We start from the raw sequence: 72,089 nt of genomic DNA on the forward strand, positions 1-72,089 counted from the left end.
TAAACCAGTGTGTTGCAGCATGTACTAACATGGGTGATTCTTTCAATCTTAGTGCCAGATGGGACCTACAGAGAGCATAGCCCAAACAATGGAGCATTTCCGCATTCACAGGACTCAGTGAGAAGCTGCAGTCAGGATGGAACAAGCAGTAAGGTGTACGCTAAAAATGGTATTTAAAGAAGGATGTAGTCAATAGTGATCTGGTGGTGGAATAAGAAAAAGGATAATTGGATGGCATCACATATTTTTTGAAGACATTTCATCATTGTTGAAAAGAAGTGTTACAGAGAGAGAATAAGAGACAAAAATATAGAGATCTTTCATCTGCTGGTTCACTCCACAAATGGCTGCAATGGCTAAAGCTGAGCTGGTCTGAAGTCCAGACCCAGGAGATTCCTCTGGGTCTCCTGCAAGCATATAGAGACGCATGGACTTGAATTAATTCCTGATTTGTTTCCAGGCATTGTATAGGGAGCTAGCTAGGAAGTGGACAAACCTGGATGTGAACCAGTACCCATATGGGGCGCCAGCAGTGCAGGTGGAGGCCTAATTAACCATGCTGTGGAGACAGACCCAACACTATTCTGAAATAGCTCAACAAGAACCAAAGAGACAGGTCAATCTCAAGGCCTGCACAGCTAAGTAGCTTTTCTCTCCATAGCTAGTATCACTAGCATCATTTTAATTAAATATAAAATGGAAAGTCACAATTTTTTGGCATACCTTCTCCAACATTTAGGTAGATAGTAAATGGTAGCAGTCATTACAAATGATATGTGCTTACTGCCAAGTGTGTCTGAGTTTGGAGAGTGAGCAACTATGCTGATATCTGAAAATTCTTGTTTTCATTTGGATCTGCTGCTTTTAGCCATGTTCCCTTTCCAATCCTATGCAGCGCAGTACAGTGTAAGGCCCTGATTGGTTGGTAAAATTCTGCTCCTCACGGTTCCTTTCAAAAACGATGCATGCTTCATTGTTCTGTGCCTCTGTGGCTTCAACACCAATGAAGAAAATGTTAAAAAAAATTTCTGAATTTTCATTGGACTCTGCTGAATTAAAATGTGGAAAGCCTTCAACTGCCTCTACATTGTACTTTCTACCATGTTAGCATTATCTATGGAACTGTCTGCTAATATGTTCTTATATCGTCTTCTCTCAACTTTTCCTTTAGACTTACAGAATTGACCACCCTTGTTTCTGTTCAGCCTGTTGTATTTTCCATTATCCTTACATTTTTTCCTGTCGTTTTCATTCAAGATTGTTTCTCTCACCACACAGTGAACTTCTTGAATGCAGGCTTACATCTATATATCTGTTATATCTGTATATCTGTTATATGTTGTATCACTACAATATCTTCGCTGACATTAATTTCCCCGGATGTCTGGTTGTTTCCCAAAGGCCTGTGAGAATTTGAGAGCCAAAGTAACAGAGAGGGAAGAATGATAAAGCACGAAAGATCTATGTCTTAAATATTGCTGTTTGTTTGAAAAACAGAGTTACAGATGGAGAGATTCTTCTGCCCACTCCTTACTTCCCGGTGGCCACAAGCTTTGGTTGGGACCTGGGCCAAATCAGGAAACACGCGCTTCCTCAGGATCTCCCACATGGGTGCAGGGGCCCAAGCACTTGGAAAATCCTGTGTTGCTTTCTCAGAAGTGTTAGCAAAGAGCTGGCGGATCCAAGTTTAATTGGCTACACCAGAGTGTCAACCTGAACTCAGAAGCCAAGAACTCTCCTGGAAGTGCATTTTCAGCAAGCGGGAGTAGAGGCAGAACATGAACTAGCGCACATGGGATCCGCTGTGCCACAACACAACTTACTCCTTGTTTTTAAGTTCGCAAATAATATATGAGGAAATAATCAGTACAATCTAGTTTGATTGTCAGACCAGAGTAAATGGGTCTATTGGAAAATCCTGGTACATGGAGTGTAGAAGCCTCAGAAATTATAACAGGCACACATAGCTCCATGTAATCTCAGAAAAATCTACTTTATTAGACAGGAATTCTGTTGTTATTGTCGTCTACACACACAACACATAAGCAAGAGCACACTTATGTGAGCCCAGCATCCATATAGTCATTATTTCTCATTTTGTCTTTATTTTTACTTCCTTTACAACAGAAGTAGCTATTAAAGTGATTTCCATTTTTTCATGGTATAAATTAAATATCTTTAATGTTTACAATAGAGTTTTTTAAAGAAAAGAGTTGAATACAGTTCGATATTGGAAGGAAAGATACCCAATAACATGATATCATCTTTGAAGGTCACTTTTTGAATCACATTTTGCTCATCCACACAGAATACTTCTCTGCACAAGAATTCTCAGATTCTTTGTTTCTCTCAGACATTACTGCAATCGATGTCACAGTCCTCTCTAATGATTTTTTGCTATATGTTGATTTATTATTTGGCCTTTAGTTTTTTTCTTATGTCAATATAGAAAGTATATCACTGGGCCTTGGGACACACGTTGGCTACCATTGGGTCACCTGAAATTTTCCACAGCGATATTTCATCTCAATTTTGAAGAGCTCAATGTGACTTGTTTGGATCTCTACAGTTATTTGTCATCTCTCTTTCCCCTTTTGCTCCCGAGGGGTATTCTTGTAAATCTGAATTATTTTTAGATTTATTTCCATTTGTTTGAAAGACAAAGTTACAATGTTTGATGGAGAGATAGGAAGATCTTTCATCACTGGTTCACTCCCCGGATGTTTGTAAAGGCTAGGGTTGGGACAGACAAAACAAGAAGCCTGGAACTCCATCTGGGTCTTTCACACGGGGGCGGAAACCCATGTGATTGGCCACATTTGCACATTTTCCAAAATACATTAGCTGGAGCTAGATAGGAAGTGAAACAGCTAGAACTTGACCTCAGGGACTATTTGGGATACAAGCATCGCAGGCAGTAGATGGATCAACAATGAGACAACGCCACACGTAGGTTATACTTGGCTAAAGGATCTGTAATGAAGGCAAGTATACCATAAAGTGGAGAAACACTGTAGTATGCACCTGCACTTCTGAGTAAAAGGATGACTCCCAATGAAACTATTAAACCTATCTTGACAATAGAATGTTAGACTTTCTGCTGTGGTCTATGCCTACAATGCCTGGATACAACTAAGTAGCAGAATCATGAGCTAGTGTTGGTGTTGAGGGACTAAACTTGTTACAATACAGGGGAAAACAGTGAGGGCATGGGAGAGGGTTGAAGGGAAATCCTTGAGTATAAAGAACTGTATCATGAAAAATAAAATAAAAAATAAAAAAGAAATTATCACATTAGCACTGTTATTATTATTAGTGTGTGTTTCTGCTATAAACCACATGTATCTTTGTTCATTTTGCAGCAGGTATATTTATTTTTATCAAAAGCCTAGATTTTTCAAATAGAATTCCAAATGGAAAAATAGTCTCACAAGTAATTCCCCAAATAATTAAATAAGAGGAATCCCATTTTTTTTTATTCTATGGGCAAAATCAATAAGAAAATTAAAATAATCTCAAGTATACTTATTACTCTATAGGTAACAATAACAACACATAATTTAAATCCAAATTATTATTATTATTATGTAGGTGTTAATTAATTTGTAGCTTTTCTACTTTCCTAATTCTACAATATAGAGATATTTGTTCTTAAGACATCTCTATATTTACTATTTATCATTATGTGTTTGAGTTTAAAAAGGATATGAGCCTATTATTAATACCCTTACATCTGCTATGAATGTAAATGTACCTTGTCTTATTTCACAGACGTTTCGTCTTATTCTGAGAGGTAGCCATGGAAAGCCTCAAGGGGCTCTCTTCCAATTCTAAGACATCTGAGGGTTTCCCAAGACAAGTTTCTTTAGGATGAGATTTCCTGGAATTTCTTTTGCGTGTCTTTCCATTTGGAGTTGTAATTCATGCTAACGTTATTATCATTTCTAGGTTTTGAGCTTCCGCAATGATCTTCCTAATGAGACAGGTTAGTGGGTCTACAGTCAAAATAAAAATTAATACTATACTACACTATCTCATAAATAAACCTAAAACACAAATCTCACATTTTCAAAGGGTTACTCTACAGTTGTACCACAGGTTTTATGGGAGGGGTGGGGGGAATCCCCAGCGCCTATAAAACTGTACTACATAATACAATGTAAGCAACAATAAAAATAAATAAATAAAAAAATAAATAAATAAATTCATTGCTGATAAGAAGTGAAGCAGAAATGGGCAAGTTACTACTATTTGTGCTATACATTAGTAGTGTAATAAAGTGCTATTTTTGGAATATGAAAAAAATACGCTATTTTGAATTAGGTCATTAGCTTTCTTAAATAATGTGACTGTATAGGAGCATATGCTTACTTTCTTGAGTGCCTGTAAATTATTCACACGGCCTTAGAGGAAAGGCAGCTAAAACACAAACAAAATAAAACCTTAAGATAAATTTTCAGTCATCCATAAAAGCATAGGATAAAATCCCAAGTTAGTTTTCAAGGAGTAATCTACCAGCTTATAGTGCTTTTCTGCAACACATTTTAAAATACACCATCCTTGTTTTTCTTTTCATGCCATTCCCTGTGTTTGATGTATGCATTGTTGGTAATTTTAAGCCATAGCATCTACCACTGGTCTTTATTGCATGCTTTATGGAGTACTTCAATGAAATTTTTCAAAGCCAGGAGATATTTTATATTTCTTTTAGTGAGATTTATGGAATAGAATCATAGATTCAGAAAAAAGAATTCAAGCAAAGGCAACAGAAGATTCTATTTCTTTTAACGTTTGATAGCTGTAGGTTCTCTCATATTAAAAAAAAATCAAATGCCTAATTTAAATCATTGAACATTTTAGCTAGGTTTATTTGTTTGTTTGTTTGCTTGTTTGTTTTTGATTTGTTGCCTTTGACACTGGAGTGCATCCTCATTTTTTTCTCTTGAAATCAAGGCCAATTTAATTAAGGAAAAATGTCTATCACAGTTATAGAATTAACCCCCCCCCATGAAAAAAAATATTTATGCAGTGAAAGACCCATGAAAAATATCTAAGCTGTGTTTGGACTGTATGAATTCTTTCAAAAGAAGAAAGAGCGCCTGCAGTAGCTGAAGCAAGCAAGGAAGTAGGCTTGATTCTATTAAGAATCACTGATTGGATAGCTGTCCTGAGACAACATAGACCTAGGCAGTTAGAAACTGCTAATTCCATTTAGATTTGTCTATGGGCAAATGTACATCAGATGTACATCGATTAACCATGATGCTAAGGGAAAATTACTTGGCCTACTGGGCTTTTAGTGTCTTATTCTGATTAAAGAGTCATCATTTTGGTATTTTCCTAACCTATGAGAAATAATAATATAGCATGTCTATGGGGACTAATAACCATTTTGTAATACCTATTGCTGACAATTATCTGGCTCTATGTGGAAATAAATGGCATAGAACTGGAACAAGGTCCCAAGGACCCAACGTCCTTAAATCTTAACTGCAGACCTCTGTTCAAAAGCTGTGGATATCTCAATATCAGTGCTTATCACAATGCTTTTACTATCCATTACTGGTGAGAATTTGGATCTGAAACTAAAATGTAGTGATGTCTTCTTCATCTTTGAAAAGGCCCATCTGCAGGCCAACATTGTTAAACAACACGTGAAATCAGCTCCTGTGACAATGCATCCCATGTGGACACTGGTTCCAGTCTCGGCTGCCTGTTAACTGTGCCTGGAAAATGGTGGAAGATGGTGTGAGTGCTTGGATTGCTACACCAACATGGGAGACCAGATGAAACTCCTGGCTCCTGGGTTCTTTCCTTCCCAGCCTTCGTCGTTGCAGCCATTTAAGCAGTGAACCAGAAGACAAATCCTCTCTTTCTCTTCCCCCTTCACATTGTTTGTAATCATCTTCCAAATAAATAAAACACATCTTACCAAAAATCAGTCATTTAGGATGCTGTTGCAAATAAATGCTAAAATATCCACCATTCAGATGTTTAGTGAGTGTGTACTAGAGTGCTAAATATGCATCAGTGATTAAAAGCTGCGGACATTTCTGGGGGTGGGTGAATCAGGCTGATCTATCCTGAAGCACAGGCAGTCCATATGGGCACTGGTTCCTCCACATATGGGTCCGGCTACTCCACTTTTGATCCAGCTCTCTACTTATAGCTTGGGAAAGCAGCAGAGGATTGTCCAGGTTCTTGGGATCCTGCATATATGCAGGGGAGACTCAGAAGTTCTTGGCTCCTGGCTTTGTGTTGTCCCAGATCTGGCCATTGTGGCCAATTGAGTAGTGAACCAGGGGGTGGAAGACTTTCTCTATTTCTCTCCTTCTCTCTCTGTAAAATCTTTCATTCACATGCAAAATAAATACATCTTCAAAGCTACATTTTAAAATCAGCAACATAGAGCAAACATATGAGATTGGTCTCTTGACTGTGTTTAATGTCATGCTTAAGTTGGGTGAATAAATTATTTTGTTCTGTCACATTTTTCTTTCCGAAGTATCAACAGTGTCTTAGCATCATTATAGCTAGCACAATGATTCCAGGTCACAATTTTGTTCACTGGTGTCATTCTTATGCTTTCAAACTGGATGCTTTGACTGCAGCACTTTTTGATAAATGGATAAGTAAGAAATTTGCTTTCCATCTTGGAAGCAAAGCACTAGCCAGTCTTTCTTTCTTTACTTGCTTCACTTTAACTCCTCCAGAACCTACAAAAAGCAGAAACAAAACCAAAGATGAATCAAGGATTAAGTAATGAGGCATTCCATCAGGTAGCTCATAATTTGGTTAACAGAAGATGAATCCATTGTAGAATCATAACTATTAATATTCTTTCAATAATTGGAAGAGATTGCTCAAGAGTCAGTTAGACATAAATCAAAATATTGGCTTTGCATCTGGCTGTTGTGTTGCCCTGGCTAAATTTCTCACCCGAAATACTATGACATATTTGTATCTGCAGTTTAAAAATAATATCACGAACCACATAGATTGGTGGAGGCAAATGTACTACATCAGCAAAACACCTGAGAGTGTGTAGGATGTGTAAATATTCACTGAGTAGTGATTGTTGTCATTATCTCTCACAAACACCTGAGAAATGACATTAGCATTTGAATAAAACTTCTAATAGAAATGATGTTATGAAAATTTACAAGAAATAGCACTTCTGGGGATTTGGAATTTTGCATCTGGTGGTACCTCTATGGTTTTCTCTACTGGTTAGTATCTGTTTTTCTCCCAAGCTGACAGTGTCAGATATATTTTGTTGAAGGTTTGCAATGGTATTTTCCACCTCAATATTTACTTATAGAAGCAATTCAAACAAAAAAATTATCATTGCGCTAACGATTGCTCATCTTTAATTTAGTGTAGATGAGGAACACACACACACATACACACAGACACACACACACACACGTCTTTTCCCAATGTTTGCTTTCTGATTGACAGATTCCATCATTCATTGGCAAAATGTCATAAATGTACAGAAAACCAAGTATGCGTATTTAGTATCAAATGTAACGTGGGAGTTCCCATTGTGAAAGAGTGAAATAATATGACTTAATCTCTTCCTGTAAAGAGAAAGTAATAATGAATATTTTACTTAAAAAACGCATGTCTTGAAACCTACCTGTCTTCATTGCTCCTTCTGCAAACTCAGCTTCCAAAGATGCCATTGTTCTTCTGTAATTGGGAATAAATGACATTCTGAAATATAGAACATGACAGCTGTATGAATAAAAATGAAACAAAACCTGTACAATTCGCTCTTTATCTCAGTCTCTTTGTGGAGGAAGTCTAAGGAGAGCTGCTATGAGCCGTGATCAGGCAAGGCAACAAAGGGTTTCAGTCCCTGCTCTCTTCCCTAACTCTATTAAGACTTGATCCAGGTTACGTAAGATGAGCTTTGGTAGCATTGCATTCCTTTCATCATCATTTCCTGCTTAAAATCACTTACAGATTCAAGACGATGAGATAACATATACAGCCTGGAGGACTAGAGAACATAGTTTTGCTAATGTAATCCTGCTTGATTTTCTCGTGGAGGAGAAACTAAATGTTGGATTTGCCTTTGAGGATGTGGGAGCTGCAGTAAGCCTCTGGAGTTTACAACATTCTGTTGGTTTTCTATCTAAAAGTATTCACAATGATAAATGCTAAAGCCAGAGGCTAGATCATGTTTTATTGAAGCTCTTGTTGAAAAAAGGACCTATGCCAAAAGAACTTTACTTTTTCTTTGTTCAAATGTAACCCAGAAACCCAATGTGAAAGTTGGGTGCTTGCCCAGACCAACAGGCCAAGACAAAAGAGAGACAAGCCTTTGCTGTGTAAGGACCTCACAAAACTCATATAACTAGGATTGCTGTTTCAAATTGAGATATTCACACATACTAACAAAGTCACGCAGCTGGCACGCAGTGGCAAGGGCCCTCTACTTGATCAAATGTTAGACGTCTCTAAGCCTTCTAGATAGAGGTGTTGTACTTCTGTCCATCCCTTACTGATGTCCCTGATATGCCCACACACTCTTTGCTGAACATGATCCGTTCCTGACCTTGAAGTCCACTCTCATTCGGCACAGGCACCTGCTGCTTGACTGTAAATCTCCACTTTCCTAATAGGCAGAGACAGTATCAGCATCACAAGCACTCTGCAATGCTGTGGCATGACAGTGTACAGCCACTATTCCAACATCGGAAGCCAGTATTGTGGCACAGAAAGTGCAGGTCTGAGTCCTGGTTGCTCCGCTTCTGATGCAGCTCTTGCCAAAACACAGGAGAAGGCAGCAGATGGCCCAAATACCAGTGTCTCTCAGTAGGAAGCTTGGTGGAGTTCCATGCTCCTAACTTCAGTCTGGCCCACTTCAGATGGTACAGCCCTGGGTGGGATCAGCGGGATGGAAGATTGCTTACACTCGTGGCTGCCTTGCTCGCTCAGCTTTTCAAATAAAAGGAATTAAAGAATTAAATGAAAATTAAAGAGTTAAAATGTCAACATTGAAATTAGAATAATTTGTTTTTCTTTTCTGAATTCCTACAAATAATAAGGATTGAAGCTCAAATTTGCTGTTTTAACCCCCGAACTTAGAATTTTCTACTTCTTTCCAAATGTGCGGTAAATCAGTAGATGCTCAGTATCATGCTTTACTAAGATTATCGAAATCTTAAGTTCTAGTTCTTTACAATGCAAGAATGGCTTGTTATAAAGTGTAAAAAATGCTGAGGTTTTCTTCAAGAAAATCTGTTTTATCATGGGAAATATTTAAAAAAATGTATATTTATATTAAAAATATTTATATAATATGAAAAACATATATTATATAATAATAAAATTCATATATTATATAAAAGTTATATAGTATATAGTATGTAACATATTCTATATTACTATATCAAATAATGTACAATAATCAATATAACATAATAAATAATGATAAATAAGTAATAACAAATATAACACACAATGCATATTTTATATAACATTTTATATATTATATAATATGTTGCATATTATTTGTGTATATTAAATTTATTAATTTTATAAGATTTATTAATAAATTATTTATATATTAATTACTATATATATTTTAAATTTGAGCCTGGCACAGTAGCCTAGTGGCTAAATCTTCAGCTTGGATATACTGGGATCCCATATGGGTGCCAGTTTGTGTTCTGCCTGCTCCACTCCCTACTTGTACCCTGGGAAAGCAGTCGAAGATGGCCCAAAGCCTTGGGAGCCTGTACCCACACTGCAGACCTAGAAGAAGCTCCTGGCTCCTTTTTCCAAATTGGCTCAGCTCTAGCCAGTGCCCTTGAACTAGCAGACAGAACATATTTTTCTCTGTCTCTTCTCTCTGTAATCTGCATGTCCAATAAAACTAAAAAAAAGAAAATAAATCTAGAACAATATACATATGTGTTTGTGTGTGTATGTGTGTGTTTGTATATATATAATTTAGAATTTAGGTTGACTATTGCACAGGGTAGGAGGGCGGCCAACTCCTTGAGCCATCACCACCTGCAAAACCACACTCCCTGATATGAAATGTAAGAAACATACGATTCCTAAATGTCATCTTGACTGTCATATCAACTGCCTGTGTATCTAACATATTCCTGATGTATACCACAAAAGTATTAACAAATGCTAACACAATATCAGAGGTCTTTTCCTCACATACGTTGCAAGATTTAAAATGATGAACACACTAAGAAACAGTATCGGTTTGACTTGCTGGAAGCTCATTCAACTCTCCCCTGTTTATGAACAGCTCTCCTCAGCCCATGGCTTCTACTGTCTTTGTTCCAATAAGTTGAGACCACATAAGCATCTACCTGTGGCAAAATACACTCTGCGATCTTGCTAACAAATTCTGATGAAAACCAAATAGGCGGTGAACACAATGTGCAGAAAGAAGGGTTGATTTTCTGTTTTGGCTTGCCACATCATTCTTGTTAGGCCCCTGCCTGACTCCCATCAAGCCCCGTTCAATTTTATTTAAGCCTGTGGCATATAGACTGTATTTGTCATCACAGCTGATAAAGGCAGAATTTATGATTATACTGATTCTTGCAACCTTACTACTGAATTCAATTTGAAGTGAAATCTATTATAAAATATAAAATATGCAAAGGAACATGGCCTGAAAATACAAATTTATAGCACTTGGTGTTATCCATTTCGAGTGAGAATGAGCTGTCTTACATGGAATAAGAGTTGGTATCAGTAATACAAAAATTCACAAGCATTTACCCCAGGCTGGGCCAAGACTGCAACACTGAATTTGAGGCCATAATCTCCATTGTAGCTAAAGGCAGTCTTACTTGTATTTGCTGATATTTTTTAAGCTTCACTGGAAACATCTTCAGGTTTTAAAGATTAATCTTCCTGGAAATATTCAAAGCAGGTTTCATCAGAAAACATTTTTTCTTACAGTTGCATGGAGAGCAAATAAGCCATAGAGTGCTTTTTCAAATAAATGAGGAAGACACCTTATTACAGGAAAGCATCATCTAGTTTGGACCCACTGTGTAAGCTAAACACTGATGCTCTAATGAATGATCTAGCAGCTGGCTTCTCTCACAATTCTTTTGATTAATGGCTCAGGAGCAGCATGGGACACAAGGTGCTAAAATAATCTATTTCATACTGCTTTGTGGAGAAAAGTGTATATAAAATACAAGGATATAGTGAATATTTTATGTAGAAAAATAACCTTAATACAAGAAAATATCAATAGTCTCATGTACCAATATTCTCCAGAAATATCAAAACATTCCAATATTGGTTGATAATGATTCTTTCAGGTTTAGCTGCATAGCAGTTTGGGTTTCTGTTTTGGAGTGGCTGTCACACAGAGTTAGGCTGTATCTTAGCACAATTGTGTTCCATCAAGGAATGACAGCTGCAGCCTTAATTGCTCCCATTCCAATCCAGTGCATTATTTATGCATCTGGAAAGCAGTGGATGATGGAGAAAGCGCTTGAGTCCCTATCTGTTCTCACTTAGGGAACTTGGAGAGAATCTGTGACTCCAACAAAAACCCTAGACCAATCTGGGCTGTTGTAGCCATTTGGAGAATGATCCATTGGATGGAAGATCTGTTTCTTTCTCTCTCTTGCTTTCTCTCCATGTCTCTGTTTCTCACATGATTAAATTAATTAAAAACTTAATTCATTTTTGGTTACACAGAATGATTCTATGTAACATATATTCCATTGATAAAATGACTAAAGGCAGTTATGATATTGCTATAAAGGCAATCATTTTATTTATCAAAACTTGTTTGTCATATAAAAATAAAACAAATGTTAGGATAAATCATATATGTATACATGCATATCTGTGCATATGAAACAATTTCTAAAAGATTATTAACTTTAGAAAAATATTCTTTTCAGATGGAAACTACCTGCAAATTTCAATATCTATACCAATATTTTAAGTCTTAGGGGAAGCTAGGGATGGCGTATATGGTAGTTTTACATTTTTTAAAAGAAATTTTTTTAAAGAATTATTTTATTTTCATTACAAAGTCAGATAAACAGAAAGGAGGAGAGACAGAGAGGAAGATCTTCCGACCAATGATTCACTCCCCAAGTGAGTGCAACGGCCAGTGCTGCACCAATCCAAAGCCAGGAACTTCCTCCAGGTCTCCCACGTGGTTGTAGGATCCCAAGGTTTTGGGCCATTCTTGACTGCTTTCTCAGGCCACAAGCAGGGAGCTGAATGGGAAGTTAGGCTGCCGAGATTAGAACTGGAGCCCATATAGGATCCTGGTGTGTTCAAGATAAGGACTTTAGCTGCTAAGGCCACGGCTCCGGGCCCGGTCGTTTTAAATTAAATGCAATAAAAGAAACCAGAAAGCCCAATGTAGAATGACAAAGGGTATAATCCAGAAAGAGAAAAATATGCCCAATATTAGAACAGTCAAACAGAGAAAATGAAACTGCACTAATTTTTTGCCTCTCATTTTCGGCTATCATTTTTCCCCAGTCCCAAACCTAATTCCCTTCATATTGCAAAGATACCCATTGCTATGCTCCACCAGCTCTGTGAGTTGAAGTTTGGTGGTCATGCAGCCTCCAGGTCACATATGAGCAATGCTTCTGGGAGAAAGGTAGGAAAAGCAATCAGTGAATGTTTGTCAATGGTTGTCTCTTCAAAGAATTCCCATACTTGGGTCAGAGAAAGTCTTTGGAATCTAGGAATTCCCTACCTGAAGATTACAGGAGGACAGTTCTGTAGGCTGCTCCTGTTACTTCCCAATGCTTAGTGGACTATCAAGATGGTTTTCTCGAGAGGCAGTCGAATACTCTACTATGCTCGTACCATGAAATCTACTATGTCAGTTTATTTTTCTAAAGGTATTCTGAGACCACAAGCCAATAGAGACAAAAAAAAAACCCTCATCATTTGTAAAAAGGAAAAATTACCCAAATTCCCTTAGAAGAAATAATTTTGGTCATGAGCACAGGAATGAATATCATCAAATGGAAGATTCCTGAATATTCGAAGACGAACTAGACTTTGGCATCCAGATGTCTCCTCTTACTCAACAATTGAAGGTTTGAGCAGGTTATTGTATAGTCATTGCTGCCTCTTCAATAACTCATTTTGATATTTTGTAATTTGCCAAAATGTGCCTTTGTGATCCCACAGGCTCTTAACTACTTTGTAATGAGTGTGTACGAACAGATGGAAAATGTTTTCAATTTCAGAGCAAATCGTTAATGGATGTCACCAGCTATTAGAAGAGCTCAGGTGGCTCCATTTTCCAAGAAAAGGCATTGTCATAAAACTCTTCATTTTTTTAATGAAATGTTTGCTCATTTATACCTAGATGGTAATTTAAGACTTCACAAGTCCAAACAGATTAGAACTGTAGCACAAAGTTATTCAGTGTTAAATAGCCTGGAAATCCAATCTCAGGGATCTTACCTGAAGATAATAATACCAGTCCAGGTTATTTTACTAGAACAACATGGCTTGCTATAAAAAAAACAATCACCCCAAAGAAATAGACAAGCAAATTTAACTAAGAAAAATTTTAAATGAATGCTTGAGTTTAGTGATGACTCTTTTTCAGGGTAAAAAGGAGTCCACCTTTTATCTTCTCTTGCAGCCCAAGCCAATACACACTCTTGGAAAAAAAGCATGATAAAAGGATGATTATGACCAAGGTCATTCAAAAAGCCGCATCCATCTCATCTTAAATAAGTTCCTATTGAATCAGAGCCTTAAGTCTATTATCCACTAAAAACTGCCAACTGCTTCTTCTTTTCTAGAATCCCTAAGGTTATGGCTTTGCAGGAATCAATCGCAGTCAGGGTTCATTAGTTTACATGACATTGTTATGCTCATTTTTACCTGACAAAACTGGTATCCAAAATAAATCCAATACCATCTACAAAGCAATTGATCTAACGTAATAGTATTTGAGCATCAGAAATTAGCTATCTGTACGTTAGAAAAGAACAAAGCTATCTATTACGTTCTATCAAAAGAAATTTCTTGGAGCGTAGAATAGTTTCAGGGTTTCAGCTCTTCCTTAATTAGAACTATGTAATTAACATGCCTATTCAACGGGCTTTTCCTTAATGTAAAAAGTAAGTCGTCCTGGGCCTGGTGCAGTGGCCTTAGCAGCTAAAGTCCTACCCTTGAATGCCTTGAATCCCATATGGGCACCATTTCTAATCCAGGCAGCTCCACTCTCCATCCAGCTCCATGCTTGTGGCCTGGGAAAGCAGTCAAGGATGGCCCAAAGCCTTGGGACCCTGTACCCACGTGGGAGACCTCAAGGAAGTTCCTGGTTCCTGGCTTTGGATTGCTGCAGTACTGGCCATTGTGGTTACTTGGGTAGCAAATCATCGGATGGAAGATCTTCCTCTCTGTCTTTCCTCCTTTCTGTTTATCTGAGTTTGTGATAAAAATAAATAAATCTTTTTTTTTTTTAAGAAAGTAAGTGCTCCTATACCATAAATATGCTGACATTATAGCTTACTTTGTTATCGTGGAATATGTCATGAAACAGATACAATTATATAAAAACAAAAATAATTGATGCTAGCAAATGTCTTTTCATTCAAGTGCTATAATTAAGAAAAAGGTTTTAAAATCTATGTTCGAAGAAAAATGGAGGATGTTCACTGTGGACTGTGTTTTATTTTACCAGGAAGATGATATATCAGGCAATGGCACTTAAATATTCCAAGCTGTAGAGCAGGTGCAGTATAAGATTGTAAAGTAGTAATATACATGAGAAAAATTCCCATGATGCATGCAAAAGGGCTGTAAGGATGCCAGCTTTCCTCACAATAAATTATAGAGATATTCATATACTGCATGAGATTCCCAAAATAAAACAAAAAGCATCAACATCATACTTTATTTAATTGCTTTTCATTATACACTTCAGCATGTTTTTCTTTGGAATTGCATTCTTCACATGGGCTCACATCTGCTGGAGCATGCCCTGCAGCACTGCGCCAAAGCTGGAGCCAGGAGCGAGAATTAAGATCCTCAGGCCCAAAATGCACAGCGGGGGAGAAGCTCCGGTCGTGGGCCCTATCACAACTGTCTTCCAGGGTCTGCCTTGGGAGAACCTGTTATCAGAAGCCAGGAAGGAGAGATAAGAAGGCAGCAGATTCTATGTATCTGTAATACATTATATGGATAATATCCATCTGTATATTATAAATAAAGCTATTACACACATGTTTTTAATCAGAAACAGTACTATTGGGCAGACAACTCAGCTATGATACACTATTTTACATCCTTACTTTCATTACTATCCACACTCAGACTTTTACTGTATTTTTAAAAATTACTGCCTCCTATTTGTTCTATTAGTATGGCTTTTTTCAATGTGCCAGCCTTCTGAAAAATCCAGTTCCACTTGCTTGAGGATGACAGTCTCCCTGAGGGGTACGCAGAGAGCAGTGTCCAAGCAATGGGGCCAATGCTGCCCATCAGCCTAGAATGCTGTCTCTACTTATGGAAATGACTTTTAGAAGGCTAAAGACTACAAATCAGAATCTACTGAATGATGTGTAAGGGGTAAAACTCATAATTACTAGAATGGAGGTATATAGTACTTCAGAGGAGGAGCAGATCAACTTCAGATCTCAAGAAAATCAATAAATAATAGAAAAAGTGTTAACTACAGGTGAAAATTGTGTGCGTGTTGTCTCTATGTGTGTGTTATTACTTAACATATCTTAAAAGTTAACTGACTGTTTACTGGTCCAGTGCGATGGGTTAGTAGCTAAACCCTCAAATTGCAAGTGCCAAGATTCCATCTGAACAATGGTTCGTGTCCTGGCTGCTCCACTTCCCATTGAGCTGCCTTCTTGGAGAGTAAACCTGTAGATGGAAGATCTTTTCTGTCTTTCCTTTTCTCTATAAATCTGATCTCCCTTTCTAACAAGAACAAATAACGTTTAAAAATAACTAATGTTTTACAAGGTTTATAGCCTAAGTCAGTGGAAAGACTAGATAATAAATATTCACAGTACACAAAGCAATGACAATACTTGATATAAAGAAAGTAAGATGACGTACTGGTTGGGTTGCAACGGCAATGTTCTCTCTCTGGGACCGAAGGAGTCGAACACAGGAAAAGTTCCATGTCATGGTCCAGGAAGTGGAGAAGCTTACCCAGAGCTGGGCTGCTGCAAGAAGAGTGGCAGCATGACCAAATACGGGGTTGAACCGTATGGAGTCTGTCAAAACTATTGTCTTGGAAAGAAAGATAAAAAGATGAGTGGAAACAAAGTTGGAGAAAGCAAGTTGATTTTCAGAATTGCTTTTTGTTGTTGCCATTCTTGTGGTTGAGTTTCTTGTACTCAACATGGTTTAAAACAATCTCATTAAAAGACAAAACAATGTCAAAATCCATGGGTTGCAGGAAAAACAGTGTTGAAATGGTAATTGATCTTATAACATGCATTAAGTTTGCCTTATATCTGAGAGAACATACAGTTTTTTTCTTTTCGAAATCGACTTATTTCTTTTTTATTATTATTGTTTTTTGATACAATTTAGTTAGCACTGTGCTCTCCCCTCCCACCTGCCCTAGCCCCCTCCCTTCTGCTCTCCCCTCCAGCTTCACAATGTGTGTATTTCCTGGTTTTGCCCAAGTCCATCATGCTGCGTTTGCAATGGAAAACCCACTTACTTCTACAGCACCAATTTTTAAATGCTAACTTTCCTGCTCACTGAAGAACTCTCCAAATTTTTTGTGTGAGTTAATTCATTTAATCTTAATAATAGGCTACTTTATACTGTTAAGGAAAGAAACTCAATAGGAATTCATGAAATTACACAATAGATTAAGCAATGTCTCATAGAGAAGACCCCTATGTCACATTTATACTGACATGGCTTTTGAAGACACAAAGCAAATAATCTTTAAACTAGATATCATGGCTCACGTTGGAAGTGCCCTAATGATAACTTCCTCTTAGTTTTGCTTGGGCAGAATTGCTCATGGTCCTTGAGTCTACTTCCGGCTCATGCTTTTAGAATAATTCCTTTTCTTCAAAAAATTTGAGCAGATGGTTCCACTTAAATAGTTACCTATCTGCTTCTTTCTAGCTGAAGTGTACTTTTATAAAATTTTTTTTCTTTTTTTTTCATTTTTCTGTACTTTAAACTGTCATGTTGCTATACATGGAAATGGTTTACAACTGTGTAAGTCTCCCATGAGTCCTATTTTAGAAACAAGCCAATAGATTTCTTGGAAATGTATTTTTTTTCTGACTTACATATCAATTAGAAGTGTTGCTCTTATGCATCTTAGGAAATCGGCTGAGTCACTCAGAGTATCTATAAATCACACTTTTTAAACATGATTAAACACACTTGTTTTTGATAGGGAACACTTTTGATCACTCTATAGTATTAAAGGTTGTGATATCATACCACTAGCTTTCTTTTTTTTAACTTTTATTATGATACAGTTCCTTAGGCTCAAGGAATTCCCCTTCAATCACTCCCCCTCCTTCTGCTGCTTTCCCTTTTATCATAGAAATAATATAATTCTTCAACATTAGTCACATACGCACCGTTCATTGATTTAAGTGCATTTAAATAAAAGAATGTAACATGTAGATATAGACAATGGTGGGAAATGCAGAGCCCCATTGTTAGGATACATTCAACAGTTACTGTGGAATTCCATCTTTCATTCAGAAGTAGAGATGCACACTGCAATCTATTTTCACTTTACCTTCTCAGTAATTGAGAAAGAATTTGTCAGAATAGTTCCCTTTACAATATTAGAGAAGAATCTTCATCACCTTGAAATTAATCTAAACAGGGCCCGGCGCGGTGGCGCAGTGGTTAAGGTCCTCACCTTGCACGTCCAGGATCCCATATGGGTGCCGATTCTATCCCGGCTGCCCCGCTTCCCTTCCAGCTCCCTGCCTGTGGCCTGGGAAAGCAGTAGAGGACGGCCCAAAGCTTTGGGACCCTGCACCCGCGTGGGAGACCCGGAAGAGGCTCCTGGCTTCGGATCGGCATAGTATCGGCCATTGCGCTCACTTGGGGAGTGAATCATCGGACGGAAGATCTTCCTCTCTGTCTCTCCTCTCTGTATATCCGCCTTTCCAATAAAAACATAATAAAAATAAATCTTTAAAAAAACAAATTAATCTAAGCAAAGATGTCAGAGACCTCTATGATGAAAATTATAAAGCATTAAGAAGTAAAGAGAAGACTTTAAAAGGTGGTGCGATTTACCATTTTCCCGAATCAACAGGATCAAGATCATCAAAATGTCCCTATGACTAAAATGTAGATTTGATTTAATCCCACCAAACTCCCAATAGCGTTTTTTCAGAATTAATAAAATTGATACAAATGTTCATCTGGAAACACAAGTTATAACAAATAGCCAAGTCTATTCTGCAGAATAAAAGGAAAGCTGGTGAAATCATAGTTCAAGACCTCAAGACAGACTACCAGGCAATGGTCTTCAAAACGGTGTGGTGCTGGTACAGAAACAAAAATCTATGGAACAGAATAGAAACCCCAGAAATGAAGCCACACTTATACAAACAGCTCTCAATAGAGTTAAAAATAAACCAGGCAAAACGGCTGGTCTCAACAAATTGTGTGGGTATAATCGAATAGCCTAAAGAAGAGGTAACCCCCTCACCTCCCATTTTATACAAAATAGACTTTATGTAGGCATAAACCTGCACCCAGAAACCATCTAACAATTAGAAGAAAACATAGGACACTCTACAAAACATAGGTGTTGGTAAAGATATCTTAGAAAAGTCACCCAAGGGCCCAGGGTGATAGGCTATTGGTTAAGTCCTCACTTTGCATGTGCCAGGACCCTATATGGGCACTGGTTAATGTCCCAGCTGCTCCAAGCCTTGAGACTCTGCAGCTGCATGGGAGACCCAAAAGAAGCTTTTGGCTCTTGAATTCAGATTGGCTCAGTTACAGCTGTTGCAGCCGCCTGGGGAGTGTGTCAGTGGATGGAGGATCTTTCCCTCTGTCTCTCCTTCTCTACATAAATTAGTCTTTCCAATAAAAATAAATAACTTTTTAAAAACACAAAGTCACCAAAAGCATAACACTCAAAGCCAAAGTAAACCAATTGGATAACATCAAACTGAGAAGCTTTTGTTAGGTAATGGAAATAATCAACTACACAATGTCAACCAACGGAATGGGAGGAAGTTTTTGCCGTTTTGACGTTTCTCACATTCACAGTTAAATAGTTTTTCTTTCTTTCCATAAAGACAGTTTGAGTTGATGTGCCATTGTGAGGATGACTTTTAATTGAGTCTTTTGGGGTGCTCTGTCCGTTCTGCGTTTGGTTTTTCCTTTCTTTCTGCTGTTAGTGAAGTTCTCATTCATTATTTTGTGGACTGTATCTCTCACTGCAGCTTCTCTATCCAGATCTTCAGGAATTCCTTTGACTCTCACATTTAACCACTTGATGATGTCATTTTATTTTTGGATTTGTTGTTGTTGTTGTTCCTCTCCCCAATTTCAGACTGCTTTGACAGTTTTGCACGCTTCTAGCTGTTTCCAATAACATGAGCTACTCTGTTTGCAGAAGCAGAATTGGTTTCATTTGTTATGATGCATATATACCAAATATGAGATATGAAATTTTCATCCCCTCCCAAATTTATTACCAGTTGTTGGAAATGTGAGGAGTGTACAATCCCAAATCTAACCACAAGGTTTTCAAATATTAAAGCTTCGTGGAGATATACTGAGAGGGCAGAGCCTCATGACACGGTGGGAAAAACAACAGAAATGCTTTTCTAACCAGAAAAAAATTAGTTCCTCTAGGTTCTGGCACAATGACTGAACTTAAACTAAAGCAGGGAAATAAGGCCATGCAACAGTGGATCTGATTCTTTATGTATTAAAAATAATACCTAGCGTTATCAAAACCTGGAGCACAAAATGTGTTTAAGATTAATTTGTAATGTCTATTGAGTGTAAAAATGTTAAAACTGTACAACTGTGATTTTATTTATAGGTTTTATGCTTTAAACTGCACACAACTTTTTTGAAAGACTTTTCTGGGCAATGAAACACTCTAGAGCTGCCTCAAATAGTTGTATATTTAGTTCTAACTTGTGTTAAGTAAAAGAAAAGCAGTGAACAAGTTACATGAGTGAAAACCAACATAATAACATAAGAAGTCTTGAAGGTATAATGTCAGACTATGAAATAAAATGTATATATCTTTTGAGAAAAGATTTTGTTCTCAACATTTAGTTTCCATTTAAAAATAATTACAATGTCAACTCATTTTAAAATTAATATTAAACCTAGCTTTTATTGTGACAGTCGGTCGATACCTTACATATTTGGTCACTTAGGGTTAAATTTTAAATGTGTGTCCGTCAATGGAGGCATGATTAGAGTGATGCTCGCATTGATGGCGTTACCCAGTTTCCAATCTCCTTTCCCGTCTCTGTCCAGTGTCTAGGAACTGGAGTCACGATGTGCCGGCATTCCCACAAAAACCTGCTCTCCTTCCTTTCCTCATTTGAACTGCTCTTCTCTAAGAATCCTCACTCTTTCCCATTTCACTTGGGTGTCCTCAACATTTGTGTTTTCATAATTTCAGCTATCTGTTGTGCTTGCTGCTGCTTTATTTCTTTTTATCTTGTCTCAAACATTATACATTTGCTGTTTTACTTGACCGGTGTTGGTTTCTGCTGCTAGAATAAGAATTGCATCATGGCATATACTTTCACTGCAAATATTAGTTTCTGAAATGTGTGCAGTAATTGACTCTGATCCTTGGTTAAATAAATCCAGACCCCCATCACAGGGAAATGTGATGATTATTCATTTATGAGTGTAGGTATTGCTCTGGCGGGATCAGCGATACGACAAAGCTTCTGTGTCCCTGTTGGCTGTCACTTGTATCTTCTTGGAGAATCAAGCTGATACCTCACCCTGTCTCAGCAAATGTTCGTCTTCGCTATTCTGAGGGCCAGAATTGGAGAATAACTCTGACATAGATTATAAGTGGTCTGTGGGTGTTCTTGCCTGGCAAGAGTCACAGGTCCAAGTCCATGGTTTGCCTTTTTTAAGTTCTTTACTATTGGACAAACTGCTCACAAGGTGTGAGAATGAGTAGAAAATCTGAAAACAAACAGCTAAATAACAGAATTATTATTATTCTACTCTTAGTTGCTGATTTGAGACATGTAGGCAGTGAAAGATGCTTTAAGTTTCTGAAACGTTCTTCTCATCCTTAAAAGAACTACATTTCCAAAATATCCAAAACTTGTTTTTGGAATAAAATAAAAGTTGGTGGTTGCTCTCATAGTTTGCCTTTCTGCTTGCAAAATATGAAAACAATGTCATAATTTGTATTACTCAGTAGTGTAATGTTTTGGTTTAGACCTCATTCTGTAGTGGTGGTTTTCCCAGTTTCCTGAAGAGCACTGTTTGTTTGTTTGGTTGGTTGGTTTTTAATTGTTTATTTTACTTATTTGCAACGTAGAGATGCAAAGAGAGCAAGAAAAAGAGATTTCATCATCTGGTTCACTCCCCAAATGGCCACAATGATCAGAGCTGGAACAGGTCCAGCCAGAAGGCCCAGTGGTTCCTTGGGATCTCCCACGTGGGTGATGCCCACCTGCAATTGGTACACTACCATTAAGCTGCTATTTTAGACTCTTAACCCTATTGTCAATGTTCTCAGCACATATTGCATTTATAATTGTAATAGGAGGTTCAGAAGCAGAGGATACAGGAAACCAACTTTATGTTACATATAGAATGACTTCAATCCCAAACAGGCAATAGGTTCATAGGACGTTGTGTCTTTGTCTCTCCAGTCTTATTTTGAAAGTCTCAGCTTTTATGTTGAGTTTTAAATTCTCCTGTTATGGTATAAAAAGCTGTAGAAGATAGATCATATTCTTACCGTTTGTAACAAAAGGCACAAGGAAAATCTGTCATCTCTTCAAACTCCTTAATTTCAATTAACTTTTAGTGGCCAAGACTACTTTGTCCAGCAATCTTATTCAAACCACATAGAAAAGCATGAGCGTGGAGTTTAAACATCCTGGGAGAATCAGAGGAGTGCTGACATGAGACGTGCACTGGAGCCCACGAGCCATGTACCGCATGTCCATCATTATTCCTTTCAGTTATAGGGCTTCATGTTGAGAAAGGCTGTCTGATAAATATCACCAGAAATGTATGTATAGTCAATGCAACTTAGACTGATTTGCTTTTTGTCTTAAGGGAGGGCACATTTCCTGAGGAGAAATAGGGGCAGATTCTGAAAGAATTGTAGAGACTTCCAGCAGGAGTTGTGCTTGTACCTGCTGATGATTTCTGAAACAGATCTAGGGCATCATGAGATAGCTCTGTTTATCACAGGCAACCTGTTCAGAAGGCAGGAGAGACAAAAGATTGCCTAGGAGATCACAGGTGGGCGCTTGCTAACGGCCTGAATTCCGGGGCCTTGGTCGTGCACAGCTTATCTTTTGTTTGCTTTTTTAGTATCCGTTAGAAATTCTCCAGGTTGATTACTGGCACATCTGAAAAATTAATTATGATTCTCTTTAGCAGCTACAATGTTACAGACAAAAGGAGGAATACTGTGGCGAAAAGTATTTCTTATCTGAAGGATTTCAGCTAAAAATTGAGGCTACTTCAATGTGTCAAAGTGACCCAGAAGTTTCTGACTTTCAGACATGACAGCATATGCTAATGTCATTAATGTGGTTTTCCAATGGTAAAGCTTCCCATAGCTTAGGGCTTCTCTGTGCTATGTGTCAGTGTCTCTTTATGGAATCCATATAACTGCCATCCATTCAATCCAGGATTTTATTTCAACTTTTACCCAGAAAAATTAGAATTTCAACACAATCTTCTCTTTATTATGCATTGTAGAAGAATCCTGTTGAAAATGAATAGCTACAATGAGAGTCAACAACATATTGCTAAGCATTTCCCCTTTGGAATGCCTGTAAATATCTCTAAGTGATAACTTCTTAAATATCTGTGGTACAAAAGTCATTATTTGGTCCTGTTTACTTTATCTTTTTAAATATTTTTATTGTTTTCCATGATATAGTTTTGTAGGTAAAGGAATCCCCTCTCCATCCCCTCCCCTTTCTCCCTTTCCATTTTTCCCTCCTATCATTCCCCGCCCCCATAGTATTACAGTAATTGAGTTATTTAGAACAGTTACAGGTTTAACATTCTATTAAATGCATCATGGAATTGTAGGTATTGACAAAGGTAAAAAAAATTAGTATCGTATTTTCTTTTTTTTTTAAAGATTTATTTTATTTTTATGGGAAAGGTGGATATACAGAGAGGAGAGACAGAGAGGAAGATCTTCCGTCCGATGATTCACTCCCCAAGTGAGCGCAACGGTCGATGCTATGCCGATCCGAAGCCAGGAGCCTCTTCTGGGTCTCCCACGTGGGTGCAGGGTCCCAAAGCTTTGGGCCGTCCTTGACTGCTTTCCCCGGCCACAGGCAGGGAGCTGGAAGGGAAGCGGGGCTGCTGAGATTAGAAATGGCGCCCAAATGGGATCCCGGGGCATGCAAGGCGAGGACCTTAACCACTTGCGCCGCCGCGCCGGGCCCTAGTATCATATTTTCAAGATACATTTGATTGTTTTATTGAGAACCCTCCTTGTATTCAGGAGTAGAGATGCATACTGCCACACATCATCATTTTTTGGCATGCTGGTCTCCATTCTATAGCTCATCTATGAGCCTGTATGTATCTACTTGTTCACCTATACATCCATTTGTTTTGTATTTTGAATGAAGGTTTTCTCATTGAAGTGTGGGTGTTTTCCATCAGGCATTAGAGAAAAGCTACTTTAAGAAAATATTGCTTTGGTTCTCTTGATTTTTACATTTGGAAACAATGCTAACAGGAGAGGGGCTGTTCCAGGGCTGCATCAGTCCAGTCCATTGCTTACAAGGGATGTCCTACCTACTGCGCTTTGATCCAGGTTGCTGATCCTAACCTATGGCCTGGGATGGCAGTAGAAGATGGACCCAATCATTGGGCTCCTGCACTCCTGTAGGAGGCCTGAAAGGAACTCCTGGCTCCTGGCTTTGGATCAGTTTATCCCTGACTGGGGCGGTCATCTTGGGAATAAGTCATCAGATGGGAGATCTTTGTCTCTCTCTCTATCTCTCTGTGAAATCTGCCTTTCAAGTTAAAAAACAGAGATTCACCCTGATCAAGGAGCTTGCTCTCATTCACAAGTCAATCAGTGATAATGTTAAATAAAGCACTAAGTGGGACACAATACGGTGCTCTTCGTACCACATTATGCTGCTACCACCTACCACGCAGTTAAATACAATAAGCTTGGGGTGCATTTCTCTTCATTGTGAGCATCCACCCAGAGTGGCCTGTTTCGCTGAAGGATCTAGTGTCTGACACAGAAGACAGAAGGTTCTGCATTCGGAGCATAAGTTGGCCATCTGAACAGTATAATTGTTGCCTAGACAATTTTAAATGCCTCTTGAAAACGCTGATTCGGATTTTAGTAGGAGAGCAGTAGCTGTTTGTTTTGTCACCTGAAAGTTATAAATGCTCTGTGGACTCCGATGTGGAGTCTTGGAAATTCTATATTATCTGAATTTTAAATGATAAGACTTGAGAACTGGCTAGGCGTGGACAATCAACTCTATGGTACAAGATCACAAAATTATGCTTTATTTCTCCTCATTATCTACCCCCGCCTCTATCGGTGTCTCATCCTTATAAACTAAGCTGCTATATGTCAATAGGATTATTTTTATTTCTTTGAAGCATATTTTAGAATATGATACCATTGTTATTGTATTATACAAAGCACTACATTTTGAGTGAGTACATTAGTTGTCATAGTGACAATTCAGAATTGGATAAAGATTTGAGCCTCAGCAATTGAGACACTTGCCAGAAATTGTCTTGATCTTGATATTATTTCTGTCCTGCCTGAGTTCCTCATTTCTGTGAGAGATAGTGCTATTTCAGTCTTTGTTTGGAATAAGAAGTATGACTTTCTTTCAGTAATTCAATCAGACTTTGTTTTCAAGAAGTTACATGTACACATACACCCAAGTACACATGCACATGTTATTCTGTGGGGTGCTTGTTTTAAAATATGCACAGCTTCCTTGTTAGGCATTATTTACTCTTTGACTGCAGGACTGCATCGTGATGAAAATGAACAAAATCTCTTCCTCAGTAGCTATGAGATTGGGATTTATATTGAGAAATATCAAAACAAAACACACTAGCTTATCTCAGGATATGTGTAGTATGATTTTTTTGTCACATGTACTGATGCTATGCATGGTGTTGGGGCTCAAGTTCTTTCTACGAATTACTCTAAATACACCATGGATATTTGTCAGAGAGCTTCTAGAACTCTTTCAAGATTTTTCTAGAAAATATCTTCTCTGATAACAATAAGTGTTCTTCTAAAACAGTTCAGAAACTGAAGGTTGGCTTGAAATAAAGTGAAGGCAGAACCAAGTTGAGATACCTTTATCGGAAGGTAGAGATACAGAGACATACGGAGAGGCAGATCTTCTACCCAATGGTTCACTCCTCAATTCACTGCAACAGCGGGGATTTAGTCAGGTGGAAGCCAGGAGGGCCAGCTGGGTCCCCCGTGTGGGTGCAGAGGCTCAAGGACCTGGGCTGCCTTTGATTTCCCAGACACATTGGTAAACAGCTGGATTAAAGGAGGAACAGTCAGGACTTGTGAACAGACATCAATATGAAATGCCAGCACTCCAGGTAGCAGTTCAACGTACTTTGCAAGTGTCAGTGTATATATTATAACAGCAGTTCATTAACCTGATAGAGAAGTGTTCTTCCTATGGTGGCATGTACATATTGACTCTTAAGGCATACAGCTATAAGGTAGGGTGAGAAAAAAATTCCTGCTTTTGAGGAGGGAAGGTTAGATGATTATCATCTTGAATAGAATGGAAAAGAAAAGAAAAGAAAAGAATAAAATAAGCGCATTTAGCCACCTGATACTAATTTTTCAGTGTCTCTAATTACTCTCAAATAATCTATTTTCATTCAGTTACTAGTCAACTTTGAGCATCAGACATTACTGTGAAGGTTAGAGCTTGATAGCAATAATTATAAAAGTAGATCAAGTTCTAGGCCTTAGGGAATATATTTTCTGGTAAGAAAAAAAGGGAATTAAAAAGTAAAGATAGAAAAACTTATCACATTCCAAATACTATCAGGAAGGGAAGTTAGGAATATTCCTTCAACATATGGATTTCCCATTTATTGTGTGTCAGGAGCAATCTCAGAGTTTGGAAATTCAAAGAAGAAAATAGCGTTCCAGCCCTGGGAGTTTACAGTGGAAAACAAGTAAACAAACAAACAAAGATGGAAAACAAAACATTTTCAGAGACTGGATTAAATGGCATTGGTGGACTGGATCTTTCTCAAATCCTTTCTTATGATTATAATAATACAGAAGAGCCTCTGGGTAATGCACCCACCAGAGAATCATTCTGGGAGCTGGAAACAAAATACGATTGCAACAAACAGAAGCTCACGATGTAGAGGCAGCCCTGTGCTGGGGACATACCCTCTTGTGGATGAACTTGAATATGCTTTTATTAGAAAGTCAAGATTGCAGAATAGGGTAAGGGCACTTTTAAACAGCCAGAGAATCATTAGCCAGTGTGAAGCAGAGGGCACACTCCAGGAATAGGAGAGGAAAGGCCAATGGCAGAGGGGCACCTGGAGACTTCTGGATGTGGGGATGCAGCAGAGACAACGGTGTGATGTTGAAGTGAGCAGGTTCCCCAGCAGCTGTCACTGAGTTGTGAGTTGAGCTCTACCATGAGTGGAGCTTTCAGCAACCAGGTAGGAAGGAGAGTACAACGCTAAGCCCAGATAAAGAACTGCATACCCTGCTAATTTGTTTGACTTGACCAGGAGCTCAGACAGAGCAGCAGATCCCAAAGAAGTGGTGTGGGAACAGGGTTGAAATCATAGCCCAGAAAAGAGCCACATCAAGTGTCACTTTGTGTAGGGAGGCAAAGGCTGTGGGCCATGACTGTGCATACAGTGAACTTGGAGCAAACTCATTCCTAGATCAGCGCATTGCACTGATGTGGTAAACTACAATTTCTACCCAAAATAGGTTTGGGTAGCCGCCAGTTCAAATGGCCGGCAGGTCCAGAACTCCACTAGCGGAATATCAAATACCATTTTGTACAGTATGGCAAAGGGTGTGAGACTGGAGGGATAACAGTAGGCTGTGCATGTGCTGAGCTGGGAGCAAACTCAGTGCCAGCTAAATGCATTGCACTGGGCCCATGGGGAAAGTAATACCAAATTTTGGCACTACACAGGTCAACATAGGTCTGGGTGGCCTTCAAACCTAATGGCCAGCAGGTTCCAGCTAGATCAGCATCTCCAAGCAGCTAGCTAGCTCTTTAGGATATCTGGTGTCTCCCTAATCCTGGGAACTGCTCGAGCTGTAAGAGGGAGAAAGTTTGCAGCTATAGCACAGGATCAGGGCAGGTGGAGAGTGCAAAGCCAGGAGCTGGGGCTTCAAAGACTGTGGTGGAACCCTAACACAAAATTCCCGACCTGAAACTCACTGGAGAGGTGGTCCTTTGATACCTAGCCTACAGATTGTGTCCTGCTATGTTATTTCTGTTCCCTGATCTCATATGTTCTATAAAAGCCTTTCAACCTTCAATAGTTGTTAATGAAAAAAGACTACATCGACCTGACTAAATTTCAAGAACCCTCAGTACTTTTAAGGATGGACTAAATGGCTGTTTACAAAGTGTCTTGAACTTGATGGAGCTTATGTTGGAAAATGGAGTTTTTTCTTTTCTTTTTCTTTCTTTTTTTTTTGTCATAGATCCCTTAAAGTTCCCTTATTTTGTTAAGTAACATAAACATACGCAAAAATTAGTAGATGATAGTAGGTGAAAACATGAAGAATTATCTGGATAAAAACAAGGTGGATTTCTCAACACTGATCTGTGTCAAATTATTCTAAAATTGTGTCATTTTAAGGAACAACCGAGGAAAACTTTAGTTTCTTTTTCATTTTGTTCAGATTTCAATGTTGCAAGAATTTCTTAAGCTGTAAAGAACAGTGTAACAAACTAGAAATGACGACTGAGTTTCTGCTGGCTGCTCACTGAATTAGAGGGTAACTTGGAGCTGCCAACTTGCTGACTATATATATTTTTAGGTCCAACAGCCAAAAGGTGAACACTCACCATTGGTCTGCTTGTCAAAAAGCCTTGAACAATTTTTCTACATGCTAATAGTTTGTGACTTTTTTCTTACTTTGTCCTTCCAGCACTCCATGACAGGTGCTTTTTATCTGTGTTTTTTAAGAGCACTTAATATAGTGACTCCCAAATCACAGAGTCACCAAAAAAATCCTAAGATTTAGCTTAAGTAATACAGAACAAAGATTCTCTCATGTAAATGTTAAATTCTATATGTCGCATCATTACACAAACAGAACATATTTTAAAATGGTTCATTTTTTATATCATGTTAAGGTTTATTGCAAATTATTAAATGCAATATCCTGTAAAAAATATGCTATTTACATATCAGACTTGAAAAAGTAATGTCTGTGATTTGGTCATTTCAGTTTTTCAAAGCTAATTGTATTATTCTTCAGAGTAGCTGTTCAGTTTCTATTTAATTCTTTGTATGAACTTTTTGTTGAGAGCAAAATGAGTAAGTGTCCATGAAAACAGACACAGCCCAGTCAACATCCGTGAGTCTCCTGGAAGCTCAAAGCTGAGCTCATACATTCTGTTCGATGTGTCCTGGTGCATTAGGACATGGTGCAAAATGATTCCTACACCGCGATGCTCTCTGTGCAGGCAACTTAGAGTGCTGTTTACTCCTGCTTGGAAGAGGACCCCAAATCAGCTCTTTGGGCACACTGGCGATGCCCTACAAGTAGAATTTATGCATTGTCCTTTTTTTTTTTGCCAAGTTCAGGGGGAATGAAGTCTAGAGGTAGGAAACATTTGAACTTTACCGGCCTCCCCATTTTTTTCATTAATTGTATAAACAGGATATAATGAGAAGCCTTCTCCATGGTTATGCTACTTTAATTGAAAAAGATGTTGTAACCATGAATGAGGTGGGTGATTTGTGATTTCGATTTCAGGAGAGAGAAATCTAGATGACTCCATTGAGTTCTAGCATAAGCAGCTCAGGAGCCTGAAATCAAGCTACGGACTATAATGAACTCTTGTGTGGATGAGCGGTCCACTTTCTGAGTTTCAGTGACAGCCAGCAGAGTGAAGGTACTTTGATTTTACTGGGTCCTGTGTGCTTGGAGTCAGCGGTGAGAGTTGCCTCATGAATCCCGAACATTGTCTTCCTACCTTTAAAATCAGCATAGCTATGTGGAGTCTTCGAATTGCATGCATTATCTCAGAATTCCACATCTATCATCAGCTACAAAAAAAAAATGTCCCTTTTTGAAGACACTTACGTCATTATATGATTTCCGTTAAGGTGTTTTGCTGTTGATCAACTCAGCACCAATGAATGTCCACAGCAAATGTTAACACCCCAAGGCTGTTTATCTGAAGTTTGAAATCCTGCTACCATGCGGAAATGAAGCTAACCGTTAATATCCTAAATATTAAAAAGGAATGCAGAAAGTTATATCAAAATGGAAGAAAACTTGCTAAACAACTTTTTTTTCTCCTCAAATTCAGTGTCTGAATCAAGTATGAGAAGTTAAAGTGTTCTTTATGAGCTGTTCTCTGATGGCTGTTTTCACTCAAACCACAAATAGGTGCTCTTAGATTAATAATAATAATAATATATTTTGAATATTATGGTGGCATTTGCAGCATACCATTATTGAAATCTTAAATCATATTATAAGGACATGATTAAATATCTTAGACTTCTTTACTTATATATAAATATCATATATTTTTATTATCTTTTTCTATTTCCTAAGATGTGATTTTTCCCCAAATGGTTTAAAAGGAAAAGAAAATATTAATTTGTATTTGCCCATACCTCCATCTTCAAGATGATTTTTGTACTGACGATATTGTGCTGTTTGCTAGGTTGGAAGTAAGCATTCCCTGACATGTGTTCAAGAGCATTTGCAGGTATCAGACAAAAGGTGTACGTAAGAAAATGAAAGCCGGTAGTTCCACCTCTACTGAAGATATACTTCATATATGGATACATTACAAAAATGAGTCTAAATATGAAGCTGAAATAGTGTTTTTAGAGTTCTTACAACACCAACTATGAGTCCATTGCTTTTCAACATCCTTGTTGACATCAAAACTTATTATACACAAGCAAATTGCAGAAAGATACAACAGGTAGAGGAATGGCATTGTGTACTAAGTAATGTTTAGCTTTCCAAAATGGGCTCAATGTCTGGTCTGAAATAATTTAACTTTACTTCAACCGACAAGTTGAAGAAGCATGGCATGGCCATGGTATAGTTAACATTATGCTAAAATAAAGATTTTAATTTAAATATGTAAGAACAGACTTTCCAGATCAATAGACAAGAAATATATCTTATCTAATACTGGCTTTATTGTAACAAGCCAGCCTTTTTAATACAGAATAAAGCTGTATTTCTTATTGCTCAAACGAGTAATAATGTAGGAGAGTAGATGTGGTAGTAATCAGTCAGTTCAGGACTCTGTTGGAATGAGAGAAGGGGCAGGATTCCGTAACCAAGGCAGCCTTTAGCAAAGCTTAGCACTTCCTTCCTTTTCCTCTTTCTCCTTTCCTTTATTCCTTTATAGCAGTCTGTGGATATATTCATATAGCTCACACAAAAATAACGTATATAATATAATAAAATTACAATTGATATAGAGAACCTGAAGAGGTTCTTTGCTATGCTCTTGGTAAAAAGCTAAATCAGTACAGAATTTTGGAGAGCCATTCATTAACGGCTGTGTATTTCTAAGTGCTCTTTGCCCTGATTCCCTCCTGGGAGTTAACACAGCCCATGAGAGAACAGTGCAGGTGTCTGTGGAGAAGGCTTTCTGTATTTGCATTATTCTGCTCTTCATCAATACACAGGTGAATTGAATATGACCTACACATGCCTACACTTAGAGCAGGTCCATTTGTGGAAACAGAAATCAAAATTTAATATTTAGAAATTTTTAGGGAAAAACTTCAAAAGTTACAAAATATTCAGCAAATTAATTTCTTTATTGGAATACAACAAGAAAATATGCTTTTTTTGTCCAAAAAGCATACGCAGCATATATAGAAATGAATTAACTGTGTTTAATCATTTATTACACATACTGAAAATGTACTCTGTTCTTTCTCTTGTTATCAAAATGTAGTTATTATCCAATCATTCTTCTACAATAATTGCTACACATTTTTCTTAAGGTGAATAAAACAACAAAATAAGCAACCAAAAATCTGAAACTCAAATAGAACATTAGCAATAGTATCACATCCTTTTGTGTGCTTCTCTGTATTACCATTTACAATTTCCTTACATGATTCATTATTATTCTCAAATTTGCATTTTATCATTCTGTGATCTTTTATTTTAATATTTATTTAAGAACAAGACTTACCCAGAAAATAACAGATTCATCTGTGTTGTCCTTGAAGCAGTAATTGATTAATTTTTATTGTTTGATAGCTTTCCATGATATGCAGATAGAGCAGCTTATTAATTTATTGCACTGTAGTGATCATAAGATTTGTATATTATCATCTTCAAATATCTTTTGGTGAACATATTTTCATTTTTATTTGGTATATAACAAAGACAGGGTTGTTGGTTCACAGATATATGCAAGTTCAACTTTTCTAGGTGCTATCAAATACTACATCAAAATAAACTTGAACCTTGATTGCTACAGTTTTAGGTGCTTCACAAATCAATAATATATGATATTAACATCACTGTTATTTGTTAGGTTGTCAATCAAAATCTTCCTTTCAAGAAGTGCTGTACCCTAACTTGAAACTTCCTGTGGCCCTGCGGATTGATTTAGTCAATCCTGACCTTTCAAATGCTGGTATTTTCTATGGTAATGGTTCACATCCCGGCTGCTCTACCTCCCCTCAGCTCCCTGCTGTGGCCTGGGATGGCTTTGAAGGATTGCCCAAAGCCATGGAACCTTGCACTTACGAGGGGCACTCAGAAGAAGCTCCTGGCTCCTGGCTTCAGGTTAGCTCAGCTCCAGCTGTTGCAGATGCTTGGACAGTTAACCAGCAGATGGAAGATCTTTCTCTTCATCTCTCCTTTCCAGATACTGGATCTGTCTCTGTGTGCTTGAGTGTGTGTTTAGTTTTCATTTTGTTGACAGTTAACAATGTCGTAGACGTTTTCTTACACCAATTAACTGTTGGATATTCAATTTCTGGTAATTCCATTGAGATCTTTTTCTCACTTTATAATAAGTCATCAGTGTTTCTGTAGGAATTTTATATATATTCAAATAATGTACTTCTACAGAATGTTGCAGATTTGTGAGATTCAAACACATATACACATGTGCATATGGAACAGATAGCTAAATGAACATCTGTTTATAAATTCTGGCAATTACCATTTACTTGTATTGTGTGTGTTCTACTGCCTAAAGTATCTTTTCACTTACTTAACATTATACTTGACAGATATCTTAGTTCTGGTATACTGAAATGTGCTATTTCATTTAACATGAGTGGTTTTGCGTTTTGCTTTTGAAATATTTTATGGTTTGTGAATATGAAAAGAGCATGCATTTTGCTTTTTATTGGTTAAAGCTGCTATTCCAATTGAAGCTTTATGTGCAAAGACTTCATGTACACTGTGAGCTGGAGTGACAGGTTCCTCGTCCGGTGTATTGGATTCCCATATTGAATAACCTTCATGCATTTTGAAAGCTCCCACTTTCATTATTATGTTTTTATATAACTTGGAAGAAAAGTGAATTTATACACTTACAGAGCTGCTATGATTTTCGAAGCTCACGCAAGTTTCCTCTGACTGCTTAACTTGAAAAGAGAATTTTAAAGGTTTGCTTGCTTATTTAAATCAACATTATTTTTCTGTATGCTGTATTAGGTTTTATAAGTTATTTTCCCAAAAATAGGTATACTCTTTTCTGCCAAATTTATTGTTACCATAAGAAGTAGTAAGAAGAAGCTTAAAATCTTTTGCTTTTAATAATATTTATTCCCATTTCATTATTCCTTGATCTGTTTTGCCAGAGGCAAGCAGGTTTTATTAGCCTTGCCAAAGAAGCATCTTTTTCAATTATATTTAAACTTTTGCTAAACTTTTTGTTGGCTAATTAATTTTTTTTTATTCATTTAAGTTCTAGTTTCACTAAAAAAATTCTTTTTGAATAACTCTGGTACTTTTAAAAAATATTTATTTATTGATTTACTTATCTGAAAGTCAGAATTACAGAAAGAAAGAGAGAGAGAGATGGTTCATTGATCTGTTCACACTCCAAGTAACGTCAGTAGCTGGGACAGGGTCAAGCTGGTCTCTTATGTGAACATGGGATACCAAGGATGTGGCCTATCTTTGGCTGCTCTCTCAAGCACTTTAGCAGGAATCTGGATAGGAAGTGGAGTAGGAAGGTCTCGGTCTGATGTCTGTGTGCAGTAGTGCAAATGGTGGATCAGTCCACTGCAGCCCAATGCCAGCCCCACATCGCAGTGATTCAATGGTCACCTTTAACATCATAACGTGCCATTTGGATGGATTGCAAGGTAGTTAGTTCGACCTCTGGTGGAATGAGGAAAGAGGAGGGGCCCTTTAAATATGTACAAGATAGCTAACATTCCGAAGGTGCTTTAGCAAGGCAAACATGTTGGGTTGGAGTGTTGAGTTTTATCATGAGGATAGACACAAGTTACTGTGCACACCCTCCTGTGGCTTTTGGTTTTTTCATGAGCAAGCAAGACAAGACCGCAGCAGTGACCCTCCGATGGGCTTGTCCACGACCTCTTGCTGATTGCTACCTGTTATGCCTCAGACAACACTTGGAGCATTTCCTGTAGTCTTTCTCTATAAACCCCCTTCCTGATTGCTGTGCTGTTTTGGTCTTTAATAAGTCCTACTTTTCCCAGCATGTTTCTGCATGGAAATACTTCCCTGTGAGGCGAGAATGGGGACTGTCTTCGTTTTGCACATTTCCCCATAGTAACTTTAGAATTTTCTGAAATGCTATTAATATAAATAGATTTCATGTATTTCAAAGGTACAAATTCTAAAATAACCATATTTTCCTTTGTCCCTTTTCCTCTGCATCTCTCAATTCTCTTCCTTTTTTCCCTTTTTTTTCTTTAATTTTTCTAAAAACATAATTTCTATAATCACAGGCTTACTATATTGGATAGCCAATATATTCAACAGTTAAAAGAGAATGACCACAATTCCACGAAACTACTTTATTGTGTTTTATTTCATATGCGTGAAATGAGTTGTAATCATTTCAAATAATATGCAGCTAATGCTGATTATCTTTGTCACTGTAACATGCTCACATGGATGGGTTGTTTAAAGGAGATTTTGTGCTCTTTCCACTCACCATAGCATACTGCTCAAAACCTCTAATCTGCAGTTCTTTAGATCTCGTTAGAACTCGGCACGTGCTTTGGCTGTTCAGCGTTTTTGTTTTCACTTTTCCTAAATCAGCATCCTAGTGAGAAAGAAAGCCTGGAACTCGACTCACATTGCAGTCTTACAGTGCTCCTGTGACTGTGTCCATTCTACCCCAACATTCTGCTCTACTCCCATACACTAAGAATGAAATCAACATCGGGGTTTGTCTGCAAACTGTGCGGGATATCTGACAAGTGAGGATGCTCGCTTCGCAAAGTGAAACCAGGCATTCTGATGAGTGAGAGAATTGCTACCCAATGCTCAGTGGAACCAAAGTCTCCTTCTTGGCTGGAACTTGGCTGTTCATAAACACCCCATGAGTGAGGGATTGCTGGGCTGGCGACAAATGTTCATTACACTGACTTCTCTGAAGAGAAAAAAAAATCATCTACATGGTTGGAGTGCTCATTGGTGCCAGCTTCTGTTTGTTGTCAAAAAAGAAAAAACACCTTGCTAACCGGTGTGCACCTGTAGCCTTAAATGCCCAAGAATCAGCATTGCTAATGAGGAGGATCGATATTTTGAATTTGGAAGTTTTTCCCAAATTAAAGAATAAGAAAAATGTCCCACTGCTTTCACCAATTGCATGCTTTATTTCCACTCTATGGTGTGGAGCTGTTTCTAGTTGAGTTGGAATGCTCTACCTGGACCTTTAAATACAGCTGTTTGGTCTGAATTAACCTGAATGCTGAAATATTTCATTACTCTAAGTTATACAAAGATATTCATGACATACAATTATAGTTGTTTATTTACGGTTTAAAACTATTTGAAGTATAACTGCTACTTGTGAAAATAGTTGAAAACATCTGAACAAAATCTTAGCAATATTATTAAGGTATCGATCAAGAACAACACACCTTTGACCAACTAGGCTTTGTTTCAGAAATAGGTGGTAACTATTTACAAACTGAATTACATTGGCACACTAAGATAAAGAAGTGTCAATGCAAGGTTGAAGCTAGAGAAGCATTTGATAATGAAGCCACTAAATACAAATAAAAGATGGAAAGACTTGGTTGTATGAATGCATATGTCTCTATTATTGATATTGAATTGAGAAGGATATATAAAAGGTACACTGCATTTTAGGGGAGGTGAATGTGTAAGACGGATTCTTGTCATTGTCTACAGGAGTTGATGCAAAGTTGTGCAGACACAGTGCAGAACGCTGCTCCAGTGAGGTTTCACATTGTCATAACATGGCTTACGTCCCTCCTGTGCTGCATACCGGAATGTTGAACTGGATCAGAATGTGACGTCGGGCTACTTTAGCTCATCTGCACAGGACCTGCACCTCCACTGCATCCCAGTCCAGTCCAGGCTTGCCAGTGCTTGCACCTCTTCCTGCAATGTCACTGACGAACGGAAAGCAAGCTGCGGAGAATATCACCTGCTTTTAGAGTCCCAGAATTGACAGAATCTTACGTGCGGCATTTTCTTAGCCTGCAACCTCAGGACCACTACTTCAAAATGATGGAAATGCAACTTTCTAGAACTCAGAATAAAATATTCCCAAAATGTTCAGAGAGAAAGCAGTCAGGGAATGAATAATACATGCATATTATTGTATATATGTAAGTCATCATAAACTATGTTAGCATTTACTAAGAAAAATAGAACTTAGCTATTATGTGATTTGTAAGGGGTTAGAAAACCCCCCAAACCTGCTACTCAAGAGTTAGTGCATTTTGATAAAGAATACCCATATCTCTGGTTCGTATTAATTAACATGCTGATTACAATATGTAAGAATATAAAGAATCCAAGTTTTAGAGCACATAAAAATTGCCGAACTCTTTTAAATGGGTGGGGAAAGACAACTAGTGCACAAATTGGTCAAGATCTTACAGAAGAAGTTACGGGAGGAGCACACCCAAGAATTCAGAAAATATGGAAAAGGGCCCGGCTCAGTAGCCTAAAAGATGAAAACAAGGGAAAAGCAATTTTGTTCAAGGATTTTTTATAGTAGTGTACTAGCCTTTTTATTTTAAAAGGATTTATTAATGCATTAGGTTCCCAGGTCATAACAGATGTGTGATCACTGTTGTGGGGTGCGAGCGAGATCACGCCAGGCACGTCTAAGGTCTACTAAGGAGTCTTCATTAACCAAGCTTGGTGATGACAGGGCCCACTAGAAATAGCAAACCACAAGTCCATATGGCAATGCAGCCAACCCAGAGGAACAAATGGTCATTACCCTGAAATCCATCCATTAAGCTGAAGACCTACATCCCAGCTTCCCCAGCAATGTAAGTTATCCTAAGAGACATGCAACGAATAACCTGGACACACTTCCAAAGCTGCAGACATTCACCTTTCCCTGGCTTCTCTGCCCACATTCCATCACTGCTAGGCCTCACCTCTCCTGGAACTCCCGATAGTACACACGTTAGAAATACAAAGCATCTTAGCATTGCTATCTTCACTGTCCCACCCAAGCAGTGAACAGAGGGCGAGGAATACACACAGGGGCCATGCTCAGGGGACACCTGTCCTCAGAGGTGCTGGGGAGGACAAGAGTCGGAATGCCAGAGCAATGGAAGCGCAGGACCAAGAGGGTGAGCCCCTCCTTATCACGGGCCGTTCCTAGAGCTTGCAAGGGCAGTGGTTACACACAATGCAATACTGCCCCTTCTCAGGTGATAGAGTCACAGGTGGGCAGGAGGGAACACTAGGAGGTGGGGGAGTGACTTCCAAGATCATGACCCTGAACTAACTGCCTACCTCACCACACACTCTGCAACAACTCGTATGTTAATGTGATATTAATACCATGAAAAGAGATTCCCATGTAGTTCACAGATCTGCTTCCCTCACTCTCTCCCTCCTTCTCCTCTTTCTTAAGAGTTGAAATCATTTTAGATCCATCAGAATGGAGAACACTAAAAAGAGGGGAACAATTTTTACAAGTAACAGCATGAGAAATACCTATGACCCTTAATGCTCAATTGAAGATACTTGTTCCTTCCAGGAATTTAATCAACATTAAGTAATCAGGAGTAAGCTCAGCATTCTTTGTGACAGTTATTAGTTCTGCCTCATGCATGCCATGAGGTAATATGAACCTTAAAGGTTGTGTTGGGCCTGATGCAGTAGCCTACTGGCTAAGTACTTAAATTGCTTGTGCCGGGATCCCATATGTGCTCTGGTTCATATCCTAGATGTTCCACTTCCCATCCAGCTCCCATCTTGTGGCCTGGGAAAGCAGTCGAGGATGGCCCAAAGCCTTGGGACCCTGCACCTGTGTGGGAGACCTGGAAGAAACTCCTAGTTCCTGGCTCCTGGCTTTGGATCGACTCAGCTCCAGCCATTGCAGCTACGTGGGGAGTGAACGTTTAAAACACAAAATAAAAAAGATTTTGCTAAGATTCAACAGTTGGCTTTCCATAAATCACAAATGGTATTGTTGAAAGAGAAAGGCAAGATATAGAAAATTTTCGAATTTTCTTGGAAAAATGATGACAAGTTTTTCTTTTTAAACCAATCTCTAGATTTCTGTAGAAGGATAAGATCATGACTTAAATATGATATATTTGATTTATTCAGAACAGAAGATGCATCATGAAGGAAGAAAAATAGCATTTTTTAAAAATATTTTTTTATTAGAAAAACACATATACAGAGGAAGAGAGGCAAAGAGGACGATCTCCCATCCACTGTTCTACTCTGCAAGTGGCCGCAATGGCTGGAGCTGACCTGACCTGATCCGAAGCCAGCAGCCAGCAGCCTCTTCCAGGTCTCCCACACGGGTGCAGGGTCCCAAGGCTTTGGGCCATCCTCAAATGCTTTCCCAGGCCACAAACAAGGAGCTGGAGGGGAAGCGGGGCTGCCAGGATTAGAACCAGTGCCCATATGGGATCCCGGCGCATTCATGGCAAGGATTTTAGCTGGTAGTCTACAGTGCCAGGCCCAAGCTGGATGTTTTAAAAATAATTTTCAAAGATTTATGTATTACAAAGGTAGAAAAAGCTATAGAGAAAGAAAAATAAAGAGAGGAAGAGAAAAAGTTACGGAGAGATCTTCCATCCAGTGTTTCATTCCCCATATGATTTTAAGAGTCACGGTTAGCCTAGGAGCCACACTCCAAAGAGGTCTCCCATGTGCATGACAGGAACTGGAACCAATGGCTGCCTCTTACCAAAGCGGGGCCAGAACCAGGGTAGCTGGACGTAGCTCACACTGCACACATAGAAAAGGACATGCTGAGTGGCAGCTAAGCCTGCCCTGTAGAGGCCATTAAGAAGAATGAAATTCCACCATTTGCAACCACATGGTCCCAACTAGAGTCCATGATGCTTAGTGAAATAAAGCCAATCCCATAGGACACAGGTCATCTCTTCTCTCTAGTATAAGGCAACCTTCATGCAAAATAGAAGATCTACAGCCCTTTCAATATAGTTTTTGCTGCCACTTATAGGTTTTGATTTTTTAAAACTTTTCATTTCTTCAAAATACTTTCTTATCACTTATTTAATTCTTCACTGAATTATAGTTCAGACAGTAGCATCATTTTCTCCAAGGTTTCTTTTTTTTTAAATTTTTACTTATTTTTATTGGAAAGTCAAATATACAGAGAGGAGAAAAGACAGGAAGATCTTCTGTCTGCTAATTCGCTCCTCAAGTGGCTACGATGGCGGGAGCTGAGAAAATCTGAAGCTAGGGGTCAGGTGCTTCTTCTACCACACGGTGCAGGGCCACAAGGATTTGGGCTGTCCTCTATTTCTTTCCAAGGCCACAAACAGGGAGCTGATTGGGAAACAGGGCTGTGGGGATTAGAACTGGCACCCAGAAGGATCATGGAGCATGCAAGCTGTGGACTTTTAGCCACTAGGATACCACATAAAGCCCCCAAGGTTTTATTTTCTTTTTCATTTGTTCAGCAACACAATGGCAATGCAGCAGCATCTTATTTAACTTCATGGTGTTGTGAATTTTTTAATTCTCGATTTTATTGTTTGTTTATTTGAAGGGATGTGTAGTAACTGTGTGATACAGACTATCATATTCAGAGGTGAATATAAATGTAGTATGCATCTCTGCTTCCAAATCAAAGATGGAGTCCCAATGAAACTGTTGAATATATCTTGACAATAGGATGCTGAGCTGTTTGTCTTTGTCCATAGCAGCAATGTGAGGCTACACTGAAATAGCAGAATGATGGACTTGACTGCTTATGAAGGACTATACTATTGTGATGATATAGGGAAAATCAGTCCAGGGCAAGTAGGAGAGTGAATTTTGGGAGGAGTTAAGGGAAATACCACAGCCTATGAAATTGTATCATGGAATAAAAAATAAAATTTAAAAATAAAACTATTAAGTCAGTGTATAAAATGTAGCTTATGTGTATGAATTTAATGAAATTTGCAAGCATAGGAAAGAGCAAAGGAAGCATGGAGGTGTTGAAAGAAGATAATTTAGTCAAAAGAGTAACAGTTCTAAGTATAGACTCTATCATCAATGCCTTTCATTTCCACGTATGAATTAATTATTCAAGCTTGTTTCAGTGTGGCAAGATTTCACTTCATGATGTTAACCACATCGTTTTTATTTTTAAAATTTGCTTATCATCTCTATGCCATGTGAGTTTCTTGAAAGATGATTAGTAAGTTAAGCAAGATCGTGAGATGGCTCAGTGCCTGTCATCTGTGGTTAGATAGGCAATGTCACATCCATTCTTCCCTCGATAACGGTAATCTTTATGCCTGTTCTGAAGTTGCACTTCTTCGTGACAGGGAGATAACTTAAGCTCATAGTTTTAAGTAATTTACGAATGTTTACCCTTAAGATGAACTAAAAATAAATGTTATTACTAGATAACTTGGAAGACCCTTGTATGATATATTTGTGGATACTTATATGATTCAATTCAGGGTCCAATAAGATAGTCCTAAATAGAACCTTTTTAATCTTGTTCTCTTCCTCTCACTTATTTTTCATTAAGAGATGAGTTGACATGAAGATATCTTAGGAATCATTGTGACTCAAAGGGGAAAGTCACGTCTGACAGTGTGAAAAGCTCTAAGATGTTGTAGGAGTTCTAAGATTGCAAAAGTTGAGAATAATCTTCGAAATCGTGAGCCTTTGTTTGCTCGCAGTTGAGATCCAATAGGAAAAGCATGTTAATAATGTCACCATGAAGTGGAAAAACCGTGGAATTCAGCTGAGGTTTTGCTGGATCTTCAGTAGAGGCTGGGCAAGGTTAGGCCAGTTACACCCATTGGAAGAATTGTTGAGTGTGTCTTTTCCAGCCTTCAGAAATCTGCATTCTTACGTTCAGGTCAGAAACACATGAATAGAAAAGCTTATCTAAAATAAAAAAATTCTCAAATTGGAGTTACCACCTAGAATGTTTGTGAAAAGCTTTTCCTTAGTTTTGAAAATGGTTAATTCAAATACCCAATGCTATGACACATTTGCAATCAAGATTCACAGGGATCTTATATAGGCAACGTAGTAATGGAAATACCTCTGGATTCAGAAAATCTATGTTTGATTCATTTTTAATACAGTTAAGAAATGTGATTCCAGCAAAATTACCTAATATTTCTTATTATCTGCTGTCTACCTCCTCCAACAATAACTCAGCTTGCCCTGGAAAAGTACCGCTCCATGTGGACCTCCTAGCAAACCATGAATCCCACAAAGCACCTTGCTTTGGGTAATGTGTTACATGCTCACCTTGTCTACACAGAGATGCAGTTTTGCCCAGCACTGCCTTCCTCTCTGATGCTCAGCTCCAGAATGCCCAGGGAAGAGGCTGCTCAGTTTGAGTGTGTGTACCAGTCACTCCATTGCTTGCTTCTAATCACTTGTGTATCATGCAACTCCCGCCAGGCTTCTTGGCAGCCTCTCTGTGATGGATGATGAGTCTCCTGACAAGTGGCGGTCTTCTCTACAATTCTCTATACACTTATCTGATTTTGGCCCATTGTGGAACTGCTTCCTATGGTCCTTGGTGATTGGATGGGACACATAACTACCTCTGTGTGTTCATTGTGTTGAAGGCAGAAATGATATTTTTCACTGTGGGGTTGGTACCTCATTTGTTGGTTAGTTTGTTCTGGCCCTATGGTGACAGACCATGCATGAGAGGATGGCACGTTGGCTCATTGATTCCTTCAGTGACCTCTGCTAACCAAGCTCCCTGCCCTGCTAAAACCTGGTTTGTAGTCAGGTGGTACAAATGAGATAGAAATATGGGCTGTTTTAAACCATAAACTTAAATACATTGTTAGTGAATTTAGCCTCTTTGAATTGACACATGGTGCTTTAATTTGCAATTAAGAACACTGGATAGAAAGTTTACAAAGGCAGATCTATATTTTCAATGTGAGAATAACTCCAATAAATAATAACTCCAACACATAAATATTTCATAAGAGGCACAAAATATAATAATTTCAAATGTTATTTCCAGAGAGTTAGGCAAGAAAGGAGGAAGAGGTGATTGGAACAAGCGTTTCGAAAATGTCAAGTGGCCAAATGCATGAAGTGTTGACAAATGAAATAGATTGTGGTCCGCAGGTGGGCATCTATGTGCCTCACTTATGACACTGCAGTATTGTGAAGAGTGTGGCTGCATCTCAGAGAGGGTGATTTGCTAGTATAAACTTCTGTTTAACACACTGTCCTAATAAAAGGAAAGTGACATGTTAGCTGGAGAAGTGAGTGTCCATTGAGAGGCATGATTTAAGTTTGGGAGGATTTAATGCTGCCTTTTAACTTGTCACACTAGATTTTTGGGAATATTGTTTTTAATGCATTGAAAATTCTAGACTTTCTGGGTGGAGGTGCAAGAATTATCATTTAAGAAAAAATTGTATAGAATTATAATGCACTTATCATGACTGCGACAAGATTACATGCAAATCCCAATGGGGGAGAGCCTGATAGAAAACAAGTATTTCTGAGACAGAAAACAGGATTGAGAGCAAACAAATCCTGGTAGAGATAACCTTTAAATGGGAGAAGACTGTCTCCCTCCCCCTTGTCAATATCACAGCATCAGGAAGAGCAGACAGCATTTACAGCTCATGTATTTCTGCTTATTGGAGAGAGAAAGGTGGCAGAGTTTGCATTTGAGTGAAAGTATTATTTTTTTCAGTGAAGAAAAGGAAAAGCAATATTCTAAGAATAAAGAGATAGAAGAAGGTCAGAGGTTCAAACAAAGCTCCTCACTAGAGAGACATTTTGGTCTCTCTGGGAAATATTGAGGAGGCTGAAAAAATGACAAATGCTAAAAACTTTTCAGATAAGTAGTTTTTGCTTAAAGACCTCTGTCCAACTCACTGTAGCCATCTGCAAAGCTCTTGGAAGGCTCTGAATGCGGATGTAGGTTTCAGCCTGTGTTTCTAAGGGAGTGCAGTGGTGATGGTGATTTGGAACCCTTTAGGTAATGATTGAAACATGACTCTTAATTGCTTGGTATTAATGCTGAGCATGAAGGAAATCAAGGCGCCAACACTGGATTTCCCTCACATACTGGTGTCTGAGAGGGCCTAACAACAGTAAAACACCATGTGGAGGCTGTGGCCAGTGGATAGAATGTGTAAGTTAACATGGAGAGTGAATGCTTTTGACTCCCAGGGCAGACCAGAAGACCACGTGGCCAAGCAATACTTGAAGATGAATTTATTGCTGATACAGAGCTGGGGAAACTGAATAGCTGATTTTTGACATATTAGAAAAACATCAAAGATTAAGTTGAATATCTTGGAATTTAGAAATGCTTTATGATTAATAACTACAGATCAGAAACTGCTACAATGAGGAGTGCTACTGATAATGTGATTATCCCTCCGAGCATGAACTCCAAAACCGGGAAACAGCACAGCTTAGAAAAGGCTTCGGGGAGATGTAGAGGAACTCTTTCTACCAGCTGAACTTGAAAGATATGGGGAATGAGAATGGCCACTACAGTGGGTCATCATGGATTACACAAGCTTCATCACAATGTGGATGGTGGACACATTGAGAAAGAAGTTGGGAGTAAACACTGGAGTTGTCCGGGATAATTAGAAAGAAGAAAAATGCACTGTCTAGTATCTCCTTTCTGAAAGACTTTGATGTAAGGATTTCCACTGGTTTGCCAGAGGAGGATGTCTTCCATGGTGGGAAGGAAATTTGGATCAGTAGATCTCAAAACATCATCCCCAGTGCTCTAAAGGTTGAATATTCCTTGCTTACCAGGAAGTTCTCGTAGTCTTAGTATTGCCCAATGTAAAGTATGGTGGTGTCAAGGAACATGACAGAAACAAAGTCAAAACAGAAGAGAGTCAGGAGTGTGAAAGAGTGCTCAGGCTGCTTCCTTGAGAGATGGAGCTCTGTCTGCTCAGCAACAGTACCTCATAACTGACAGTGGAGTCCCACAGAGGTGCCAGTTCCCCTTTCAGCTGCCTACCACAATGCAGCTCCCTGCTGATGCACCTGTGAAAGCATCAGACCATGGGCCAAGGTCCTGGGCCATGCACCCACAGAGGAATGCTGCAAGAATTTCTGGGACTCTCCTCTCATCCTTTCCTTGCCCTGGCCATTGCAGTCACTGGGGGTATGAAGCACTAGATGGAAGATCTCTGTATCTCTCTTCTCATCTCTGTTATTTTGCACTTCAAAAAAGCAAAGACATACATTGGAGAGAACACGCCAGAAGGAATAAAAGAACTGTAAGGATGGATGTTCAAGTGACTGAACAATTTACTAGGCAGTGTGGGCAAGACAAACTTTGTCATCAGTAAAGGTCCACCGTGTAGAAAGAAACTTGCTGAAGTATTTGTGTCTGTACATTTCTGTAGCTGACAAATCCAAGATGGTTATAAATTTCAGCACCAGAATCAGCAAGTATCTCAACGTACACACAACAAAGCAGAAAGCAAAAAGAAAGGGTCTTACAAAACAAAAACAAACAAAAAGCTTCTACATGGGGAAAATAGCTAAAAAAATATTAGCTCTGTGCCCTCAATACCAAAGGAGCAAACCAAATGCCACACACCCACAATCGTCTTTCTGAACTTAGGCTTCTGCGTCCTCACTCCCCACGGACACATTTCTTCGTAGTTAAACAAGAATGTTTGTATGAACCTGCCAATACAGACATGACTGAAGGATTTTGATACATCTTAATTTAAGACTGTTATGCAAGGCAAGAGGCAAGTTTATAAATGAGCAATTTTGTAAACCGCTTGAAAAGCAATGTAAATGTTTTGGGCTCAGCATGGTGGCCCAGTGGCTGAATCCTTGCCTTACAGGTGCTGGGATTTCATATGGGGGCCAGTTCATGTCCCAACTGCTCAACTTCACACTGAGCTCCCTGGTTGTGGCCTGGGCGGTGGAGGAGGGTGGTGGACAAAAGCCTTGGGACCCTGCTCTTTTATGGGAGACGCAGAGGAGGCTCCTGGCCCCTGGCTTGAAATTAGTTCAGCTCTTTCTATTGTGGCTACTTGGGGAGTGAACCAGAAGTTGTAAGATCTTTCTGTCTTTCATTCTTTCTGTAAAATCTGATATACCTTTCCAATAAAAACAATTAACTCTTATAAAATAAAGACAGTGTAAAGTCTGGTTTGGTTGAAATAAATGCAGGTCTGAGTTGAGGCCAAACCCTTGTTCTCTTTTGAGGGGTTGTCTGCTATCCTTACAGTATTTATGGGCATGTTTCCTTAACAAATCCTCTGGAAATGTTCATTCCCCAAGATCTTTCTGTTTAACTCAGTTTCTTCAGGAATTATACACACACACAATTCCTTAACAATGATACTAGTGTGCAAAAAAAGCACAGAGTATTACCTCTGATTCTCCAAGTGTAGCCTTATCAAATGCCAAACTCTGCGTGTAAACCTCAGTCTAAAACCACACGCACTTGTTGTTCTAAATGCTCCAAGGTTTTGACGGTTCCTAACGTGGTATGGAAGATTATATTGCCCAATATCCTGTAGCCTGTGTTTGGGAGAGAGGCAGCACAGCCCGAGATCAAGCTTGGGTGATGTGAACACACAATTAGACCAAACAATCAAAATCCCCGTTCTGATGAGCTTCTTTTTGTTAGCAGTGAAAGTGAAAAACAGCTATAACGTAATGGACCAAATCAGGACAAGGGCTTAGGCTCCTGCATGTGGCTCATGCAAGCTAAGTGGGATGTTTGTGACAGACAGGATGGTAACTGGGCTATGCCCTTATTCTAACTTTATAATTGCTTCTGTGTCATTTCAACACATTCTGGTCGCCTATCAGCTTTTGTGTGTGTGTATGGGGGAGGGGGTGTTTCTTTTCTTGGTCTCTGTTTAACAGCCTAAAATTGGCCTGGATAGTTTCATGTTTCTCATGGAATTGACTTCATGCTCACAAAAGCATTTGTCTTTTTTGCTATGCTTTCCAGCATAACTGGATTCCTGTCTTGTAAGATAAATTGCGCTGTTAATCAGTATCTCTAAATTACGCTTAACAAATGGCAACACAGAAAGCACAAGAGAATTTTGCTTCTTGTTTCAACCCACCTTTACTCAAGGTCCCTCCTGTAGAGTAGCTGCTGTTTGCTAAGCCGTCCCTGGCTGGGGTGAGATCCCACGTGCAGCGTGGATGCTTCTAATTGCAAGGGTGGACCTGTGTGAACATGGACTTCTACAATGTAACAGACACACTTGCTGGATACTCACCCTCCAGGATGTCACAAGAAACAGGTGCACCTGAAGGCACTTCCTATTTCACAGCAACTTCTCTTTTCCTGAGACTTGTTTTGTTAATCCCCAGGATAAGTGTCACTGAGACACTGTGTGGCAATACCATTTTGGCCACAATTAGGCCACATGCATGTGGCATTCTTCCTCATTCCAGGCTTATCTGTCGGGGTCTCTGGAGCATTCCTGATTGGGATTCTGTGCCATGGTGTGAGTCTAATTTTAGCTGTTTGCTAGCATTCTTTGAGATATTTCAGATACAGAATATTTTAATAAATTTATGGGAAAATAAGGAATAATCTAAAATACCTTTTTTATTTAGAATTTTATGGGCAAGATATTGAACAAAGAGAAGGTGATGTTAATAATATGTGGGGAACGAATGACAACAGAAATTAAAGCAGCATTTCAATTGTTTATATCATCATTGTTAACAGGGGAATACTGTGGTAGCAGCTGAGTGAGAGTATTGACAGCTGAGTAGAGGTGACGCTGACATGCACCTGCATATTCTGGGGCACCAACTGTGATGCAACCTTCTGGATTTTTCTTCTTTATCGCCATAGAAACTGTTAAAACTGTTGTATCATTTAAAGATGAGGAACTAAGCAGTTAGTGGTGCTAGTGACAGTACCAATGGGTGTTTAGAGTTTAAAAAGTATTCTGATTTTATATTTTGAGAAAATAGATTTAGTTATATGACACCTGTATTTTCAATTTGAAATGTACTCATTATACTTTTTTCTCGGGGCTTTCCTTTCTGCCACGTCCAGCCTCCTTGGAGCAGGCCTTATCATTTTCTTGGGTGCTTATTAATGAACATGAAACCATTATTATTAAGTCTTCTAACCAAAGATTAAATCCAAAGTACTTTGTTCTGTATTAGGCAGTTAACAAGTGTCCTCTGAGGAACAGAAACGCCTATACCTTTTCCTCCCGTTTCTTCAGTGTTTCAAAAGCATTTCTTTTCTGTCTGATGTTAATTTTCTCCTGAGGGTATAGCATTCTCTGAAATTTGAAAACAAATGACAGTTTCCTCCAAGTTTCGCCTGACTGGGTTGTTAAGATTATAAATGTGTATTCTCACACACTTGAACATTGTTCACAAATTGGATTTCTGAAGTGTTGGCTGCGTTCTCTTTGAAGGATTAATCTCTCCTTCAGTGTGATGGGAAGGAGAGGAGCAACCCAGATGCAATATTCCACAGACTTTATCACCCACAGCCGCTAGAGCTCAAGACCCGTGCTTATCCATGGGCAATTCTTCATCTTTCTATTCCCTATTTTTGCTTTACCAACAGATCACACATTTCTAGCACATTCGCAGGAATTTGTATATGCATCCTCAAAGTGTTTTAAGCACTTCCATTTTGGTTTCACTTCATTTTATTTCAAGGACTTCCAAGGCCTCAAAGAAAACATCTGCTTTCACTCACCTCCATCTTGTACAATCCATGGGAATGAAAAAACCAGAAATGTGTGAGGCTTTTTCCTGTCTTAAGCAACCCTTTGAGAAGCATGGTGGACTTTGATTTGCTTTTGAAGACAGTGAGACAATGGCGTACTGTCATTTGTGAGAGGAATCTAAGAAACGGATCTTGTTACTGACAACACTCAGTAGGTTCTTTTCTCTGCTTAATAAGCCAATAAAAAGCTGCAAAGAAGTTTTGAGGAGAGAAGTTCCTTTACAAAACAAAAGCAAAAGAAGGAGTGGAAATGACAACGCATAGTGGGATTTGGGAGGCAAGGAGCTTGGAAAGAAGAGACAGGATATCAGCAAATATCGTGACTTTTTGAGGTAGCTCAACAGGGCACAGGTCCAGCTAGTGAATGGTCACTGTGGTGAGGGATCTGCATTGACCCTCTCCATTGGTGGCCTCTCATGAACTAGAAAATGACTGAGTGATCCTGTGCTGCCCACTGGAAAGTGCCACCTTTCTGGCCAACTGATGAGGTACAAATTGTGACTTTCCTGAAAAAACATGGGAGGAACCTTTTCTGATGAATGGTGGATTTCTCTTCCTGTTAAGGCACCTAAACTTCTCAGCATTTAAGCCATATAGTGTTTGGCAAAATATGTGCAAACTTGGGGCAAACGTGGGATGATGAAATAGTGACCCACAAGGCTGGACTCTCGACCTGACACAAGATTTGAGCCAGGCTTGGGAAGCTCAAATTCCAATTTCAAGTGTGCAGGTGGTATGCAGCCTTGCTGCTGTTTTCAAACTCTAATGAAAATAAGGATTGTGAGTGATAGAACTGGCCTCTGCACACTCCTAGGGGTCTCCCATCAGCATGTGGGTCATCAGACACCAGACAGATGGACATGTCCAACAACCTCCCCTGTTCTAAGCAGCTAGGATTTAATCTTGGTAGAGTGGACTTGAATTTTCTTGTTTTGTAGACAGCTTAAGTTTCTTAATCAACATTCAATTCACCACTGCATTAAGAAAACTCGAATCTGGTCCTATTGCAAGAACCAAATGAAAAGCTACATTAGCCACATCTCGTGTGTCATAAGGCCTCACAATGCCACCTCTGCTGCACTCTCTGTGGAGCTGTATCGATCCCACTGACTCCTTTCTCCACGGAATCGCCCCTCTCCCCCCACCCGGCTGCCATGCAGCGACCTTTCATGCTTCATCGTGACATCTCACTGAGAAGTATTGAACTGAACGTTCGGCGGTGGAGGGAATTATTTATTATCAGAAGTAAGTATTAAGTTCTTTTTATGACACTGGTTCTCTCCCAAGTTTGCAATACATTCATCATCTTAATGTTTCCCTCAGAGTTTTATCATAAAAATGACTCATTAATTCAGGCCCTTCTGAAAAACTGAATGGGAGAATTTGAGAAAAGCCAAGGCTGAGGTTGAGCTTTTCAGTATCTGTGGAAACAAATTCCATACAGGGAATATATTGACACAAGAGCATGAAGTCATTTTACGAAATTTATTTAATCCGAGTGAAGGAGTTAGCTAACTTTAATGGGGAATTACTTGAGTTCAACTGACTTGACTGTAGGTTGTCTCATTGTTATTTCACTGAGTTTAGGTCTGCAAATAATCACTAAATAAAACTTGAATAAGATGCATTTTCTTATTATTTTAATCTGTGTTGTAATATATTTGTTATCACTTTTACTAAATGTCTGAAAATAATCTCTGTGGCAACGAAGAATCATACATGATCATTAACATATTATTTATTTTCTTAAGAAAATGAAGTTGGGGATTAAGTTTTACACATCAATTTGTTTTAATTAGTTGAAAATGGAGAAAGCACCACTAAAAATAGGTTTCTTTTAAAGACTTATTTAATTGGAAAGTCAGATTTACAGAGAAGAGACAGAGAAAAATCTTCCATCGGCTAATTCACTCCACAAGTGGGTGTAACAGCTGGGGCTAAGCTAACCTGAAGCCAAGAGCCAGAAGCTTCCTTTGGGTCTCCCAAATTGGTGCAGGGTCCCAAGGCTTTGAGCCATTCTCCACTGGTTTCCCAGGACACAAGCATGGAGCTGGATGGGAGGTAGGGCTGCTGGACATGAACCATGTCCATATGGCATCCCTGCCTGTGCAAGCAAGGACTTTGGCCAGCAGGCTACCATGCTTGGTCCAAAACTAATACTCTGAAATGACAATTATATTGCTAGATTTCATAATAAAAATTAAAAAAGAAAAGTACAACAAAAGCATTTTGGATCTTATATTATTTAAATGAAAATGTGTGAGTGTGAGAGAGTGTGGTATGTGTGAGTGTGAGTGAATGTGTATGAGTGTGAGTGTGGTGTGAGTGCAAGTGTGTGGGAATGTGTGTGTGTGTGAGTGCATGAGTGTATGTGTGTGAGTATCTGCATTTGTGTCAGTGTGTGTGTGTGAGGTTGCGTGTGTCAGTGTGTGAGTGTGACTGTGTGTGAGGTGTGCATGTGTGTGTTAGTGTGATTGTGTGTTAGCGTGAGTCTGTGTTAGTATTACTGTATGCGAGGGTGACTGTGTGTTAGCAAGAGTGTGTTTGCGTGTTTGTGAGTGTGAGCGTGTAAGAGTGTATGTCAGAGTGTGTGTGCATATGAGTGTGTGTGCGAGTACATGTGAATGTGAGCGAGAGTATGTGTGAGTGGTTGAGCGTGTGTGGGTATGTGTGCATGTGTGTGGACTAGCAGGAAGCTGGAATCACGAATGGGGGCCTGGACCTGAACTCAGAGATTCTGGTGTGGGAAATGGGCATCCAAAGCAGCATTTTTTTAAAAAATTATTTATTTGTATTACAAAGTCAGTTATACAGAGAGGAGGAGAGACAGAGAGGAAGATCTTCCGTCCCGTGATTCACTCCCCTAGTGACTGCAATGGGCGGAGCTGAGCTAATCCAAAGCCAGGAACTAGGGGCTTTTCCAGGTCTCCCACATGGGTGCAGGGTCCCAAGGCTTTAGGCCATCCCTGACTGCTTTCCCAGGCCACAGGCAGGGGGCTGGATGGGAAGCGAAGCTGCCAGGATTAGAACCGGCGCCCATATAGGATCCCAGCGCATTCAAGGTGAGGACTTGATCCGCTAGGCCACTGCGCCAGGCCCCGAAATCAGCGATTTAATTGCCAGGCCAAATGTGATTCCATGAAAGAATATTTTTAAATATTTGTCTCAGGTATAGAATAAGGGAACACATCGTTTTAAGTAGCATTTTACATGGTTTTATTTTAATTAAGTTGTATTGACTACTGTTGCATTCATGTATGTACTGGGATATGGAATGTGGGAAACGTGAGTCAGCTTTCTCAATTCTATCGCTGAAGGTGCCCTTCTTTCTAAAATATCTTGATCTTGTTACAGGTCAGGGAACTCACTAGACATGGCCTTAGGCCTTAGAGTCTCTTATTTTGTAACTGTATCTTCTTCATGTACTTACTATTATTTAAATATTATTAAACACCTCTTTGTTAAGTGACATAAGATGGCTTTTACATACATTTAGGTTTGATAACAGTGATATGCATAGCTTCTAAGAACTTTGCATTCACTGCATGTAGTGATATAATAATATATAATGCAATTTTAGAACTTGGGAATAAGAGAGCATGTGTCTGTGTCCAAATAGTTAAATATATGAACCTGTACATCAATCCAAGAGACAAATCGTGCCTACAGAGATCAATGTCTTTGGAAAAAACAGTATTTCTTACCAAAGACAGAGTAAATCTTCATATACTTTAGAAGATAGCATGAGCTGTGATAAGTAAGGGACTGAGGATTTGGGGCTGAATGAGTGACAGGTTGTTATTGTATAAAGGACCGCTGTGGGGCATGGGCATATATTTTGTGCCTTGTTTAAGGTGCCGCTTAGCATTGCTGTAACCCATATTAGTTTGCCTGGGTGGAAGCCCCATTTCCAATTTCAATTCTGTCTTAATGTATATGTGACCCTTGGGAGAGAGCAAGTGAAGACCCAAAGACTTGCGTCCCAGCCACCTGTGGGAGAGGTGCCTCTTGCTTCTGGACTCAGCCTAGTCTAACCCAGACTGTTAAAGGCATTCGAGGAGCGAAAATGAATGGAAGATTTTTATTATGTATATTTTGTTTCTTAACCCTGCATAAAAATAAAACTAAAAAAATTTCTAAAAAGTCATTTGGAAAGTAGAGATTAAATAAACTAAGTTTCTCCGTTTCCAGTTTGGTAAGGTTGTAGGTCAGGAGAGCCAGACAGAACTTATATTTGCTAGTTCACTCACATGCATTAAACAAAGCCAGGAAGGCAGGAATTAAATCCAGCTCTCCCACGTGGGTGACAGGAAGCTCGTCACTGTTACGGCCATGTCGGGGGTTGGCATGGGTAGAAGCAGTTAGAGATGAGAGGGTTACGTGGGAAGGGCTGAGTCTAATGGAAGGGTCTTGAGGAAAAGGACTCTGTGTTTTGGGCAAGAGCATTTTAGATACTGGGTAGCAGCAGTGTAAAGGCTCTCATGCAGGCTGAGGTGTCCATGGAATTGCAGGTGGCAGTACACCTGATAAACGCTGGCTTTGGAAGGCGAGTTTAAGGACTTTGGATATAATTTATGTAAATAATTATAAGACTTTAAATAAAGTACTGACTTTATTAGATTTATATATTGCAAAGAAATATACCGTCTGCTGTTTTGAATACAGACTAAAAGGGAAATTGTAAATCCAAAGCAAGGAAACTTCTTACAATTGTTATCTTTTTCCATAGTAATTCATTGCTCCCCTAACACAGCATTAACTGTGACAGTGGGCTTAGAAGCAAAGGCAGTGAGAAGTGCAGTGGGCTGTGGACGCCTTGGGAGACAAAGTCCCCAGTTTTCTGGGAAGAAGCCAGGGAGTGGCTGTAATGAATGAGAGCGGAAACTCCCTCGTGATTACTGATTTCATCCAGCTCACTGAACAGAAATAAGTACTTTCTAATTTGTTGTGACATGGAGTAGATGTGTTTATTTATTAAATGAGGCTGTAATGATAGTGTGCCACCTTGACAGGAAAAGGGCAACTTTTTCTTTGGGGAACAGAAAGAATTTCAATCCAAGACTGGAGAATTACAGCTGGCCATGGGAATCCTACAAAAAAAATCATGCTGAAGATTAGAAATATGGCAGAGCTTAGAGAAGAACACTAAACTTAGATGTACATTCTTGTGCTTGAGTTTACGTTCAGTACTGCCGTAAGTGACCTTTGGCTTTTGGGCAAGTTCCCTGATGTCTTAAACTCAGGTTTACATCAAACAGATGCAGAAGATGCTGCAAGCTTCATGGGTAACGGTGAGCACACAAAAAGTAGATGCGGATGTTTCTGAAGAGTGTAAAGTGTTCCAGAAATAGAAGAACATGCTACCATTCATGAATTGACAGCCAAAGCTCTTAATTCAGAAACAAGCAATAAGAAGGTGCAAACAGCTGTTCTTACTTAAACATGTGTGTTCCTCAAATATTTTCTGTTTCTGGAATTTTAAATGCAATACCTTGCTGAAGATTACAACAGTAGAATCAAGCCTAATGCATTTGCACATGATAATCAAAACTAATGAAAAATCTTAAGGCTTCTACTTGTAAAGATCCTGTTGAGACATTTAGTGCATCACTGCTTAAAGACAACATTGTCTCCCACTAAAGAAAGGTTAATAGTGAAGATGAAAGAACGCTTGCAATAAGAACTCTCTCATTGATTGCAAATGATATATGTTATGTGTGTGTCTTTATTTGTGTATATTTGGAGTATATAGTATATTTTGATGTTCATGTACATAGTTAAATGATCACAGTCAAGGAACCTAAAATACTCATTATCTGCAAAAGTGCTTGGTGTGTGTAAAGATAGCCTAAAATCTACTACTTGGAGATGTGGAGATTATTTTGGATTATCCAGCCCTTTGTCCATTTCTAAACTGGATTTGTTGCTTCCGATGCTGAGTTTTTGTTGAGCTGTGGATATAGTGCCCACCATGCTGCTGGCTCCTTTGGCACAGTGGCTTAAATTAATCACACTTGATTTTACTCTTAATTGCTCACATCATTTCCATGGGCACCTAGATGCAATATTCTTAAGAAGCTTCTGTTTCTGGTTGGCTCACTGATGTCTCCTGACCATTGACTCCTTCTTGGCCTTTTTTCAGAAGTGCATGCTCCCTCAGCTCCCAGATGTGCAGTCCTGAGTTCTGAAGGTCTCAATATACAACAGCGCTATGTACCACCAGCGGTGCTTTTATCTGGTGATTGTCAGTCCACTCCTTTCAGTCACCATTGACATGTTCACATTGTCATTAGGAAGGTGTTTCACATCTGCTTTTCCTCCTCCCTCCCTCCCCCCTACTTCTTTCTTTCTTTCTTTCTTTCTTTCTTTCTTTCTTTCTTTCTTTCTTTCTTTCTTTCTTTCTTTCTTTCTTTCTTTCTTTCTTTCTTCCTTCCTTCCTTCCTTCCTTTCTTTCTTTCTTTCTTTCTTTCTTTCTTTCTTTCTTTCTTTCTTTCTTTCTTTCTTTCTTTCTTTCTTTCTTTCTTTCTTTCTTTCTTTCTTTCTTTCCTTATGTGTTCCTCATTTCAAATCTGAGTAAATTAAGCCATGCCATAGCAAATCTACAAAGGTTCATGTAGTGGCAAAGTTCCAGAATATGTTTATTGACATGCATGCATTGTGGTTTGATCATCTGATTACAGAACGTGTAGTTTTCAGTCTGGCACCTCCCTTGGTGACATTAGCTGTGACACATATCAGGCATGGTGGAATTGATATTTGCCAAGCAACAATTTTAATCCCATTTTATCTTGCTGACTAAATACCCCAAAGAGCCAATGTTCATATTATTTCAAGGTCATGTCAAGCACAATTATGTTTTAAATTGCTTATGGTAATTGTATGACACAGCATTTCATTTCTCCATGACTGGAAATAAATGTGTTGCCTGGAGCTGCTCTTGAGTATTTGCCCTGACTGAAGCATTCTTACAAGGCAAAAGGATGCTGCCTTAATGTCATTTTACAGCATAAGCATTGTTACATCCAATCTAAGCATATAATTATCAGAATGCTGTTAGTCAGAAATGCAGGATATGCTATCTCATTTTAGAAAAAAAAATATATGTAGATTTGAAATCTACATGTATTCGTTTCTTTTTATCTTGTTTATGAGGCAAGAATGAGAGAAGCATGTAGGCATTCTGTTTGCAAATTCATTCCCCAAATGACAACAGCAGCTTGGTTTGGATACACCAGGAACCCCAAACCAACTAGTGTCTCAGACGCAGGTGCTGGCACAGGCTGTTGAGCCAAGGTGTAAGTTGGTGAGGTGTGGCATAAGAAGCAAAGCAGGGACTTCCCTTCAGGTGATCTGATACTGGATGTGGTGTTTTATAGCCTCACCAAATATGTGCCTCTAAAGTAACTAGCATTTTTAAAAATAGAAATATGAATCTGGGACAGAAATGCTAGTGCTGGAATGTATAAGTACAAAGACCTTCATGAACAATAATTACTTACTATAACCTATGGATGTATGAAACTCAGAAGGATAAAATTTTCTAGATTATTCTGTGAAATATAATCATTGCTGGAAATTATTCAAACAGTTCTGGAGGGAAGGGTCATGGTTACAATGATGGCAGATGACATTTATTAATCACTGAATTATAAAAGACTTTGCACATGATTTATATAATTACTCATAAAGAATTATTTATCTACAATTTAGTTTCCATTTTAGAAAAAGAAGTATGATCAAACGAAATGAGACAATCACTCAGTGCAAACAAGTATTAAATGGAAAGTCTGGAATTTGAACCTAACTTGTAAGTCTTCTCTGGACAATTGTAGAAAGAAAAGCCTTCTTGCCTTTGTTGTCCAATAAAGCTCCTGTAATTACTACTGTGTGAATACATGTGCATGTCTGTGCCTATGTGCATGGCCGAGGTGTCTCACAACACAAAATGGAAAGTCAGGAGACAAAGGAAGCTGCTTTTGTTTGTTTGTTTTTCTATTACCATTTAGTAAGTTGACCTCTGTCCTCTTATGTGCTGAGCAGTGAAGGAAGAGAATGAGTAATGTAAGGAAAGAAATGTTTGAAAGAGAGAGGGTGTTATGGAAAGATATGTCACTGCATAGGACAAGCATTGATGAAGGAGCCAGTAGCATCAGCAATTCTTCAGAGACATAAGATGAGAATGTCAACATGGGCCTCAAGAATGTGTCTGCAGGGTAGTAATGTGGTATCCGTGCATGTCAGTTTAGGTTTTTGGGTAAAAAAGAAAATCAGCAACAAGCTAAGAGGACTATGAGGTTTAAAGAAACGTGACTTCGCTTCAAAATTTTCATCTGCTAACTAAAAAGGCTTATGAAAAACCAATATACACCACAAAGTTCGTGCTATACACACGTGTATAGTATTGTGGTTGTATATATAAATGTGTGTTTTTTAATATTCTTGTAATAGTAAAGAAAACCACCTGACTCATAACAGCTGAAAAGTTTACAGTTTACCTTTGCCTGCTAGAAAGTACGGAAAGGACCATGTTGTCAAAGATAAATAAAAGAGGAACAATATGTGGCAAATTGCACATAAAAATATGATGTCTTCTATCTTGGTTCTAAAGAACAGTAGGCATAGTGAGAACAAGCGTAGTGGTACACCAGAATGCAGCCCACAGCACTCCAAGTGAGAGGATGTTACACTGAGAGTGATCTATCAGAGATGGCATTTGTCTGTGTTCAGCACAACATACCAGATGCTCTCAAAATGGCCTAGTTGTCATAATGGGGCAGAACCAAAGACTGATGCTTCAAAGGAAGTCAAAGAACTCTGAGGATGGCGTATATGTCAGATCTGAGGCAATAGGCAGACAACTCTGAACATGGTAGATGGAGTAGGAAGGCGGAGGCTGTTAGTCTAGGCCCAGATTTGTCATGAAATGTGATCATGTAAACATATCACTGAGAAAGGCTTAAATGATGATGCAGCTTGCAAAAGCTTTCAGAGAACGAGCCTGTCCATGATTGCTGATGAGAAGCAAGCAGGAAATGACAAATCCTTAGGTAATATGATATCTATTATGCTTATTTTTCTGGTTAACAGTCTCCGTGGAAGTACATAAGATCTCTGAAAGCAGAAGGCCCGTGATCTGTCTGTGATATTTCTTACTGATATGTAGTTTTCTCTGGAATGAAATGACAATGCACAGGTGTCTGGGGTAACGCTTAGGCTGCCCGTGGTGTGCTTACACACCTGGAATACTTGTTTTGAATTTCATTTCCACTGCTTCCTATCCAGTTTCCTGCTAATGTGCACACCAGGAGGCAACTGGTGGTAGTCTTGGGCCCCTGACACACAGAAGGAATCTGTTGAAGTTCTGGGCTCTTGGCTGCTCCAGCTGTTACATGTATCTGGAGAGTAAACCTATACATTGAAGATTTCACTCTCTTTCCCCGTTTGTCTTGCTCTCTCTCTCTGTGTATCTGTGCGGGTATTTCTGTCTCTTAATTTAAATAAGAAAAAACACAAAATGACAAAAAAAAATAGTGGATAAATAAACCTAAGTATGATGAACGAAATGGCTTTTCTAGTTGTGTCTCTCTCCCATATTCAGGTGCCAACATTTAATGGCCAGTGTGAAGGTATTAACACTTGGAATTACAAAGAGGAGGTCTGGCCATGGAGGTTTCTCCTTCAGGGATGAAACACAGACCCTTTGAAAAGAGGTCAGATGTATCACTTAACTCCTTTGCCCATCATTCTTACGTCGTGCAAGGACACAGCCTGCTTTGTCTCTGGAGGTGCAGTAACAAGATGCAGCGTGGGACCATAGAAGAACTCTCACAGAAAACCAAACCTTACAGTGCCTTTGCCTTGGGTTTTCCAGCATCCTGAACAGTAAGTAAGTAACTGCCAATTCTCCATTAATTATCAGCCATTTCTTTTCAGCACAACCAAATGGACTCTGAAAGAGTAATAGAAAAACAAAAGATCTCTGGAACTATGAGATAAAGATTAAAAAAAATTAAAGATGAGGCATAAAGAAAAGTAGTGTTATTGCATAAAATTTAGGTTTCAGGTAAGGCAAGGATCCACATGATGGGATTGAACTATGTACACGAGACGGTAATTGTGCTTAAATTTAAATGAGAGACAAAGCAATTAAGACACAAATAGGCTAGAAGCTTGGCCTGATGAATCAAAAGTGACACTATCTTTAAATATGAGTAATGTAAGGTAAACAGCTGTGCTGTTATATCAAAGCTGTAAAAATGTACATAATATTTAAATTTACTTTGCAAAATATCTTTCAGGCATATTTGTATTATTACACAAGATGAGGTATACAAAAATGTTAATTTATTAATTTGAAAGTAAAAGTTGCAGAACATGGAAAAGACTAGTTGGGGGTAGGGGTGAGAATGTTCCATCTGCTGGCTCATTCTGCAGACAGTCACATGGCAGACGCTGGCCCTGCCGTCCCTGCCATCCCTGCCACAGCCAGGAGCTTTGTCCAGAGCTCCCACACGGGTGGCACGGCCAGGTACTGAAGCCATCTGCTGCTGCTGCCTTCCCCAGACCATTAGTGGTTGAATGCATATAAAATGATTTCTTTACTCATTGACCTAGCCACAGACACTATGGTTGTTTTCATGCCTTGGCTAACATTAATAATTATGTGAGACCTATTTTGCAACAAATAAGGGGATTCGGATGTTTCTTCAAAGTAATGATTCCACTTATTTTGGGGAATATACTCAGAAGATGGATTGCTAGTTTTGTGTAAGTTATTTTCTTAATTAAGCACCATACTGCTTACTTAAGCACACATACTAAGAGGATGTGAGGATTTCCTTATCTCATGATCTCAATCAATACTTCTTATCTATTTGGTAGTAGATGTTTATATTTGAAATCTAAAGCAAGTAATTTACATGAATTAAACACAATAAAGGTGATTCTCTAGGGTGGGGAGCAGGTAAGAGAAAATGGCAACCAAAGCATGTAAAATGGAGCTATATAAGTCCTAATCTAATTTACAGAAGAAGGATTATAGTTAAAATAATATCATATACAATAGAAATTTCTGATGAGAGTAAATTTTGCAAGCTCTTAACAAATAACTAAGACAGATGGATGGATGGATAGTCACATTAAAAAGGGAAAATAGGCCAATGATGAGATGGTTATGTTGATTTGCTTCACTGAAGTAATGATTTTGCTATACACTTTTATACTGGTGAGTGTCCCAAATATAAACACATATATTATCAAACAAAATAAGTTGATTCAAATATCAATCCATAAAAAAGGAAAGGGGTGGTATTTTCAAAAGATCAGTCTCAGAGAAAGTAATTAGGAGCCGTTTATAGAGGTACAAATGGAGTAAATGAGAACAAAGATTTTGGAGTACCCAATGATTACTTTCTAGAATATATGGAGGGATGGCAGTGGTGCTAAACCTGACAATAGTCTAATTATGAAATGAGAACAAAGAGAAACCATTATCCTTGATCAGGGAGGAACTGCCATCCGCCCCCCAGGCATGGCTCTGTCCTTCATTCCCTTGTTTATGCTCTTGGTCTCCACCACTGGCAGGGTCAAGCCCTGGAAAGCAGAGTACAGAGTGAAGAGCTTCGCACGACAATTTACCAGGACGTGGAGCACCCAAAGTTTGTTTTGAATCTTGGATATGCTTTTCTAAGTAGAAATTTAATATGACTTCTACCTATTTGTTTTGCAGCCCTAAAAGTAGATACGCTAAGAAATTTAAAGCTATGCTTGGCTTTAATTGTGGCTTATATTAGATTCCTACTTGACAGTGTTTACTGCTAGAACTATAAAGAAAAGAGATTTCCACAGGGGATATGATCTCAGATGAGTATAGGGACTCCAAATCTTTTCTTGTAGGAAATAGATAGTTTTCTTCCAGGAGCCCAAACTTCTATTCCACAATTGTATACAATCACGCTCTGTACGTTGCCGAATCCAAAAAGACATATTGGCCAAGGTTACACTTCACCAAGATTGAATGACCTGTTTTGAATTGAGCTTTTACCATTTATAAGGAAAAATTTGCAAACATTTCTATTTATATGTTCTCAGGTCTCGAACAATTTGAAATTTTACTTTATGATAAGCAAAATTTGCTATCTTATAACTTTTGAAACATATTATTATTATTTCTTTTGGTAATTATCACCTTGAGAATGCTTACAAAGCTATGGCTGAGCTTAGAAGAATATGGTTTTAATTCATTTCAAGTAGCATAAGATTTGTGGCAACAATTTCAAAAGTTTCTTAAGGAAGATGATTTTTTTCAAGATACGAGAATAAATATTTTTAATGTAGTTATAATTTTGCCATTGGCCAAATTCTCCATTAATTTTCTCTTACACAATTTCCCAGATACTACATTCCAAGGTTGGCGAGTATTGAAATCTGGAAAGTTCCTTTGAGGGTTTCCTGCATGCCATTGAATCCTGTTGTAATGAAACCCAAATCCCAGGTCTCAATCCTTTGTGGTTATTAACATTCTGTTAAACTTTATAAAGGAAGGCAACTATAAGCAGAAAATTTGAATTATGAATAGGGAAAATATGGATTTCTCTGCCTTGACAAAGTTGCAATGAAATAATATTATAATTTCTGTGAGATATATACCTCATTGATATTATATATAGTATATAAAGTATTGTATATACTTTTTATATAATTTTTATCATAGTATTTATACAATATTTCATCATATATAAAATAGATATAAAATGCTTTTTACTCCTTGGAAAGGCAGAAGGAGAGGGAGAATGAGACCTCTCAAGTGGTGGGAATGACGTGGTTTGAGTAATAGTGAAACCAAGTGCTTCATTTGCATCTCCAACACGGGTGCAGTGGCCCAAGAAGTAATGTCATTTTCTGCTCCTTTCCCAGGAACATTAATAGGGAGCTAGATCAGAGGTGGAACCAAGTTCAAACAGCCCTGATATAGCATTCATAGTGCAGGTTTTAGTTTAGCTGTGGCACCACAGCACCGGTCGCTGTTCACCTGATTCTTATCGCATTCAGAGAACTAGGGAATCCAGTATTCGATATTAGAAGGAAGATTAGTAAAGGCTGTTGAAACCGTACAGAGTTCCCAAAGCGCAACTTGGAGGAAGATGAGGAATACCTGGCTTTCCCACCCTTATTTGGTCTTGAGAGCCCATCACAGTGTTTGCTGTGATGGATCAGTACATCTACACACTTTGTACTGTGAAATGCGAGTTTCAGAAACAGAACGTCTCAGTGTTTGGAAGAATGAACTTTTGAGTTACAGTTTGAGTTCCTCCCATTGTGCTTCCAATCCAGGTACCTGCTAATGTGCATGGGAAAACAACAAATAATGGTTTAAGTACTTGGGCCCATGACACCTGTATATGAGACCCAGTTGGAGTTCTGGTCTCCTTGCTTCAGTCTAGACAATCTGTGGCCATTGCAGACTTTTGGGGAGTGAACCAACTGATAAAGGGCCTCTTTGCCCTCTCTCTCTCTCTCTTATTCTCTCTTTTCCTTTCCCTCTCCCACTCACTGTGACTCCACCTTTCCAATAAACAAGTAAAACAAAACAACAACAACAAGAACAAAAACTATTAATGTGCTTTTGGGATTAGTTCAGTCTTGGCAGAAAGCAATGGTAGGTAGGCAAGCTATTTGAATTAGAATTTTAAAAAATTTCCTGCAAGGCAGAAACAGATGTGAATAAATCCTACAAAAGTACAATAGAACAGACCATCTTAGCTTTAATGGAAGGTTTTTCAGCTTGAGAAATAAATCAGCATTTATATATATGAGAATCACCATTAGACTACAAAAGCATCTTTTGTGTGTGAAGCATCAGAAATCACCTTATCCTGGCTCTTCCATTTCCACTCACAAAGCAAGCTCCAGGGCTTTGGAGAAAACAAGTCACCAACTTCAGTTTCCAACTGCCTGAAGTTATGGTTGAACTGGGAGGAAAAACGCTGACACTTCTTTCTTCCTGAGATGTTTTGGTCTGCTCTGAGCCATGCATTTGAACCAACTGATATTCCTGGCAACCCTTAGCTGAGCCTAAGGACCCAGTCAAGGGAGCAACACTCTTACAGCAGGTATTGGTCCATATATTAACCCATGGTGTGTAAGGATCAGCTACTTGCCATGTATGTGTGGATAAATGAGAGCCCTATGTCACTGCTGCGTCGTATCTACAAGACAGCAAAACAGAACCCATAAAGAGCATTCAAACAACTGAGATCTTTGTACTGTCAGCAAATCCTCTTTTCCCAGGATTATGTTCAGAAATGAACATGGTTAGACTGTGGTACATTTGTGTTCAGTTAAACACTAATTAAGGTGTTATCAAAGAAGTTTTTCATGGACCTGTTCAACATTTGCAACCATTTGTCTTTGAGTTAACAGTATTTCACAATGTTCTGGGTAGGCTGCCTGCAATTATGTAGAAGGAAATTTCGAGTTTTCCTCAAGGGAAACAAGAAATTCTGCCTCAAGATGGGGCACTGGGTCATATCTGGGGTTGACGGGGGGTCTACTGCCTGTGAAATATTTCAGAATTGCCTGCCTGCTCAATCACATAAGCCAAATCATTGAAACACATATCTTGTTTCCCAGATAAAAGGGATCAGCAAAGATGAAATAGGTATAAAATAAGTGCTTGACTCTACTTATTTGGAGATGTCAAATTTTCACAACTCCACACACTAGTTAAAGCAATTCTGCTTTGTGCAAATGACTTTTTGAACTTTTCAATATGCAAGGATCATTCAGGTTTTGTGTAAGAACAATGTAATGTGAGGAAAGGATTGCAGTCATAACATAAAGCTAAGTTTGCCTTCAAGTTCATATTTTTCCTTGTAATGTGGGGATTGTGTACTGTGCTTCTGATCATACAACACTTCACATAATAATAGAGATCTCACAAGCCATCTGCTGTCATTTATTTTTAGTCTAGTGTTCTCTTTGCCATGCAGATTTTAGTATTTTTCAAAGATTTATTAATTTTTATTGGAAAGTCAGGTATACGAAAAGGAGAGACAGACAAGATCTTCGTCCTGCTGATTCACTCCTCAAGTACTTGCAATGGCTGTAGCAGCACCGTTCTGAAGCCAGGAGACAGGAGCTTCTTCCAGATCTCCAATGTGGGTTCAGGATCCCTAAACTTTGAGTCATTCTCAACTGCTTTCCCAGGCCACAAGTATGGAGCTGGATGAAAAGTGGGGCTGCAGGGACATGAACAGATGCCCATATGGGATCCCAGTATGTGCAAGGCAAGGACTTTTGCCACTAGGCTACTGTGCTGAGCCCAGATTTTATTTTTCATATACATTCATTTTTGTAGTATTTCTCAGTTATTATTGTTATTTGTGGTTTATCTGTAGTGATTTTTAGAAGTTTATTACATTTAGTTTGAATGGCATGGGAAGATGAGAGTGAAGAAGAGATTTTCTATCCGTTAGCTCACTAACCTGTGTTAGACCACGTTGAGGCAGGCCAAGGTTGAGATCCCGGAGTCCCTTAGGGCTGCCATGGAAGTGGCAGGGACTCAACACTCGAGCCTCCTATGGTGAATGTAGGAAACTGAGCCTTATTAGCAGTCACGCTTGATTCCACAGACTCGGATTTGACTTACAGATATCCACCTGCAGCCTAATCTACTTTCCCTGATACTCACCCCTGACCCATAATTCTAAAACCATTGCTTTCAGAAAGAATCAATTTATCTCACTCATCTAATTTGATGATTCTACAGTGTAGTCTGTGAGAATATGCTATGAAAGAATGTTAGTCCATACCTGAAAAGAAGAGACAGTTTTATTATCTTTGCTATTTGCCATGGGTGTGGAAGGGCAGCACAGGGGAGGGATCTTTCTGGAAAGTCTGACCAATATTATGATACCATTCAACATCATTGTGGACTCATCCTCCCTGCTGAGCCCTACACAGATTCCTCAGATATCTTCCCACGTGTAGTTATAGAGTGATTTTGCCTCACCAGCTAAGCCATGGATCTCCTAATGGCAGATGCTCAGATTCACCTAGCGTACCGAAAACAAAGTCACTGAACACAACAGCAAGGGATACTTGATCAATATCTGAACATCCATTTGGAAGACTTTCTCATCCTTATCAAAGTGAGTTGTCACTCACGGCCCACTCCTGTCCACATCCCTGCCTCCTCCTGAGTACTGTATACAAGCAACTAAGGCACTTGGCTAAGTGTTGTTGCTGTTGTTGCTTGTGGCTTTTGTTTGTTTGTCTTTGAAAGAAAAAGTTATAGAAAATGAGAGCTCTTGTGTCTGCTGGTTCACTCCCCAGGTGGTAGCTACATCTGGGGTTGGGCCAGGCAAAAGCCAGCAGCCAGGAGCTTCATCTGGGTGTCAGACATAGGTATAAATGCCTAATTACTTGGGCCTTTTCCACTATTTCTCCAGGCACATTAGCAGAGAACTGGATCAGAACCAGAGCAGCCTATGTGAGATGATATTTCAGGTCACAGCTTTACTTGCTTAGAAACAGCTTGGGTCCCTTGTCAATCATTATCTCAAACTAGAATGTGGTAATTCATGAATGGGAACTTATATCCCATAGCAACCCCATACTGCTTATACTCAGCAGTTCCTGAGTTTACTGTCCCTATTGGGGACTGCTTATAGGAACCAAGGAAAGAACTCAAGCAGGTGCCAGAACCTGAATTTCATATGTTTTTGCAAATGCAGAGAATGGGTACTGCCTCTTAAATGAATTTGAGTTAGAATTTCCATATGGGTATTCTGGGTCAGATCCTGATTCATAACCAATACTGAAGTGATTGCTTCACTGGTCTCTATTGCTTAGTTATTCTTAGAGGGAAAGTCCAGTGGGAGATTTGAGTCTGTGTGTGATTATAGACAAGACAGCTAGGTGGTGTAAGAACGGGCTTGCCTTGCATCTATGAGGGAAAACGGTGTCTACCTTCCCCTTCACTTTTGGAAGGAGGCAAAAATGAACTAACCAAATAATAACAATAACAACAACAATAATAATAATAATAATCACTCTACCCCACGAGATGAAAATGATCTTGGATTCTTGACCTAACTATTTGGAAAGCTAATGCATTTTTCTAATGGCTAAATGCATGCTAGATTTCCTGACTAAAGATGACCCAAAGGTTCTGGGCTTCATAATCCTTTGGAGTAAAACTGCAAATACCTGGAGCCAGACAAGTTGGTGTGCAGTCCTTTCACTGTCTCTGCAGGTGGCAGTGGTCTCTCCATGTTTGCTCTGGGTCTAGGGTCTCTCTGGCCATGTAGCTGCAGTCTCCCCAGACTCAGCTCCACCCCAATAAAATGGGTTTGAGGCTGTTTAACTGGATATGTGGGGGTGAAGGCACAGAAATAGAACATCAGAGCATTAAGAATTGTGAAGGGAATTAGAGTAGAATAGAAATGTCCAGGGAAAAGAGGGGTTAACAACCAAATCCTGGCAGTGGGAAGTAGTCACGTGGCTGGATTAAGGAAAAAATAAATTTTAACATCACAATGTTATGAGATTTTTATGCCCCAATACACTCTCCTAAAAATTATTTCTGACAAATGAAAAATCTTAGATAAAAACATTAGTAAATCAAACACAGCACTACAATATAAGCATTATGCATCATTAGAATGTTTTATTCTAGTAATGAATATAAGACAGTTGAAAATTATTAAATCTACATAATTAAGTACAACAATAACTCAGAGTTGAAAAGAGCTTTCATTACTACTATTTTTAACAAACCAATTATAAAGTCTCAGTAATAAAAAAGTTAAGTGTGACATTAGTACTACAAGAAAAGGAAGATTTGTGAAATCAATGCTGAAACTTAGAAATAAATATAAGCATGGGTATCTGTAAGTATATTTGTTTGCACTTAATATAAACATGGACTCAATGTTTATTTGATCATAAGATTGTCTAATAGGAATGGAAGGAAATTAATTGATCTGGACAATTAAGTTGCAGTATCACAGGATATTATATGTAACGGAATTAAAGGTGGATTAAAGAATTCACTCAAAAGTCTTTAAAAAACACGAAGAGGAAGAAACCATTGATGACTGTTAGTGTCGCTTGAAGAAGATATTTTGAAATAAAGCTTCAGAAACCACAGGTGGAAAACAAGACACAACAAGGACACTTTGGGAAGAATATCACGTTGTGTGACAGAGGAATATTAATTATTGCATTCAGGTGTTGTGGCTAAGAACGTTAAGCTGCCACTGGGAGCATCTGCGTTTCTCATAGCAATGCTGGTTTTACTCTGGACCTCCCTTCTCTCCATCCAAGAGGACACACGAGCTTGGCACCTGCTACCCATGACGAACACCCAGATGTGGTTTCTGGCTCTTATGCAAGGTTGTGCCCAGCATTGGCCATTGTGGACATTTAAGGAATGAACTAGTGGATGGAAGATTTCTGCTTCTGTATTTGCCTTTTTCTCACTCTGCCTTTCAAGTAGATTAAAATAAATAACAATAACTTGAAACATATTCAGATAAGAGAAATGGAAAAACTGAAATACAGTAGCAGGAAAGTTGAGAATGAGCATAACCAGATATTTCAGAGGTAAAAAAGAAATAAGTGACATATTAAGTAAATAAAAATTTAAAAATTAGATATGATTCTCCTCTACAGTAATAATCATTATAGAAAAAAAAATCACTGCTTTTGTTAAAATTGTCCACTTTTGCAACTATCTGGGAGGTGGGCAGTTGAGCACACTGTTGATGAGGAAGTACACAGGAATGAACCTTCCTCACTGTGATTTCAGACCACAGTTCAAAAATTACGGAGGTGCACAGCCTTCAGTTCCATGTCCTGAGAAACTTCCTCTGTTGCCAGCCAAGAATTCAGCACAGATGAAAGCCAACTGCTTGGCAATGAGCCTATAGCAACACTTTATATCAACACTGCGAAACCACAAAGCCAATACCCAGTCCATGACTTAGGGACGTTACCTTTTTGAAAAATGAAGGGAAATAAAAGCTGGTTACAAGCGACAGATTTCCCCTTTCTCGGGCACTCAGATCACAAATTGCTATCTCCCCGCACCTCGCTCCTTCCTCACTTATTTGTTCTGTGCCAGGCGTGATCTTTTAGTAATTGCAAGTTCTCACAATTAAAACACAATTATCAAATTGAGCAACCTTCCCCAAAGTATTGAAAGCCATAGGAATATTTGTAAGAAATGTATTTAATATAAGCCTCCCCACGCCGCACCACCCCAGGCCCATCATGGTAGCCTAGAAGTTAAAGTCTTCTCCTTGCATGTGCCAGGATCACATATGGATGCCCTGATGCCAGCTCATGTCCTGGCTGCTCCACTTCCCATCCAGCTCCCTGCTTGTGGCCTCGGAAAGCAGGAAAGGATGACCCAAAATCTTGAGACCCTGCATCCATGTGGGAAACCCGGATGAAGCTCCTGGCTCCTGGCTTCATGGCCATTGCAACTGCTTGGGAAGTGAACCAGGAGATGGAAAATCTTAAAAATAAATATAAACAAGAATTTTTTTTCTGTAACAGCATTCTGTCATTTGAGGACTTTCCAACCTGAGTTAAATTAGCAAAACATAACAGATATTATATTTCTTTGACTCATTCTTGTATATTATATATATATATAGTATTATTTCTATTTATATTTAGCTATGGTAGGAAAGGGGTTAATGAAAAATCAACCTTGAATGCAAATGCATACTGTAGTAGATAAAGAAGAGGAAATCTTTACATAGGTGTGATATTTAAAGGAAAAGATTGTATCCCTATGAAAAATAAGCATAAATGCCATGGCCTCACTCATGTACTTAACTGCATAAGGTGATGGCGTTCCTCACCCCAGACCCATGGCCTGCTTATATTATATTATTGTGGTCCCTGCTCTTTCCTGTAGCTTTTGAGGAAATTTTGAAGATGTATTTTCAGAATCATCTTCTCTTTACCCCAGTCAAGAACAACTACATTAATTTTTAACTGGGAAAATAAGTTTTATTATGTATTAGGTGAGGAATATAAGGCAAAACCATTTGTTTATTCATTTATTTAATTATACAATGACTAATAGGTGATGATTCTGGAGGAAACCAAATAAGCAAAAACTTGTGTACCCTCATGCCAACTGGACACTCGGTTGCATACAACACAAACTGAACCAAGTTCCGGAGTAATCGTCTCAACAAATGAATGAATGATTGCAGTTGAAATGCCAATAGCACAGCTGTATGTGACAAAAAAGAAGAGACAAAACATCTTTCGCAGATGCTGAAAATATCACTTCATTGAATGAATGTTGTGGGACTGACATTGAGCACAATTTCCTCTTCAGCTGAACTGTGTTTAACTGGATTCATGCAAATGTAGTACCAACTGTACACAGTAGCATTTTAGGTTTTATGTAAATCATGCTGGATTCCAAAATATCTTTATTATTCATAGACACAAAAGGAGATGTCCACTAACATCATGCACTCATCTGTACTTTCACATCCAAATACGTTTATCTTTTAGTGTCTATGTAGCCTTATGCTGTGATCAAGGCAAAGTCTTTGTTTTTCTAAGGCTTTTGTTTATGTGTGTTTGCTTACACATCCATGCCAATGTGCTCTGTGTGAACTGGGGATGAGAGAACATGAACAACACGCCGCTTCTGGTTACAAAGGGGAGGATGAAGTATTTGTAGTCCTTAGCTGCTGGCACAAGAAATGATTCTGAGCAAGTATGTAGCATGGCCAGTGATACACTGTGCAAGCATTATTCTACAGAGATATGTCATATACTCATGGTAGAGAACTACAAATAAAAGCTAGATAAAGCTAGCATAGTAGATTGTGAACTATTACAGAAGTATTACAGGGAAGATTGAGTTTGTAATGGAACCATGTTGTATCTAGCAGCAGAGTTGTCTCAGGAGGAAAAGAGAATATTTGATGTTATCTTTCTAGCATCTGGACACCCAGCACCGTGCAAGGAAGGGAATCGATTTGAACAGTTAGCCACTAACTGCATTATTTTTACCTCCTTTCTAACATGAGGTGATGTATTTTTCCTTCCCTGAGTTAGGAAGCAGCAGTAAAGTAAAATTATCAAGAAAGAAAGTCAGCTAGGTCATATTTTCCATAAAGACAAAGTCACTTAGAAAAGTTGCTGGATGTATTAATTTTACTCATTATTCGTGACATCTAAAGACACTTTAGTAGAACCATGAAATATGCATAAAATAAAGATTGTTTTTTACATTCCTTTCTTTGCCATCACAATTCTAATCATCATTAATTTTTGTTTCATAATAGGAATCAAGAATCAAACATTCCTTGAGGCTCATAGTAATTCATACATAATAATTAAGAATTAGATTTGATGCAAAAGATGGGAAGCACGAATGTAAAATACAATTTTCTGCACAATACAGTAAATGCAGATATTATTAAACGAAAATGCATTGGGGTCTATAGCTCTTACTGGTTATTTAAAGATGAGAAAAGGCTGTTTTGGAGATTAAAGAAACTTGAGTATAAACACAGCTGGAGTAAAACGAGCATTGGAGAGTGAACTGGGGACAGAGGCAGTGAGGGAAAGATGAGGAGAATTGAATAAAAGCCATAGGGTGCAAATGGAGATAATTTTACAGGAAATTCCGTTAGTTTCATGTCTTGTGTTATGTTAAATATAGAAAAGGAAGAAACTAAAATTTCCAGAACTCTGGAAAATATTTTAGCATTGTTAAGTTTTTGGTTAAATAGCAGATTTTGTTTAAAGGTCATCAGGCCAATGACGTTTCAGAGCTATGCACTGGGGAGATAAGTACGTTTCTTCCAAGGGATGGTTTTAGTGGCAAGAATGGCAGACTCCATTAATTTCCATTGCTTCTGCACCGTTGGGGGAAGTGACTTGGCGATTGCTTCTAGTCTTACATTTCTGTGAAGGCGTGATTCATTTAAACCATGAATCTTTCCCTTAGAATAATAACACTGAAAAACATTTTAAAACTGGCTCCTATGATTACAGTCAATTCATGTGAGGTCTAATACCTCAAATACATCGTTTTTAATATTATGACCTTGTAAAATTAAACACTGCTTATAGTTTATTTCAACCAAAATATTACAGTGTAGAATGATCACTCAGTAAGACTGTATATGATTTCTTATCATTTCCTGTCTTCTTCGTGCTATGAGCTTATTATGCTTTGGTTTTGAATTAATATGCATAGAAGATCCTATGATTTTAGAAATGAAATTGTTGCATGCCATATCACTTATCATCTTTATTTCGATTTTATTCACTGTATAACTTGTATCCTTGTTATTTGACAGTCTATTATTTAAGTGGGCAGACAATGATAAAAAAGGAAATATGTGTCATGGATTTATTTTTCCAATGATGTTCAGGATTGGAATTTTAACTGCCTCTATCACTTCAATAGGATTTTTAATATTACCGATGGAGTAAGACAAGATAATTATCTTCTAATTATTTTAGATCAGCTGACTGAGCTAACTATGCCCACAGTGGCACATGTCATTTCTTCCTGCGGAGATTGGCAAGGTAAACAAGATACTTATTAGTATTTTTTAAATAAATGCTCAAAAACTCACACGTTAGGACTAAAAAACTTACTTGACGTGAAATATCGTCAATCTGATAATGAGATTTTGGCTGTGAGAAACATTGGGTCATTTCTTAGTCACTAAAATCTGTAGATCTTAGGGAAATCCCAACCCCTACGGAACTGTACCATAAAATTCAAAATTTAAAATCATGAAAAAATCCCTAGATCTTTATTTCCAACCTGTCTTATTTTTGATATTTTTTAGATTTGTTTTCATTTTATTTGAAAGGTAGAGTTACAGACAGAAGGAGAGACTAAGAGAGAAGGGGTCATTTATCTGCTATTTTATTCCCCAAATGTATGCAATGGCCAGAGTGGGGATGATTGGAAGCCAGGAGCCAGGAGCCAGGAGCCAGGGGCTTCTTCCAGTTCTCCAATATGGATTAGGGTTACAGTAGGCCTCCCTGTTCTGTCTGCACCAAAGAATAAAATAATCTTACCAGAAGTGATGAGGTCTTCCCAGCAAGATTCGAATTTTATGGACTTTGTCAAACTAACGAAAGGGGAGCCTTACCATTAACTCCACTTACCAGGTCAAGTCTCAATGGATGCTGACAGAAGTCCTGGGCTCAAATTCACAAAAAAATTGCTGCCTACGCGTTTTCCATGTATCCGCCTTGGTGTCCTGGGATGAGGCACAGAAGCCCCTGAGTCACAATCTGAGAGTCAAGCACATGGTGTCTGAGTGAACTCAGACAAGTGCAAGAAACCTTGAGAATTTTGTCCTCTCTCACACTCAAAGTCAAACACTGAAAATGAGTGTAGGGGAGTGCCCTCATTTGAGAGCTTTAAAAACTGGGGGAAAGGTACCCTCCTCACCAGTCTGACCTCAAGTCATTCAGGACCTGCTTAAGTTGAATAAGAAAATAAGTCAATTCTTTCAGCCTCATGCTTTATAAGCTTTACTTGAGATTAAGATAAAAGGAGGACTTCCTGTTAACGTCCCTGGGAAAGCAGTGGCAGATGGCCCAAAGGTTTGAGCCTCTGCACCCATGAGTTTCAAATAGAGTTCTGACACCTGCTTTCAGCCTGGTCAAGCCTTGTTTTGGCCATAAAATGAGTGAACCAGCAGCTGGAAGATTTCCTAACACTTTCTCTTTGTAGCTTTTTGTTTTAAATACATAAATAAATAAATGAATTTTTTTTGGCAAACAAGGCACAAAGAAATCATATAAGCAAACTATAAATAAAATAATGAAAAAGCTGTGTTTTCTTTTACCCATGGTATGGTACATTATTTTTTTTATACTGAAGTAAATATTTTGAACAAATTAATACATTTTCACTAGTTCAGATTTTTTTTTCATTTTGTAATTTTGTTTTATATATGTATGGGTCACATTATAGTAAAAGCATGTAAGTGTCCTGCAGGAGCAAGGACCAGTCGAAATAAGGAACTGAACGCTGCAGGTGCAAGAAATGTAATTTGGCAAACAGGCTGAGTGAGCCTGACGGTAGATTAATCGTAAGACCATCTGACACACACCTTGACCTTTGCCATGTAACATTTTAGGCATATAAACCAACAGAATCATGGTGAAATTTAATTTATACCTTTCTGAGCCGTCAGAGGCAAAGTTATTTGATGGTACAGAATAAGGGTGAATTGTTAATACAGCAGCAGAAAGCTGATTTATTCATGAATAGCGAATCCTATT

This window comes from Ochotona curzoniae, unplaced genomic scaffold (assembly GCF_017591425.1).
Source record: "Ochotona curzoniae isolate NIBS_2020 unplaced genomic scaffold, NIBS_Ocur_1.0 scaffold_4506, whole genome shotgun sequence".
NCBI lineage: Eukaryota > Metazoa > Chordata > Mammalia > Lagomorpha > Ochotonidae > Ochotona > Ochotona curzoniae.